Source organism: Pristiophorus japonicus, chromosome 20, assembly GCF_044704955.1.
Source record: "Pristiophorus japonicus isolate sPriJap1 chromosome 20, sPriJap1.hap1, whole genome shotgun sequence".
Classification (NCBI taxonomy): domain Eukaryota; kingdom Metazoa; phylum Chordata; class Chondrichthyes; family Pristiophoridae; genus Pristiophorus; species Pristiophorus japonicus.
This window is the reverse complement of record NC_091996.1, coordinates 33,417,684-33,489,772: the sequence shown is the minus strand read 5'-3', so window position 1 is coordinate 33,489,772 and position 72,089 is coordinate 33,417,684. Positions and strand designations below refer to the sequence as shown.

General features: G+C 45.3%; 1 protein-coding gene across 1 annotated transcript; it reads left to right on the top strand.

Moving 5' to 3' along the window:
- Window positions 1-34,481: 34,481 nt before the first annotated feature.
- LOC139232905 (keratin, type I cytoskeletal 18) lies at window positions 34,482-45,104 on the top strand. The gene is made up of 8 exons (XM_070863399.1): window positions 34,482-34,900; window positions 35,804-35,886; window positions 36,112-36,268; window positions 37,804-37,968; window positions 38,478-38,603; window positions 42,245-42,462; window positions 43,224-43,258; window positions 44,818-45,104. The coding sequence occupies exons 1-8, from the start codon at window positions 34,520-34,522 to the stop codon at window positions 44,922-44,924; spliced, it is 1,272 nt and encodes a 423-aa protein (XP_070719500.1). The 5' UTR covers window positions 34,482-34,519; the 3' UTR covers window positions 44,925-45,104.
- Window positions 45,105-72,089: the final 26,985 nt, after the last annotated feature.

Sequence of the window (72,089 nt, the reverse complement as noted above, 5' to 3'; positions counted from 1 at the left end):
GTTCCAGCTAATTATCCTCCCTTCCCGCTAGCGTCGCTAATCAGGACATGGGTGAGACAAAAATCTTCCTGGTAGACAATTTGCAACCCTCTGGCATTAATGTTGACTTTAATAAATTCAGGTCTTAACTTTAACTCCTACTTACTTTAGAGTAGAGTAGGAGATTATGGTGAGTGGGTTGGGTGTGTCAGCATTTTGGGTGGGGTGGTGGGGAGGGGGTTGGTGGGGAAAGAAATGCCTTGGCACTTGGACTGGGAACCTGCCTTTGGAATAGTGTGACTAATCGGCACCTTTTGTTGTCTGGCTGCTTTTTCGTTCTCCGACTCCTGGATCCTGTTATGGGTTTTCGGTTTCCATTTCAAACATAACCCTGTAGTTTGCTAATATGAAGGAAACTGCTGCTTTGTCATAGTGGCTCTTCTACTTTTATGATCAAAATCTCTAAACTGATATTTAGTGGCCCTTTTGCTTTGCAACCTTGTATATTTAACACCCTTGTTGTAACATAAAAACGTGTTTTTAATCACAGTGTTATGTGATTTTTAAAAAAATCAGATAAACAACATCAGACTAGTTAGACCTGGTTATTTCCTAAGATCGCCCCACCTCATCCTTAGATCAAAAGACCTGCCTTCAAGTTCAATTATAGCATGTTAAGCATTTATGTAATAATTATTGAGAATAATCCAGGGATAGGCAACCTGAAGGATAAGGTGGGATCGGTTTCTTTATATTTAACTCCAGCCAAATATGAAAAAGATGACTGCAGTTGGGTGTCTAAGACTGGATCCAATTGACATTGAGGCAGATAAACAAATTCCACAAAAAAAATGCAGACTGGTATGTATCGTTAGAGATCTAACTGGTACAAAACTAAGAGGCAACCATTTTAATCATTGACTTCATTTGGAGTGTTATTGATCTGAAGCAGTCTCTGTTACAGAAAATAGTGAACTTATATAATCAATACATTTTTGATAAAATCAGGCAACAACAACTTGTATTTATATAGCACCTTTAATGTAGTAAAATGTCCCAAGCCGCTTCACAGCAGTGTTATCAAACAAAATTTGACATCGAGCCACATAAACATAAATTAGGGCAGATGTCCAAAAGCTTGGTCAAAGAGGTAGGTGCCGAGATTCGGTTCCGCCCACATTGTGGCGGTGACATCGCCGGGGCATTACCTTTTAGCGCCGGGCAGTGTCTACCGCCTCAAAGTGCGATATTCGGTTGTTTCGCCCCAAGAGGAGAATGGAGCACTAAAAGAAGTGTTCCACACTCCTCTTAGAGTGCTAATGGAGTGATCGTGCAGGAGGAATACTCTATTTTTGGGTGCGAGGATGCCAGCATCCCCGTGCCTGAAAGTGAAAAAAAAATCTTGATGAAAGTTTCAATGAGCTACCCCCACACTTCTCCACTGCTGCAACAAATAAATAAAAGTTTAAAAACCGAAATTTCAGCACTTGCCTTGCTCGCCGGACAATACCGCCCCGGGGTCATCGCTGTACCGACTGCTTTCCCCTGCCGGTCTCGGTGCCAGGCGCTACCGCAGGCAAGAGTGAAGTTAGCAAAGGCGGGACTACGGGGGCGTTGCACACTCGGTGATGTCACTGAGTGGGCAGGGCTAGCGAGCACAGCTGAATCTGGCAGCGTCGCCGCTAAACCTTCACTGAAGTTTGCGACAAGCGCTGACAGCACGGCGTCAGGCAGTAGGTATTCAGCGGCCCCTTAGCACCCCTCTCTGGCGCTAACGTGTGACGCTAAACAGCCGTACATTTTAAAGGAGGAAAAGGGCTAGAGAGGCAGAGAGATTTAGGGAGGGAAATTCCAGAGCTTTGGGCCTGGGCAGCTGAAGGCACGGTTGCCAATGGTGGAGTGATTAAAATCAGGGATGCTCAAGAGGCCAGAATTGGAGGAGTGCAGATATCTCCGAGGGTTGTAGAGCTGAAGTTTATCACAGAGATAGGGAGCGGCGAGGCCCTGGAGGGATTTGAAAACAAGGATGAGAATTTTAAAATCGAGCAGTTAAATGTACAATTTTGTAAGAAAGAAATGGAACTGCAGTTTATGAAAACATCCAAGAAACATCTTCATTCATAGAGTATTTACTGTTTGTAAAACAAATTATCCAATATTTTATTAAAGTTATTTTGGGGGAAAAAGTTGAGTTGTCACTTTTGTGCAAGCCAATTGGTAGATGGGATGATGCAGCGTCAGTTTAATTTATTTTCCAGGAAGCTTTTCAACAAGTATTTCTTATATAAAGATTTAGATTAAAATGAATTAAACCAGCAGATTTTCATTACATTGTTGAGTTTTTCTCATTCCAAAAGAGATCTCTGTTTCCAATCAGTTTCTTTGCGGATGAAATTGGTCTTCACCAGTAGTTTGAAACGGGTTCATAGCGAATTGGCAACCGGCTTTTTACACTGCGTCCGATTTTTCTTTTCCATAGTCCGTTTCATGGTGCTGACAAAGAGCGATTTCACCCCCTCTGTTTCTAACAGCTAAATTGTTGGATATAATTTACCAGTCCTCACACCTTTCACTCTCCGCTGTCCCTCTTCCATTGTGACATGACAGGAATATGTAATTGATTGAGTGGTATCATGGACGCAGTAACAAACTAAGAGGTCATACACTTCGGCAGAAAAAAATCAAAGAGCAAGTTATTAATTAAATCGAGAAAGATTGCAAAGTGCTGCAGTACAGCGGGACCTGGGGGTACTTGTGCATGAAACACAAAAGGATAGCATGCAGGTACAGCAAGTGATCAGAAAGGCCAATGGTATCTTGACCTTTATTGCAAAGGGGATGGAGTATAAAAGCAGGGAAGTCTTACTACAGCTATATAAGGTATTGGTGAGGCCACACCTGGAATACTGCGTGCAGTTTTGGTTTCCATATTTAAGAAAGGATATACTTGCTTTGGAGGCAGTTCAGAGAAGGTTCACTAGGGTGATTCCAGGGATGAGGGGGTTGACTTATGAGGAAAGGTTGAGTAAACATAGAAAATAGGTGCAGGAGTAGGCCATTCGGCCCTTCGAGCCTGCACCGCCATTCAATGAGTTCATGGCTGAACATGCAACTTCAGTACCCCATTCCTGCTTTCTCGCCATACCCCTTGATCCCCCTAGTAGTAAAGACTACATCGAACTCCTTTTTGAATATATTTAGTGAATTGGCCTCAACTACTTTCTGTGGTAGAGAATTCCACAGGTTCACCACTCTCTGGGTGAAGAAGTTGGGCCTCTACTCATTGGAATTCAGAAGAATGAGAGGTGATCTTATTGAAACGTAAAAGATTGAGGGGATTGACAAGGTGGATGCAGGGAGGATGTTTCCACTGATGGGGGAGACTAGAACTAGAGGGCATGATCTTAGAATAAGGGGCCGCCCATTTAAAACTGAGATGAGGAGAAATTTCTTCTCTCAGAGTGTTGTAAATCTGTGGAATTTGCTGCCTCAGAGAGCTGTGGAAGCTGGGACATTGAATACATTTAAGACAGAAATAGAGAGTTTCTTGAACAATAATGGATAAGGGGTTATGGCGAGTGGGCGGGGAAGTGGAACTGAGTCCATGATCAGATCAGCCATGATCGTATTAAATGGTGGAGCAGGCTCGAGGGGCCTTCTGCTCATATTTCTTATGTCCTTATGTTCTTATGATTGAGAGAAGGAGAGCAGCTGTAATTACTAGTTGTGAAATAGTTTAAGTACTTTCTTATGACAGATGAAACACATCACAGAAGATAATAAATTGTTTTGTCTGTCAATGTTCATAATACGCATTAACCTATGCAGAAAAATATTTATATTGGCCCGGTAATTACAGTCAGAGGCTTCCCCTGGGCAGATGCCTCCGACCTGAAATATTTCTATGAACTTACCTGGTGATCCAGAAATTTCGGAGACTTGTGGTCCTGGGCCTCTAAGCGACGGCCTGCATTGAGGCCCACTTTGCACCCGTCTTTACTTAACAGATTGCAAGTTTTGGGTTTAGGTGCATGCGCTTCGCATACCTAAACCCTGAACTTGCGCGGCCCCGATGGACACGTGTGCACCTCGTACGTGCCTGTAGGGGTCGCAAATTCAGGATCATTATTTTAATGCAAAGCACTGAAGGCTTGATTTTTGGTTCTGCTCATTTCGGGGAGGTAATGGCGACGGGGCGGTAAAGTTTGCGCCTCAGTCAGCAAAATTCATCAGCTGGGCCCAGAGTGTGGGGCGGAGCGCTAAGGGAGGCATTACACACCTCTTTTAGGGCGAACGGCCAGCTGAGGAACTGAAAATCCGTTGCTAAAGAGCCGGCCTCGGAGAGCCCTAAGAGAGGCTTCCATGGAAAAATAATCGTACCTAAAAACATTCCCAGTAACTCAAACACACCACAGATGTTATGTATGTATAATATAAGTATACTCCCTGTACAGTTACATAAGACTAATGAATGTATCTTCACACTGTATACACTATGCTTGTACCACCAGAGGGTGCAACTGGTGGAGACCTAGGGGTCACCTGTACACGACAGGTAACCAGGTATAAAAGGGAGCTCACTATGCTGTACCCTCACTCAGGAGCTGTAATAAATGGACTCAGGTCACCACAGTTCAAGTACAATACCTTACCTTGTGGAGTCATTACTGGAGTGCTTATAGACACAATAACTGGTGACGAGATTACGAATTTCCAAGCGAAAATGGCTAACCTTGGCACGTTTCAACAATTCGCCGATGGGGAAGATTGGGAGACCTTTGTGGAAAGGCTCGAACACTTCTTCATTGCGAACGACCTTGCGGGAGACAACCCGACCTCGCTGGCTGATAAGTGCAGAGCTATCCTGCTCAGCAGTTGTGGGCCCATCATCAATGGCCTCGACAGGGACTTGCTGACCCCAGCGAAAACTATGACCAAAACACATGAGGAGCTCGGAACGCTGCTACAGGAACAACTCAAACCTAAGCGAATGACTCATCTCCAGGACTCTAACCCAGCAAGTACTGTGAACCGTCTCATGCCTTTTAGATGCAAGGCTACTGCAAGCAGTTTCCCTCAGGGAAAAGAGAACAGAACCCCGAGTCCTGCAACCCTGAGTCCACCACATGGGGCCAACCGGTTAACCCCATGCTGGTGCTGTGGACGAAATCACAGGGTCCACCAGTGCCGCTATAAAGACTATACATGCAAAGGCTGTAACATGAAGGGCCACCTCCAGCGAATGTGCAAAAGAAATTGTACTCACCAAGTCGATGAGGTGTACGGAGCGTTTACCTACACCACCGAGAATTCCCCGTTGAAAATGGAAGTCAAAATCAACGATGTTCCAATCACGATGGTGGTGGACACAGGGATGAGCCAGGCACTACTGAATCAGGCGGCCTTTGAGAAACTCTGGGACAATCCAGTCGCACGACCTAAAATGATCCCGATCCAAGTGAAGCTGCTCACCTACACAAATGACACCATCCCAGTCATTGGCAGCGTGGACATCCAGGTCTACCATGATGGCGCGCTGCACAAGTTATCTTTGTGGATCGTTGCTGGTGATGGTCCAACGCTGCTAGGAAGAAGATGGATGAAAAAGATCCTTTGGGGCTGGGAAAACCTCCGGCAATCGATGTCCTATGCGGCTCCAAATTTGGATCCAGCACAACACCTGAGAAACCAGCCGCCCAACTCAACTGCGTGGAGACGACACAGACCGCTCAACCCAACGACGAGATGATTCAGCCCAAACGACCCGACCTCACTTTCCAGGCTCCAGTGGCAGGACTCCGGCAGAAGAAAATCGATGCAGAAGGCAACTTCCCTGCTACTGTGGCAGAACCTGAGGAGAAAAGGATCACCACAGCCTACTTCGTGGAGAGAAGGAAGATGGCGCCCGCACCACAAGGTGCAGCGTCTGAAGTAAAGATGGCGGCGGCCAGACCACGAAAGGCAGCGTTGATGGAGCAACACGTGATGCCGAGCAGCGAACCGGATTGGGGTAAAGATTGCAAGGCCCTCTTAAAGGAGACCGGCAACCCATCACAATTAAAGGGACAGTTCCACTCTTTATACAACGATGCCGGTGATACACATGTAAGCGATGTGATTGACAAATGCAAGTATGTAAATGTAACTAACCATATTAAGTCGGGTGATTGCGGTCGGAACCAATGTATTATGACAGTAAATGGAATAATGATGAGTGATGCCGAATTCTACATGTACGCCGACAAAACCAAGGGCAACCTCCCATCGGAAGCATCCAGGTATAGCGGGCTACCCGATCATCTGGGACCAATGTGATGCCCCAGGGAGTGTGGCCACACACAGAGGGAGCATATCAACTGCAGGGCCAGCGATCAGCGGACCGCAAATGCACCACTACCGGTACCCTGCCCCTGATCGGCTCTACCTCTCTGGCCACCGGGGCCAGTACCGGGAGCAAGAGGCAAGCACCCTCCAGCTCTCCCAACAGGACCTGGGATGACCAGGCTCCCACTATCGCTGAAGGGCAGCAGGGAGACACCACAGCCCTCAAAGGAGGACAGGGAGGCCACACACTCCTGTGGCTCTGCCCACCACTAGGCAATGGCAAAGGCCCTGAGACTCAGCCAGATGAGCAATCCGAGCCTACACAGCTGGCAGGGGGCACAGCGCCACCATCAGACAACCTGGACACAGTCCGGTCACTCTGGAACTGGTGTCCTCACCCACCTGCACCTATACAACCCAGAGACAAGACTGTGATACCACGTATGTACCTTACCTGAAAAATGTACTTGTTCCACTACTGCAGAACCCAAACCGTGATGTAATTAGTCCATGTTTTTTTTTTCTTTCTGTACATGTATGCACATGCAGGTGTTGAACCACACACATGGTCTATGTATGTGGGGGGTGGGGAAATGGATGTATGTAGCCATAGACACACATGGATCACACCCAGAACCCACTCAACCCCCACTGCAAACTCAAACCGTCCACTGCTGACCAGTTCCCAATGTTGTAGCAATAAGGACTTGGGGGTCAACAGGGAGAGAGCCAAGCCAAAGCATAGACAAGGTGCAAGGGCTTTGGGCACTCAAGTCTAGGGCCAGAGCACACAATGCAAAGGCCAGTGGCACAAGACTTAGGGGAGAGTGATGTTGTGTATGTATAACATAAGTATACTCAATGTACAATTACATAAGACTGTATATCTTCACACTGTATATATTATGCTTGTACCACCAGAGGGTGCAACTGGTGGAGACCTAGGGGTCACCTGTACACGACAGGTAGCCAGGTATAAAAGGGAGCTCACCATGCTGTATCCTCACTCAGGAGCTGTAATAAATGGACTAAGGTCACCACAGTTTAAGTACAATACCTTACCTCGTGGAGTCATTACTAGAGTGCTTACAGACACAATAATCATGGCCGATCTTCTGCCTCAACTCCACTTTCCTGCACTATCCCCATATCCTTTGATTCCCTTAATATCCAAAAATCCAGCAATGTCTGCCTTGAATGTACTCATTGACTGAGCCTCCACAACCCTCTGGGGTAGAGAATTCAAAAGATTCACCACCCTCTGAGTGAAGAAATTTCTCCTCATCTCAGTCCCAAAATGGCTGACCCCTTATTCTGAGACTGTGACCCCTGGTTCTAGACTCCCCAGCCAAGGGAAACATCCTCCCTGCATCTACCCTGTCAAGCCCTGTAAGAATTTTGTATGTTTCAATGAGATCACCTCTCATTCTTCTAAACTCCAGAGAATATAGACCTAATCTACTCAATCTCTCCTCATAGGACAATCCCCCCATCCCAGGAATCAGTCTGGTGAACCTTTGTTGCACACCCTCAATGACAAGTATATCCTTCCTTAGGTAAGGAGACCAAAACTGCACACACTACTCCAGGTGCGGTCTCACCAGGGCCCTATATAATTGCAGTAAGACGTCTTTACTCTTATACTCAAATCCCCTTGTAATAAAGGCCAACATACCATTTGCTTTCTTAATTGCTTGCTGTACCTGCAGGTTAACTTTCAGTGATTGGTGTACAAGGACACCCAGGTCCCTCTGAACACCAACATTTCACAATCTCTCACCATTTAAAAAATATTCTGCTTTTCTATTTTTCCTACTAAAATGGATAACTTCACATTTCTCCACAAAAAGGGCTCGAGTTTCCCTAACCTGTTTTTCTGGCGCCCTCACCTGAGGTGCGCCTTTTTTGTCCGCCTCCAAGCGCACTGAAAAAAGACGTCGGTATTCTGGCCGCTCCCCAGCCTCTTCGTCGTGGCGCCATGTGACCCAATGGATTGGGGGCGGAGCCAGGTCCCAGCTCTGAAAACCTCTGCACATGCGCGCTAGAATCTGCACGCATGTGCAGTAGCTCCTGGCAGACCGTTTCTGCAAATGCGTGCTGCAGGCTGTGTGGGAGGGGCCCGAAGCACGCCATCCCTAGCCCTGGCCAAATGGGCTACCTCATCGGCAGCCCGCTGCGTTCCCTAAGGCAGGACTTCTATTTTTTATTTGTTATTTACTGATTGATTTTGGTGCTTTAGGGGCAGGGTTCCTTCTGTTTTATTAATTAATTGCTTATTACTTTTTGTGCTTTGTTTGGTGCTTGGTGGTGCTTTAAATGTAGTTACTTGCGCCGATTCCTTAACTCAGTAAGGTTTTTCTGTGCGGACAGAAGTGGCAACATACGCTGCCCTAAGTTAGTTTGGAGCAACTATTTGCTGGCCAATCGCCTAAACCAGGGGTAAGTGGCTGGGAACGCCGCCTTTTGGAAAAAAAAACTGAACTTAAATAAAAACCTAACTAACTCATTTACGCTGGCGCAAATTGAATAGCCAGAATTGTAACTAAAAAGATCGTCCAGAAAAATCAAGTTGCTCCAAAAAAAAAGAGCAACTCCTGGGAAAACTTGGGCCCTATATTCCATTTGCCATGTCCTTGCCCACTCACTTAGCCTGTCTATATCCCCTTGAAGCCTCTTTGCATCCTCCTCACAAGGTACATTCCCACCTAGCTTTGTATCATCAGCAAACTTGCATATATTACACTTGGTCCCCTCATCCCAATCATTGATATAGATTGTGAAAAGCTGGGGCCCAAGCACCAACCCTTGCGGTGTCCCACGACAGAGCTCGCACATGTGCAGGGATAGCAGTGGTCAGATGTGGCTGCACTTTCTGCCAGACATGGTGCAGTGCTGACCTATGGGATGGTGCTGTAGAGAGCCCCAGAGGGACACACCCTACGCAAGCATCTTATACAGCAACAGCTCGATCTGCGCCACCATCAGAGAGGTCAAGTGCTGAACTGCTCCATCACTTGCTGCAGGCCATGCCGGCGGCCTAGCATACAGGCTCAACGCACTCGGGCAGTGCTGCTCTGCGCCCCCGCAAAACCGGCAGCTAATTTCCCGTCGGGGCGCGAGGAGCTGGCCAGCCGCTGGGAAACCATTACCGCCCCTCTGGGGCACGAACAGAGGCGGCAACATAACGAAAATCCAGCTCCTGCTGCTGATCTCCTGGGCCACCTCCTTCTTTGGAGCAACAGCTGGTTTCTTCCTCCCATTGCTGGGGAAGGATATCTCTCTCCAATTCCTCACAGCCCCCAGCAGTATATCAAGTGAGGTGTCATTAAAGTGGGCCGCAGCCTTTGAGTGCTCTGATCCGTACTCTGCAATTCCTGCCGCTGTGCAAACCTGCCAACTCCTCCAAATCCCAGCTTTGGATTGGCCCCTTAAATACTCCACACCACCCCCGCTGCCGCGCATTCAACGGCAGACCCGGAAGTCAGATTATAATGAGGCGCCTGCATTTAAATGCCACCGACAGACGCGCCAAAATTACTTCCGCGTTTCCCATGCGTTATCGGACCACTCCCGCTCCCAACGCGCCTCGAAGTTAATATCGGGGCCCCTGGATCCAAAACGTCTCACAGGCTTCGTGATGAGCAGCATAACTCACTCATGAGGTGTGTGAGTGTGTGCCATCATCCTCCTGTCGAGAGCACAGACTCACCCCATCAGACACTTCCATAAATTGGGAGTGCGCTGCTTCAGCACTTTTGCAACATAATCAGGGTGGGCACCGAACTCTGGACATGTGAGGACATATTCTTATACCCAGCCTCACAAAGGCTCTTCCATGCTCCACGAAAATAATCTGGGTCCGCTGCTACCCAGGGCTCCCCGCTCCCCCCCCCCATGCCCATTCAGCCCTTGTCTGGCTGGGTGACTTCTAGCATTCCCGGCATTACGCCAGCCCGAATCTGGCGAGCTGCATCACGACACTCGTTTAGGCCCTGGGCCCCCAGAAATGGAGAATGATAACTGGAGCAACGATAAAATCCTGTATCCACTCCAAGAGTCAGGAGCGAGCCAACATGTGTTCAGTATTTGGCTGTTGCTATGTTAAGATTTTTTTTTTAAAGAAGCAATTTATCTTTGCAACAGCCTTCCAGATATTCATAACGTTTTAACAACGCATTCCCCAGGAAAGGAACTTTTATTTTCTCGCAAAATTGGCCCTGAAATGACAAAGATAACGGGAGTGGAAATTTGGTTGTCTCGCACCTCAGTTAGCGGTCCGGAGGGGTGTTAATGGGAGTGTGATAGCTTACCAACCAGGTACCCCAGAAAATTCAGTTGAGGCTTACCAACAGCGCCAAACGCTAATGCCCAGCTGATGACTTTCAGTCAGATCATGACGTCAGTCCTGGTGCAATGACCACACTAGCGCCCCGTTCGCTAAGTTAGGTGCGACCGCCCTTAATCACGCCCGAAAAAACAGTCGCTACAACCTTCCACAGTTGTTAACTGGTGGCTACTTAAAGGGATGAGAAAGCGCTTCGCTTGGAGGTCACAATCAGTTTACACACAGCACGGTGCATGAGCCTGCAAGTTTGCAGTGGCAGACAGACCTAACATTACAGCTGGCTAACAACTGAAGTTGAAAACTCGTAACTGGTGCATTACTATGCCGCCAGCGTCGCATTCCACATGCTCTAGTAAGGCGGCGTCAAGATAAAAAGGCTGTTGGCCATGTCGACAGGCCAAAGGAGGAGAGCCCCTAGACGTCAGGGCAGGAGGCCTTATCCTCCACGGCTTTACTGGCAGCAATGCTCATACCTGGACCTGTCGAAGGAGCAGTGTGTCAGAAGGCTGCGCTTCCGAAAGGCGGTCGTTAGAGAGATGTGCCATCTCCTGCAGGCAGACCTGCAGCCTCACATCAGCATCAGAACTGTGCTGCCCGACGCAGTGAAGGTCATGGTGGCACTCACCTTCTATGCCTCCGGCTCCTTCTAGGCTGCACCAGGGGACATATGTGGCGTCTCGCAATTCGCAGCACATCGTTACATCCGTGACATCACACAGGCTCTCTACACCCGTCGAATGAACTTCATTACCTTCCCGATGACCAGGGAGAAACAGAATGAGCGCTCATGTGGTTTTGCCAGGATAGCGGGCTTCCCGAGGGTTCAAGGAGCAATTGACTGCATGCACGTGACCTTGCGAGCACCATTCCAGAATGCAGAGGTATTCAGAAACAAAGGGATACCACTCTCTAAATGTGTAACTGGTGTGCGACCACACGCAGCACATCCTCGCAGTCAAGGCTCGCTATCCTGGAAGCGCACATGATGCATTTATCCTGCAGAAGAGCACTGTACCACGACTGTTTCAGCCACTATGGGAAGGCCAAAACTGGCTGCTCGGGGAGAAAGAACATGACCTGGCCACCTGGCTAATAACCTGGCCCCTCCGCAAGCCCACCAAAGAACCGGTGGAACGCTATACTGAGAGCCATGCCGCCATCCACAACATCATCAAGCAGACAATAGGGCTGCTGAAGCCTCGACCACTCTGGAGACAATCTTCAATATTCCCCTCACCAGGATGGAGTATAATATAGGAAAATGTGAGGTTGTTCGCTTTGGCAGAAATAATAGAAAAGCAAATTATAATTTAAATGGAGAAAAATTGCAAAGTGCTGCAATATAGAGGGACCTGGGGGTCCTTGTACATGAAACACAAAAAGTTAGTATGCAGGTACAGCAAGTAATCAGGAAGTCAAATGGAATGTTGTCCTTTATTGCAAGGGGGATAGAATATAAAAGCAGAGAAGTTCTGCTACAACTGTACAGGGTATTGGTGAGGCCACACCTGGAGTACTGCGTACAGTTTTGGTCTCTTTATCTAAGGAAAGGTATACTTGCATTGGAGGCTGTTCAGAGAAAGTTCACGAGATTGATTCCAGCGATGAGGGGGTTGACTTATGAAGGTAGGTTGGGCCTATACTCATTGGAGTTCAGAAAAATGAGGGGTGATCTTATTGAAACATATAAGATAATGAGGAGGCTCGACAAGGTGGAGGCAGAGAGGATATTTCCACTCGTAGGGGATACTAAAACTAGGGGACATAGTCTCAGAATAAGGGGCCACCCATTTAAAACTGAGATGAGGAGAAATTTCTTCTCTCAGAAGGTTGTAAATCTGTGGAATTCTCTGCCCCAGAGAGCTGTGGAGGCTGGGTCATTGAATATATTTAAGGCGGAGATAGACAGATTTTTGAGCGATAAAGGAATAACGTATTTGGGGAGCGGGCAGGGAAGTGGAGCTGAATCCATGATCAGATCAGCCGTGATCTTATTGAACGGCGGAGTAGACTTGAGGGGTCAAATGGCCTACTCCTGTTTCTATTTCTTATGTGCTTATATTCTTATGTAACAACAACATATTCTCATGGGGACACATGTGATTAATGTGTCTTCTGAAGTTATTTGCCACCCTTCTGCCTCACACCCCTGCATAGCCTTCTGAATACCCATGGCGGTGGCCTTCGTCCCTCTCCAGGCTGTAGCGCATTGCAGCGCCTCTCCACAGCCTCAAGCAAGGCTTCAAGGGCGGTGGCCAAGAAGTGGTGCGCTTGCTGCCTTCTTCCTTGCTCCTCCATTTTCCCGCTCTGAAGACAGAGGAGGTGGAGCTGTGCACGCGCATACTTACCTTGCCGCGCCTTTAAGACTCGGCATTTTCCAGGGTGTGAATCACACAATGGAGCAATGCGCAATGGTTTCCGAAATTTAGCGCGAAGATTTTCGGTTGCCCCACCGCCCCCACCCCACCCCGGTCAGGTGTGCAACGGCTGATTTAGCGCCCTCCCCCTTCACCTCTCGGTCCGATTCAATCAAATTTCTCAAAGGAGGCGCAAACTTTTTCAAGGCGCTACACTTACCGCTTCGCCTGGATTAACACTTCAAAATGGGATGTGCTGAATTTCCACCCCTAGGACACTCAACGAGGACGCTCCAGCTGAATCGAAGCAGGAATTCATGTTGCTGGGTGGAGCCACCCCTGGGGTGAGGGTGGGTTCTGGTGCTGTTAACTGAAAAAAATTGGAATATAAATCAGAGAGGAATCCCTTCATATGTAACTCAAATATACCTCTTTCGTGACCAAATAAGAGTATTTCTGAGAGCACCTATGGTCATGCCAGCAGATACAAGCAGAGATACATACATAAGTAAAGAACGTTATTTCAAAAAGACAACATGAAAATCACACCACAACCATATATGTTTTGAGTAATTAAATATTTCATTATAATTTTTCAAGTAACTAAAGTATAGGGTTGCATGGGACAGTTGACTAATGCAAGAAATATTTTTTTAAAGATCTATTTTCTGTGGTTAACAATTCACTGTCAGTTGAGAGATTCAAAACGTTCCCATTACTTCGCCCACCCATAGACTTGCCCTGGTAATACCTATTGCCACAATTCTGAAGAATTACATTAACTTTAACATGTTAAACACAAGTCCTTGCATGTCACTCTGGGAACTATGGCCAGGATATGCACGCATTGAATATTTGAAGCATCGGAAAGCGTATCAGGCATTTGTGAAATGCTTTTGCACAACAGTTTAAGTCGAGATTAACTGAGTTTTGATGAATTTTTATCAGCTACAACCTCCTTACAATGAAGGAGTTTTCCCAAAACATTTCATGGAGATATACAATGTATGTCTGTTACTTCAAAATCCTTTTTGCTCAAAAAAAAATTAAAATTATGTGTAAATGTATAGTAACTTATTTCTGCCTCATGTGGGGCACTTGCTCCTGCATTTAATTTCTCCTTTCTAATTTTCTCCTTCCCTTTCCCAAAGGCACTGGCATATTAGAATGTCGTACTGGGCGGCCACAGTACCTTGCCCAGTGGAACATTCTGTACTTGTGAGCCTGGATATTGAACGTTGGTATGTTAGTCAACATGCGTGCAGTTTTGGTTTCCATATTTACGAAAGGATATACTTGCTTTGGAGGCAGTTCAGAGAAGGTTCACTCGGTTGATTCCGGGGATGAGGGGGTTGACTTATGAGGCAAAGTTGAGGAGGTTGGGCCTCTACTCATTGGAATTCAGAAGAATGAGAGGCGATCTTATCGAAACGTATAAGATTATGAGGTGGCTTGACAAGTTGGATGCAGAGAGGATGTTTCCACTGATGGGGGAGATTAGAACTAGAGGGCATAATCTTAGAATAGGGGCCGCCCATTTAAAACACAGATGAGGAGAAATTTCTTCTGAGGGTTGTAAATCTGTGGCATTCACTGCCTCAGAGAGCTGTGGAAGCTGGGACTTTGAATACATTTAAGACAGAGATAGACAGTTTCTTAAACTATAAGTGGATAAGGGGTTATGGGGAGCGGTTGGGGAAGTGGAGCTGAGTCCATGATCAGATCAGCCATGATCGTATTAAATGGTGGAGCAGGCTCGAGGGGCCGTATGGCCTACTCCTGCTCCTATTTCTTATGTTTTTATGAAGGATATCAAAGCTATGCCCAGTTCTCGCCTCACCTTATGTTCTCATGCACACACTTTCCAGGAGCAATCATATTTACTTTTTCAGTTCTCCTCTGTACTTGAGAGGAGGGGGGAGGGAGGTTCGACGGGTGTTGGCATTTGGAAGGGAGAGAAAGGATCGGGAAGAGGAGGTTTGCAGGACGAGGTGGAGGGGGGTGGATTTGCAGGATCGTCAGGGTATCGTCAGGTGATGGGAGTGGTTGGGAATCGGGGAAGTTGGGGATCGGCAGGCAGGCAGGGATCCCGGGAAGAGGGAAATTGGGGGGGGGGGGGGGCCAGAGGATCGGTAGTGGGACTGTTGGATCGGAGCTGGCCATTGGCTGATCATGGCTGGCCTCATCATCATCGTCGGGTGGGGGTAGGCCTGGGGATGGGGAGAGGGAGGCCTGGGGAGGCAATCAGAGGCTTCGTGTAAGGGTCTCCGATCGCAGGAGATAGGTTAGGTAAGGACTCTAGATGCAGGCGGTAGGTATAAAGCCACTTACACTCTGGATGCAGCAGTCCCCACCTCTGTTTAACTGTTGGGTTTCACAAATTGTGTGAAAACCTATCCCCAGGCAGTTAAATTCAACATGGAGGGGAAAATAGAGGATTCCAGCCTCATTAAAATATTTAAATTGAGGTCGCGCCCCCCGGCAGCGGGTGGGCTCTGGGGAAACCGGAAATGGGCAGTTTGGAGGCGGGATCAGGTCAGGATTCACATTTTAAAAATGTAACTGCCCTTTCACTCCAAACCCACTCGTTTGTTTATGGGAAAATTCCAGCCATTGGGTTAGATTTTCGGTTTTCGACAAACATTGCGCTAGCGTTTTTAGGCCGAACTTTCGGCCTTTACGTAAAGGAGCCGTTGTGCGACGATTCGCTGCACAAACCGCGAGTTTCGGCAACTTTAGGTAGCACTGCGAGGGAGGCCTTGGGAGCGGGGGAAAAACAAAAAAAAATAGAATTCCAAAAAACATTCACAAAACCCTTAGCTGCTAAATCGCGGAAAAATAATTTAAAAATAAAAACTTTAACTTGCCTTTCTTGCAGGTTTTCATACTCACCGTGGCTGGCAGGGCTGCACCGACAGGTTTGACGTGTCGCTATTCTGGGCGCGGCGTACGGGTCGGGAGAGAGCAACGCAAACGCAATCCGAGTCGTTGCACGTCGGCGTGCCGCCACAAACAAGAATCCGCGGATCCCGCCGACCGGGTTTTTGCCGCGGAGGTTCAAATCGTAGCAAAAACCCGGTCGCAAATCTGGCAAAAATCCGGCCCATTGTGTTCAATTCTGGGCACCACACTTTAAGAAGGATGACAAGCCCTAAGTTAGGGTGCAGAGGAGATTTACTAGAATTGTACCAGGAATAGAAGACTTCAATTATATGGAGAGACTGGAGAAACTGGTGTTGTTTCCCTCGGAGCAGAAAAGGTTAAGGAGAGATTTGATAGAAGTGTTCAAAATCTTGCAGGATTTTGATAGAATAAATATAGAGAAACCGTTTCCAGTGGCGGAAGGGTCGATAACCAGAGGACACAGATTTAAGGTGATTGGCAAAAAAAACAGAGGCGACATGAGGGAAAAAAAAAATCATGCAGCAATTTGTTATGATCTGGAATGCACTGCTTGAAAGAATGATGGAAGCAGATTCAGTAATAACTTTCAAAAAGGAATTGGATATTTACTTGAAAAGGAAAAATTTGAAGGGCTATGGGGAAAGAACGGGGGAGTGGACTAATTGGATAGTTCTTTCAAAGAGCTGGCATGGTGGCCTCAATGGTGGGCTCAATGACATATGAAGAAAGATTGGATTGACTAGGCTTATATTTACTGGAATTTAGAAGAATGAGAGGGGATCTCATAGAAACATATACAATTCTGACGGGATTGGACAGGTTAGATGCAGGAAGAATGTTCCCGATGTTGGGGAAGTCCAGAACCAGGGGTCACAGTCTAAGGATAAGGAGTAAGCCATTTAGGACCGAGATGAGGAGAAACTTCTTCACTCAGAGAATTGTGAACCTGTGGAATTCTCTATCACAGAAAGTTGTTGAGGCCAGTTCGTTGGATATATTCAAAAGGGAGTTAGATGTGGCCCTTACGGCTAAAGGGATCAAGGGGTATGGAGAGAAAGCAGGAATGGGGTACTGAAGTTGCATGATCAGCCATGATCATATTGAATGGTGGTGCAAGCTCGAAGGGCCGAATGGCCTACTCCTGCACCTATTTTCTATGTTTCTATGTTTCTATGATGGGCTCAATGGCCTCCTTCTATGCTGTGTCATTCTATGATTATATCATAATCATAAGGAGTAAGGAACTAAGCTTTTTTAAAAAAATTATTTATTTACCCAGACCCATCTCTTACCCAGGGGACTGAGGCCAATTGTGGCAACGTCGGTGCCACATGTGCTGCCAACATCCAGCTCAACACAGGCCAGGAATCAAACCCAAGACTTTCCTGTTCTGTATAGTTTCATTCCAGATTTGAAAGTGGACTTACCAACCGAGCTATTAGGGTAGCATCACTCCAGTATAATTTCTCAAGCTAGGCTGAAAATTAGTTAACCTAACTTCATTTAGTCAAGATAAAGTTGTCCAGAAGCAAGCCAACACCAATATGCTTATAATAATGGTTTACATTCTCTGTGGCTTATAATGCTCATGTTGCATTGCTATAAGTGCTTTCCAGCACCACTGTGTATTTTCCAACCTCCATGCAAGGGGTTTCTCCCAATGCACTCTCCCACTGTGATCCTGGTATGTTCTTTCTTTCTTACTTCTCTGCTTGTCTTTCCTGGCTCCCTTCCACCCTACTGCTCTCTGTTCTGGTATCATTTTACAAGGCTCTCTTTACAGTGAGACTCGCACCCAGGTTTCAGTGACACTGATCTCCAGTAAGACTGCAATACCGACACAAACAATCAGCCAATAGTCCAGTCTCAGTGTAGTCAGATTCCTTTTTTTAAATAAAGAACCAATATTATCTTAACTCTTTAAACAAAGGTGCAGGATATTTAATTTAAACAAAATACATGCCAGGATATTGGTGGATTGTGGAAAGTGAACCATTCATGGATGACCTGAAATAATTAACTATCTTTACTTGGCACTTCACTTTCCATTACTTCCTGTTGTGTTTCCTCTTCGAACCCAATTTAAAAGCTCCGTTTTGGCCAAAATCATCATCATCATTATAGGTGGTCCCTCGAAGTGAGGATGACTTGCTTCCACGCCAAAAAGGGATGAGTTCACTGGTATTTCAATGAAGGACCTAATATTGCAGATCCCAAACTACAGCCTTAGGGTGGAAGATGCCTGTACGTGGATTTTTATTTTTTTAGCGTGGAGTGACTGTTGCACACCAGCCACCACACGGGCTTGACAGAACTAGGTCTTGGTCCAGTGGCAAGGGTTAACCAGGGCGACTGGAGACCAGCTCTGCTGCACGGACCTAGTGCGCACACACATCGCGGTGTGGGCTGGCCCGTGCTGCCCCTGGGCCCTCGCCGCTTCTGGGCCCGGAACTCACGCCTCTCCTGGGCCCCGATCACTCCTTCATCCCGACCTCACCGCTCCTGCTGTACCTCCCCACGCTCCAATCGGCGACCTGGATTTGGGGGACGTTAAATCCAGTCGTCCTCTTCACAGCTGTCGCCCTCCTGCAGCCAACAGCAGGCGCTGTGTTGTGTAGTGGTGCCTCCACGCTCTTTTAAAGCTCCGACCTGCCCCTGGTGTTCCTCACAGATCGGGGCCACACCGAATGCCGAATGTATTTGGTCAAAGTACAATACAAATAGCAGACAACAAATGGAGCATTGTTATTGTTATGTATGCAACCCCAGGCAACCTGTATAATACCGCCACCAGAGGGCTTACCTGTTGGAGTCGCAAGGGACCCCCCAGCATCCCTTGGGAGCACTGTATATAAGCAGGCCTCCCACACTGCACCAGCACTCTGGAGTCTGAATAAAGGAGCTAAGGTCGCACTTACTCATTGTCTACAGTACTCAGTTACATTACTTTATTATGAGCCTAACAGTTATCATAAGGGATTGATTGCTCTGGTCAACTGCAATTCAAATGCAATAAAAATGAACATGCTTATAGTGTTTCTATGCTCGAGAAATTCCCCCAATGTGTTTGAGAACTCTGGTCAAAGGGTAACATGAATGTGGTATAAATAGAAATCCCATGGCACTAACCACCAGCATTAATTGCAAAAGGAAAAATCTAGCTGATGCTGTTCCTGATATTTTTGAATTATTGGTTTCTAATTATTTGCCTTGTATTGTCGATCTGTATGTTTGAACCTTCCAGTGCCTGAGGGTTTGTGCCTGAGGTCTTTGTCAAGATAAATCTTTAACACTGAAAAATGTGGAATGGAATCTTAGCACCATAGTTCTATTATTTATAGCTTAAATAAAAAGTTCTTAAACTAGGGCAGTACAATTCTTCAATGTAATGACCCAATGGTATCCATCGGCACCTCAAAATATAGTCATGTAATATTAATGCCACCACTACTCTACTCATTCACAATTTTCCTCCTTCTTTGCTTAACATTCTAGCACAACAGTTACTCAAAATAAATCAACCACCTCTAGAAGGTGTATCTCATATAAGTTAATATTCAGAACAGCATGGCTATCTGTAAGTTTTGACAAGAGATTTGAATAACAGCCATAGAAATTCCTGGTGATAAAGGTTTTCCTTCTTGTTGCGTTAAGTGGTATATATTGTGTTTTATTTGCTGTCTCTAACTACATATTGGGAAGACCTAAGCCATTGGGGCCAAAATTCAGCTCCCGAATAAGGCCCGTTACCGCCGGATTGTGGCGGAGTCGAGCGGCCGCCGATTTCTGGTCAAATGGTCGCCGCAAGCTAAATTCAGCAGAGGGAGGTGTTTTCTGGCAGTCCCCACTACCGCCCCACCGCTGCCGAGCGGCCGTGACTGCATTATCAGCGCACGCACTGCCAGGACACCACACCTCCCTTGAAATTCAGCCCGAAAAATCTTATGCCCGCCGAGCGGAGCCCCCGACAGCTTTTTCTGTCGGTGCATCTTTCATTCTCCTGTGTCAGCCCTGACTGCATGGCGGCCATTAAAGGCAAGGGCCCAATGCCGCGACCGCCATTTTTTTTTTTTTGCCGGCCGACTTCCATGTCGGCCGGACTATTGTGCCCCGGGGTTCAGCCGGGCCGCCAACAGGCAGCGTGGCAATCTTTCTTGGGTGCCAGGACGCTGGCCCGGCCGAAACCCTCCCTGGTGGCCCATTGGCCAATCCTAAATAATCGCCAATTCTCTCCCCTTTTAACGGAGGTGAGATACACGGTGATGCAGATGCGCAGTGATGTCACCACCGCTCCGCTGCTGAGTGACAGCGGTGGAGAATCTGTCCCGCCTCCACTCCCGCCCCTCACTAACACTTACCGCTGCACTTCTGCCCCCTTTATGACCGACTTCCTGGCTGCTTAAAAAAAAGACAAAGAGCTGAATTTCTGGAAAGAGGCGACCTCATCCGAAAAACACTTTGACAAAGGTAGGTGCGCCAGGTTTCCGGCAGGGCTGAATTTCGGCCCCACTGTCTTTGGTTCCCACCACAAACTCCTTTCCCTAGCAACAGTATGAGGCTGAAGCAGACTGTACATAACCTTGGTGTCATACTTGACCCCAAGGTGACCTTCTGACCACTTATCAGTGCCATCACTAACACCGCCTAATCAAGAGGGAGTTAGATATGGCCCTGATGGCTAAAGCAGGAAAGAGGTACTGAGATGAATGATCAGCCATGATCTTATTGAATGGTGGTGCAGGCTCGAAGGGCCGAATGGCCTGCTCCTGCACCTATTTCCTATGTTTCTATGTTTCTATTCCCACCTCCGTAACATTGTCTGACTCCACCACTGTCTCAGCTCATCTGCTACTGAAACCCTCAACCATGCTTGAGGAAGGGATTTCCAGAGCTTCAGGTCTAGGCGGCTGAAAGCACAGCCGCCAATGGTGGAGCAATGAGAATCTATATGTTCAAGAGGCCAGAATTGAAGCAGTGCAGAAACCTCGTGGGTTGAAGGACTGGAGGAGGTTAGAGATATTCACAGGTGAGGCCATGGAGAGATTTGAAAACAAGGATGAGAATTTTAAAATCGAGGCGTGTCAGACCGGGAGCCAATGTAGGTTAGCGAGCACAGGGGTGTAAGATCAAAACTGATGGATAAGGAAGAGTGTTCTTATTTACATCTAGAAAGACCCTCCAGTTTCATCATTGAACCCAACTGTTTCTTAAATTATTCCAAGAGTTTTGTCTCCACTATCGTTCCAGAATTCAATTTCATTTCATGCTCAATCTGTGTGAACAAGAATTTCTTCTTATTAGTCCTAAGTTTGTCTTTTACTAGTTTTAACCTGCATCTTCTTGTCTTACAGTTTTTTAAAAGTAGTGTGCTAGATGTACCATTACAATATCCGCTCAGTTGCTTCTTTTCAAGCTTGTAATGCCCAACTTTTTCCAGTTTTCTGCTCATAGTTCAATCTTCTGACACTAGTGAATAGAAATTGGTCCCCATTGCGCCCATTTTGAGGACAGAAAGCATATGTAAATAAGAGGCCAAATGCTTATTTTAAGTTCCATTGCTGAAATTGGTATGAGATGAACAGAGCAGTTGGCGGGTTTGCGATTATTCAGCGGCTCCTACGATTGGTAACAAGGTGAAAGTGATTGATTTGTTTTGATTGAGATTGAGCCCCACCAGTTGCCGCTCCACCACACCCATTCTTCTCCTGGGACTTGCCTTCGGGCTGCTGCCCATTGAAGCAAGAACCACGACATTCATATTTGTAAAAGGGCCGAGCTGCCGATGGAGGCCCGACAGGTGCAATTAAGGCCCGAGGACCAATTTCGGTGTGGACTCAGGTATCCTGTTTGGGGCGCACGGTGTAGGCCATAACTAATGTCCGCCCCTAGGGATCAGCTTTCTGGCTGTCCTCTGACATGCCTCCAGGACTTGAAAGTTTCGCTTATGCCTTGGAAACCAAAAACCGGAAATAATACTCAGATGTGATCTGACCAAACACTATACAATTGCGTCATTCACTCCCTGCACCCCGTGGCTGCAGCAACTAGCCAAGGCTACTTCGGCAGCACCTCGACAAGGGCAGCAGGCGCATGGGAACACCATCAACTGCAAGTTCCTCTCCAAGTTACACACCGTCCAGATGGAAATATATCGCTGTTCCTTCATCGTCACTGAGTCAAAATCCTGGAACTCCCTCCCTAACAGCACTGTGGGAGCACCTTCACCACACGGACTGCAGCGGTTCAAGAAGGCGGCTCACCACCACCTTCTCAAGGGCAATTAGGGATGGGAAATAAATGCCGGCCTTGCCAGCAATGCCCACATCCCAGGAACAAATTTTTAAAAATCACGACTTTCTCCAAACTGTTACTGTTTAGGCTCCAATGTGTAGGACCTCGTGGAGACATCGTTGGTGGTAATTTTCCAGTGACTTGAGGTGTCTGCTGTATATGGTCCATGTTTCTGAGCTATACAGGAGGGCGGGTATTACTACAGTCCTGTAGACCATGAGCTTGGTGGCAGTTTTGAGGGTCTGGTCTTCAAACACTCTTTTCCTCAGGCCGCCGAAGGCTGCACTGGCGCACTGGAGGCGATGTTGGATCTCGTTGTCAATGCCTGCTCTTGTTGATAGGAGGCTCCCGAGATATGGGAAGTGGTCCACGTTGTCCAGGGCCGCCCCATGGGTCTTGATGACTGGGAGACAGTGCTGTGTGGTAAGGACAGGCAAGATCCTTCAAATCCCCTGGGAGGGCAGACGCACCAACATTAGTGTCCTCGACCAGGCCAACATCCCCAGCATTGAAGCACTGACCACACTTGATCAGCTCCGCTGGGCAGGCCACATTGTTCGCATGCCAGACACGAGACTCCCAATGCAAGCGCTCTACTTGGATCTCCTTCACGGCAAAGGTGGGCAGAGGAAATGTTACAAGGACACCCTCAAAGCCTCCCTGATAAAGTGCAACATCCCCACTGACACCTGGGAGTCCCTGGCCAAAGACCGCCCTAAGTGGAGGAAATGCATCCGCGAGATGCGCTGGGCACCTTGGGTCTCGTCGCCGAGAGCATGCAGAAATCAAGCGCAGGCAGCAGAAAGAGCGTGCGGCAAACCAGACTCCCCACCCACCCCTTCCCTCAACGACTATCTGCCCACCTGTGACAGAGACTGTGGTTCTCGTATTGGACTGTTGACAGTGGAAGAAAGTCTTCCTCGACTCAGAGGGACGGCCTATGATGATAGTGTAGCATTCTATATGCTTTGTCGATGCTGCAGTGTTTGAAATTTTGAGGAATGAGTCTAATAAAACCTGTAGATCGTTTTCAACTTCATCCTGAGCTATTCCAACACCACACATAGAGTACATAGATTGCTCAGTTTATCTTCCTATGTAGAGTACTTTAAACTTTACAGTATTAACTTTCATCTTCCATTGTTCTGCCCACTTAAACATTTTGTTGAATTAATTTTGTAATTCACAAGGGACCTTCTCAATTGTCCCTGGTTTGGTATTGTCTGCGAATTTGATGAGCTCTCTTAAGGTACTTTACTTTATTTTTCCTCCCTAGAAAGGAACCCATTCCTAAAGAGATTGGTGCTGTGGCTGGTGATAGCTGCCATTCCAAATTATTCTCGTAAATTAATTTTGTGGGATTTCATCCGCTATTCATGCCCCTGCCTCCGAAATTAGAATATTGGGGGAAAAATTCAACTTATGGCTGTGCATTTTATGCCCGTAAAATGGGAAATGGACCTCTGAATTTTGCGCCATAATCTGCCGTACCCGATCTTCACCAAAAATACGCCAGATGCCATATTGGCTCAGGTGAATTTTTGTTATAAGAACATGAGAAATAGGAGCAGGAGTAGGCCATAGGGCCCCTCAAGCCTGCTCCACCTTTCAATAAGATCATGGCTGATCTGATCATGGACTCAACTCCACTTCCCTGCCCACTCCCCATAACCCCTTATCGTTTAAGAAACTGTCTATTTCTGTCTTAAATTTATTCAATGTCCTAGCTTCCACAGCTCTGAGGCAGCGAATTCCACAGATTTACAACCCTCAGAAGAAATGTCTCCTCAGCTCTGTTTTAAATGAGCGGCCCCTTATTCTAAGATCGTGCCCTCTAGTTCTAGTCTCCCCCATCAGTGGAAACATCCTCTCTGCATCCATCTTGTCAAGCCTCCTCATAATCTTATACGTTTGGATAAGATCACCTTCTTCTTCTGAATTCCAATGAGTAGAGGCCCAACCTCCTCAACCTTTCCTCATAAGTCAACCCCCTCATCCCTGGGATCATTCCAGGTGGCTGCCTGAAACCGGCAGATTGGGGTCTTAGCTGGGTGTAGGACCCCAAATGCAAACTTCAAGTATTAAATGACCAGTGTACAAGCTTCGCTTAGTTATACCAGGCCTTGAGCAGTCTCACCAGAGTCTTTAAAGGGATTGCTGGAGGCCGTTCAAACAAATAGAAACATAGAAACATAGAAAATAGGTGCAGGAGTAGGCTATTCGGCCCTTCGAGCCTGCACCGCCATTCAATGAGTTCATGGCTGAACATGCAACCTCAGTACCCCATTCCTGCTTTTTCACCATACCCCTTGATTCCCCTAGTAGTGAGGACTACATCTAACTCCTTTTTGAATATATTTAGTGAATTGGCCTCAACAACTTTCTGTGGTAGAGAATTCCACAGGTTCACCACTCTCTGGGTGAAGAAGTTTCTCCTCATCTCGGTCCTAAATGGCTTACTCCTTATCCTTAGACTGTGACCCCTGGTTCTGGACTTCCCCAACATTGGGAACATTCTTCCTGCATCTAACCTGTCTAAACCCGTCAGAATTTTAAACGTTTCTATGAGATCCCCTCTCATCTGAACTCCAGTGAATACAAGCCCAGTTGATCCTGTCTTTCTTGATATGTCAGTCCCGCCATCCCGGGAATCAGTCTGGTGAACCTTCGCTGCACTCCCTCAATAGCAAGAATGTCCTTCCTCAAGTTAGGAGACCAAAACTGTACACAATACTCCAGGTGTGGCCTCACCAAGGCCCTGTACAACTGCAGCAACACCTCCCTGCCCCTGTACTCAAATCCCCTCGCTATGAAGGCCAACATGCCATTTGCTTTCTTAACCGCCTGCTGTACCTGCATGCCAACCTTCAATGACTGATGTACCATGACACCCAGGTCTCGTTGCACCTCCCCTTTTCCTAATCTGCCACCATTCAGATAATAGTCTGTCTCTCTGTTTTTACCACCAAAGTGGATAACCTCACATTTATCCACATTATACTGCATTTGCCCACTCACCTAACCTATCCAAGTCACTCTGCAGCCTCATAGCATCCTCCTCGCAGCTCACACTGCCGCCCAACTTAGTGTCATCCGCAAATTTGGAGATACTACATTTAATCCCACAAATAGCCCACAAAATTCTCTGTGTTTATTTGTGCGTATCGCAGGAGAAGCAGAGGTGTTCCTCCTCGGCCCAGAAGAACACTCAGGCCTGTTGCCAGGGTGGTTCCTGGTGGAAAGGCTTTGGGGGAGTCAGGAGGTGAGACACTCACTGCAGAATACCCAACCTCTGACCTGCTCTTGTAGCCACAGTATTTATGTGGCTGGTCCAGTTAAGTTTCTGGTCAATGGTGACCCCCCCAGGATGTTGATGGTGGGGGATTTGATGAGGATAATGTCATTGAATGTCAAAGGGCGGTGGTTACATTTTCCTTGTTGGAGATGGTCATTGCCTGGCACGTGTGGCACGAATGTTACTTGCAACTTTTCAGCACAAGCCTGAATATTGCCAGGTCATGCTGTGTGCAAGCACAGACTCATTCGTTATATATTATATTATAGCTGACTATTAAAACCCCAAGCCAACTTTCCTAATAAGCTTTTAATCTCAGTCTCCTCTTTGGCTCCTTCGTGAAACCTGACAGACCGAGACTTTCAAAACACTTGGCAGCATTGCCCTTCTTAGACTAGAGGCTGCTTTTGACAGCAATTAAGGTCCATTATATTCGAATACATTTAGCCATGTGTGTCTGTGGCGAACTATAATTACAAACACTGCAGATAGATGTCAGTGTAGCCTCTAATTATGACCGCTTCTTAATTGTGGCAGGAAACTCAGTTCTACAAAGAAGCATTCACTCTCCCCCTCCAGTTTAGATGCACCGAGAACTAACTATATTATACTAACTGAATAGGAACAACGAAAACATAAATGATCATTACGTTCTAATTGTTTTAAAGTAATAATTACTTTAGGGGGAATAGATACCACGGCAGAAAGGGGTACAACCTTCCTGGAAAACTGTTTTAAAATTGCAAAAATAATATATTATCAAGTCCCAAAACACTTCATACCAAATGAATTACATTGTAACTGCAGTCACTGTTGTTATGTAGACAAACTCAGCAGTCAAATTGCTCATGGCAAGATCACACAAAGAGCAGGTGAGATAAATGACCAGTTAATCTGTTGTTTTGTGATGCTGGTTGAGGACGAAATGTTGACCAGGACAATGGGAGAGCTTCCTGTTCATCTTTGAATCGTGACGTGGGATCTTTTGTGGTCACCTGAATAGGAAGGGCGGGGCCACCAGTTAATGTCTCATCTGAAAGACAGGACCTCTGACGATGCAGTATTTCTTCACTAATACACTGACATGCCTCCCTAGACTGTGTGCTCAAGTCCTGGAGTGGAGCTTGAATCTGTAACTTTGTGACACCAAGGCAAAGATGCTACTGACTGAGATCATCATCATCATCATCATAGGCAGTCCCTCAAAACGAGGATGACTTGCTTCCACACCAAAAAAAGTTGAGTTCACAGGTGTTCCAATGAGGACCAAATATTCCAGATCCAGAACTACATCCTGAAGGGTGGAAGATGCCTGTGCATGGATTTTTTTAACGTGTGGTGGCCGTTGCACAACAGCCACCACACGGGCTTGACAGAGCTAGGTCTTGGTCCAGTAGCAAGGGTTAACCAAGACGACTAGAGACAAGCTCTGCTGCACAGACCTAGTGCGCACACATATCGCAGTGTGGGCTGGCCCATGTTGCCCCCCTGGGCCCTTGGCCTCAAACTCACGTCTCCCCCTGGGCCCCGATCACGTCCCTCTACAGTCTCTCACCTCTCCTTCGCCCCAATCTTGTCGCTCCAGCTGTATCTGCCCACGCTCCAATCACCGACCTGGATCTTGATGACGTCACATGGAGGCCCCGACCTGCGTGAGAACACCAGCGGCAGGTCGGGGCCATAAAAGGAGTGGCGAGCAGCGGCCTGGAAGCAGCGTGGAGGTCTGGGAAAGCAGCGTGGAGGCATACTACTCCAGGGAGCAGCGCGAGCTGCGACGGCAGCGAAGAGTGACGTCATCAAGGTCAACTGAGATAAGCTGAAACTGGGAGAACATTATAATAATGCAGGGTGATCATGAAAAATATAAAAGCAGATTTGCACTATTTACATACAATGCCTTTGTTTTGAAAATGATGTACAAACTAAACGTGACTTGCCAAACACAGGTCTTCAAGACAGTAATACAATTGCAAAATACTGCGGATGTTGGAAATATGAAATAAAAACATAAAATGCTGGAAATACTCAGCTGGTTAGGCAGCAACTGTGGGGAGAGAAACAGAGTTAACGTTTCAGGTCGCCGAACCAAAAAGATTCTGACGAAAGGTCATCGAACTGAAACGTTAACTCTGTTTCTCTCTGCACAAATGCTACCTGACCTGCTGAGTATTTGCAGCATTTTCTGTTTTTATTTAAATAAGACAGTGCCCCTGTAATGTTACTGTCCCAGCAGCTTACCTTGCAAACAAAAGCAAATTCTTTGAGTAAGTTGCATTACAAATGGTTGCTCCTGCTGTTTTTTGCTCTGAGCTGCTTCAGACGACTTACTTACCGTTCACCTCGAGTCCTCGTGAACTAGGAACACCTGTGCAATACCTTTTGGAAGAAATTGTTGAAGAGGCTTTATCTGATTGTACAGAATAATTAAACTGTGTTTGTGTCCAAAAAAAAGTAATGCTAGTTTGGAATGGGCAGGCAGCAGTGTAGCAATGTCTTGAGCAAATCTGTGACACAGTTATGTTACCTAATCACACTAATTATTACAATTGCTCAAGGTGCTATTTTCCAAACCACACTAAGACATGAAAATCAGGCAAGTCCTTTATTAAACTTGTGAGTTGAGATTATGGGCCATAATTTGCTGTCGCAGGGCACCTGACTGTGTCTGCTGTTAGTTAGATTTGCACTTGCACATTTAGGTTTTAAAAATGTTTGCGTGGCAAGTTGCTGAAAGTGCGAGCTGATGCCATCACAGCTACAGAAGCTGAGTATCTGACACCTGAGTGAACAGGACAAGCCACTGGGTATTTCCTTAACCAATCAGATTAAAGGTTTGCGAGATAAACAGCGCATAGACTGAGAAGCAAGTATAAATTAGAGTGGGTGAATTCAATGTCAAATCAGGTACAGAAAGAGAAATAAAGAGGGAAAGATTGGATTACGAGAGAAACGAGACAGAAAGGAAAAATTACATTTTAAATTTTTTAAATCTCCAACAATTAATAACTGAACATAAGAACCTAAGAAATAGGAACAGGAGTAGGCCGTTCAGCCCCTCAAGCCTGCTCCACCATTCAATAAGATCATGGCTGATCTGATCATGGAGTCAGCTCCACTTCCCCATAACCCTTTACTCCCTTATCGCTCAAAAATCTGCCTATCTCTGCCTTAAATATATTCAATGACCCAGCCTCCACAGCTCTCTGGGGCAGAGAATTCCACAGATTTACAACCCTCTGAGAAGAAATTTCTCCTCATCTCAGTTTTAAATGGGCAGCCCCTTATTCTGAGACTATGTCCCCTAGTTTTAATTTCCCCTATGAGTGGAAACATCCTCTCTGCATCCACTTTGTCGAGCCCGCTCATTATCTTATAAGTTTCGATAAGATCACCTCTCATTCTTCTGAACTCCAATGTGTATAGGCCCAACCTACTCAACCTATCCTCATAAGTCAACCCTCTCTCATCTCCGGAATCAACCTAGTGAAATTTCTCCGAACAGCCTCCAATGCAAGTATATCCTTCCTTAAATACGGAGACCAAAACTGTATACAGTACTCCAGGTGTGGTCTCATCAATAACCTGTACAGTTATAGCAGGACTTCTCTGCTTTTATACTCTATCCCCCTTGCAATAAAGGCCAACATTCCATTTGCCTTCCTGATTGCTTGCTGTACTTGCATGCTAACTTTTTGTGTTTCATGCACAAGGACCCCCAGGTCCCTCTGCACTGCAGCACTTTGCAATTTTTCTCCATTTAAATAATAATTTGCTTTTCAATTTTTTCTGCCCAAGTGGATAACCTCATATTTTCCCACATTATACTCCATCTGCCAAATTTTTGCCCACTCACTTAGCCTGTCTTTATTCCTTTGCAGATTTTTTTGTGTCCTCCTCACAATTTGATTTCCCACCCATCTTTGTATCATCAGCAAACTTGGCAACGCTACACTCGGTCCCTTCATCAAAGTCATTAATATAGATTGTAAATAGTTGAGGACCCAGGAAGGATTGAGATTCCACACTTGCAATAATTACATTTTCATGACAGAGATGTTGATTGGCAGTAATGAACATGTATGTCATTAAAAGGCTACTTAGACTTGAAATGGCAAGATTTAACGTTCCGTGCTGAGTTTAGTTTGTACCTACTGCATTGTGTCTACTGTGCCTCTGAGTCAGAAGGTAATGGGAAACTTGAGCACAAATAAGTTGGAGATAAATATCTGTTTTACGGGAAATTCTTTCAATTATGCAAAGCTGAATAGTTATGGGGAAAGTCATTTCTTGGAAGCGACTTCTTTTTTTAAAGAAAGGAAAGTATCAAACTAAAAGATATCTGTATTAAATTATAGATTACATTTATATTAAACAATCTAGTCCTAATAGGCCAAAGCAAAACCAAACTTGCACTGCTTCTGATTTTTATGATCATTGCTCCACCCATAATCTTCACTTGGCATAAATCTCTACATCTTTGAGTGTTAGCCATGACTATGTTTTTAGCGCCCTCGCTTCTGTGTCTACGTCCCACTCCAGAGACCTGAGCACGATAATCTAGGCTGACTCCAGTACAGTGCTGAGGGAGCGAGCACTGTCAGAGGTGCCGACTTTCGGATGAGTCGTTAAACCGAGGCCCCGTCTGCCCTCTCAGGTGGGCGTAAAAGATCCAATGGCATTATTTCAAAGAAGAGCAGGGGAGTTATCCCCGATGTCCTGGCCAATATTTATCCTTCAATCAACATCATTAAAAAAAACACATGATTTGGTCATTGTCACATTGCTGTTTGTGGGAGCTTGCTGTGCGCAATATGGCTGCCATGTTTCCTACATTACAACAGTGACTACACTCCAAAAGTACTTTGTTGGATGTAAAGCTCTTTGAAATGTCCGGTGGTCATGAAAGGCGCTATATAAATGCAAATCTTTCTTTCTTTCAATGGTGAGGCAGACAATTAGATGCCATTTTTGTGAAGTTAACGGCAGAGCAGCGTAACTCAGACAGTAACTATTAGATTATCACGTTTAACCGTAAATCTGTCCCTCAGCTGAAGTTGCTGCGCCATTTGTGCTTAAATAACCATGAGCGCCAATAGCTTCACTGTTATTCTGTCATCATGGAGTCGTGTCGGGCATGTGGATAATGTGGCCCACCCAACGGAGCTGGTCGAGTGTGGTCAGTGCTTCGCTGCTGGGGATGTTGGCCTGATCGAGAACAATGACGTTGGTGCGTCTGTCCTCCCAGTGGATTTGCAGAATCTTGCGGAGACATTGTTGGTGGTATTTCTCCAGCGATTTAAGGTGTCTGTTGTATATGGTCCACATCTCTGAGCCATACAGGAGGGCGGGTATCACTACAGCCCTGTATAATAGCACATAAACTTGGTGCCAGATTTGAGGGCCTGATCTTCAAACACTCTCTTCCTCAGGCGACCAAAGGCTGCGCTGACGTACTGGAGGCGGTGTTGGACCTCGTCGTCGATGTCTGTCCTTGCTGATAGTAAGCACCCAAGGTACGGAAAATGGTCCACATTGTCCAAGGCTCTACTCGGAACTCCTACACGGCAAGCGAGCCCCAGGTGGGCAAAGGAAATGTTTCAAGAATACCCTCAAAGCCTCCTTGATAGAGTATAACATCCCCACCTGAGAATCCCTGGCCAAAGATTGCCTTAAGTGAGGAAGTGCATCCGGGAGGGCGCTGAGCACCTCCAGTCTCGTCGCCAAGAGCATGCAGATATCAAGCGCAGGCAGCGGAGGAGCGTGCGGCAAACCAGTCCCACCCACCCTTTCCCACCTGTGACAGAGACTGTAATTCCCGTATTGGACTGTTCAGTCACCTGAGAACTCACTTTTAGAGTGGAAGCAAGTCTTCCTCGATTTCAAGGGACTGCCTATGATGATGATATTTTGTCAGCAAAATCTGGCGCAATATTAAATTTCAATGATTAGTGAACTCCCAATGGCAATACTTGATTCTACTTGAATATGTTTTCACAAGAATTCCTACACCATTACTAATGAACATTTCAACCCCTTCTCCAGTTCAAACCTGCTGAGTTTTTATACACCTTGTAGAAGCATAATAAAGTAAATTATACGTGGGATAATGGATGATTCAATCAAAGCCGTAATTCAATTAACAGTTCTTGGTAGTGACGTAAGCCTCATGAGCAATATTAAACTAGTTTAGGTCAGCACTCTTGGGAAATTAATCTATTCTTTCAATTCACCACCATTTTTATATATCAATTTTACTTTAAAATAATTCAAGTTTTTTTCAGGCATTATCTGAAGATCATGGTCGAGACAAGATGTTATACATGACAGGGTAACAACAATAGTGACTGGTGCTATTTTACTTTGATTTTTGCCAGTGGATGATAGTATATTTTTCAAACACGGTATGATATACAGAATATCTCATACTGAAAAAGAAATAGGGGATACTACACACAGTATGATAGGAACTTGAGCACATAAATCTAAGCTGACACTCCAGTGCAGTAATGAGGGAGCGCTGCATTGTCAGAGGTGCCGCCTTTCGGATGAGACGTTAAACCGAGGCCCTGTCAGCTCTCTGAGGTGGACATAAAAGATCCCATTGCACTATTTCGAAGAAGAGCAGGGGCGTTATCCCCAGTGTCCTGGCCAATATTTATCCCTCAATCAACGTAACAAAAACACTTTATCTCGTCATTATCACATTGATATATAAAAATGTCTGGTGGTGCGCAAACTGGGCTGCTGCGTTCATACAACAGTGACCACACTCCAAAAGTACTTCATTGGTTGTAAAGCCTTTGAGACGTCCAGTGAAAGGCGCGATATAAATGCAAGTCTTTCTTTCTCTAGGATACTATTTGGAGTGTAAGATATACATGATACCACACAAAGTATAAGATAGATTAGATAATATGCACAGTCATCATCATCATCATAGGCAATCCCTTGAAATTGAGGAAGACTTGCTCCCACTCTAAAAGTGAGTTCTCAGGTGACTGAACAGTCCAATACGGGAATTACAGTCTCTGTCACAGGTGGGACAGATAGTCGTTGAGGGAAGGGGTGGGTGGGACTGGTTTGCCGCATTCTCCTTCCGCTGCCTGCGTTTGGTTTCTGCATGCTCTCGGCGACGAGACTCGAGGTGCTCAGCACCCTCCCGGACGCACTTCTCCACTTAGGGCAGTCTTTGGCCAGGGACTCCCAGGTGTCAGCGGGGAAGTTGCATTTTATCAAGGAGGCTTTGAAACATTTCCTCTGCCCACCTGGGGCTCGCTTGCCATGTAGGAGTTCCGAGTAGAGCGCTTGTTTTGGGAGTCTCGTGTCCGCCATGCGGACAACTTGCGCAGTATTGGAATACTATATGCCGTATAAGAGAGAAGGATACTAAGCACAGGATGTACAGAATATTGGATGGGTAACAGTGAATACTACGGCAGAATCTAAATGGCGATGTCATAAAATGGAAGAGCAGAGCTTGAGTAGTTGGCTGAACGTTACGATGAGATTAGTCGAATTCTCTGCTTGGCATCCAGTTATGTATATGGCGTAGTTTTAACTGTTGCAACTCGCTTTGCTGCTGGCCATGTTATGATGTACAGCTTCGCAGAGTACATGGTTAACTTGGCCGATAAATTACAGAAAAATTCACCTTCCTCGTATAATCTCATAAGTGTCTTTCATTGTATGCGTGCCAACTACGGTCCAGCTCTACGGCCTATTTTGTCTGTTTAATCTACCTTTTTAATTCACCGACGTCAAGAAAAACACTTAAATGTCAAACGCATTTGATTAATGACATTCCGATGCTGCGGGTCACAGATCTCGGCAGTTCAGCAAATCAATTGGAGTTGAATCATTCCCGAAATTGGTACTATGGTGGATTCCAGCTCACCGATCCGCTCCACCCTAATAACCATTTGAGCGAATAACAGAACGTGCTCATATGTAAAGGGAACCATTCAGGGAGAAACAAAACTGAATTTGAAATATTTGACTCCCAAATGCCCGCACCCAGACCGCACAAGATCTTTATTCACAATGTCACCTTACATTTCACTTCCAGCATTTACTTTATTTCCCCTTTGAATCTGACTGCGGCAATTCCCTGTACCAGGAGGCGACTTTCAGTAACATGTGATTAGAATATCCTCACATTATTCTAACGGTCCGGCTTTCCTCTTCTTCCTTGGCCATTACAGTTCGCCTATCTGATAATCATGGTCAACAATTTGTTATATATGACATAGACAGACAGACAGACAGACAGACCCTTCATGTTCTCTCTCCCCACAGAGACCTGCTGAGCATTTCCAGCATTTTCTGTTTTTAGTTCAGATTTCCAATATCCGCAGCATTCTGCCCATTTAACCAGTTGCTGTTTCCATTCAGAGAGAAGCAAATTTAACTGCCGCGTTCCCCACCTTACAACAGTGACTACACTCCAAAAGTACTTCATTGGCTGCAAAGCGCTTTGGGACGTCCGGTGGTCGTGAAAGGCGCTATATAAATGCAAGTCTTTCTTTCCAAGTCTCTCTTCATATAAACGCCGAATTGAATAGTGTAACAGCACCGGGGTAGCCCTGCCTGTATTACAACAGTCGCTATTGTGGACACCGAGAGGTGATGTTAGCGGGTACATCAATTCACTTATTCACAATTCACTAAAGTTGTTCCCTTGCAATATACACTCGAGACTGTAAGGTGAACCGAAGTAATCCGGTTGTGCGCTAATGGGAGGGCAGTTAAAAGTGTCTGGAGTGTCCCCCAGATCAGGGGGGCAATTGATCTAATATTTATTTTGTCCCCCCCCCCCCCCCCAAAGTGCTAATGGGTGTTTATTTAGATCGAGCCGTGACCTAATACTGCCCGCGGCTGCTGGGTGTAGCTGCCAGCTGGGTGTGGCTCGACCTGCTGTCACTCCCTCCCTCCCTCCATATATATATATATATATCCGGCTACTCAAGCCGTTTTGCCACAGGATACCCACCCCATCCTCCCAGCGACTCCTAGCCACCCGCAGCCATGCCTAGCATCACCAGCGGCTCGTCGCAGCGCCGGTCCTCCAGCCGGGCCGGGCCCAGCTTCTCCAGCCGATCGGCGCAAAGTAGCTCGTCGTGGGCCAGGAGCCCCGCCGTCCGAAGCACCTCCAGTCGCAGCTCGGCGATCCTCCTGGGCAGCACCGGCGCCCTGATGGCCGGCGGGATGATGAGCGCTTCCTCGTCCGAGAAACAGACCATGCAGAACCTCAACAACCGCCTGGCCCTCTACCTGGAGAAGGTCCAGTTCCTGGACACCAGCAACCGCGATTTGGAGCGAAAGATCACCGCGCTGCTGGAAGAGAGGAAACCGGTGAACAAAGACATCAACCCCATGCTGGCGCAAGCATATTCCCTGAACAAACAGGTACCAACATTCCCAGAATTGCAGCCGCTTCCCCTTTCCTTTTTTCCCCAAAAATCGTTGATTACGAAACTTTGAAACAAACTTTTGCCCCGCAACAAAGCTCACTTTGAATCGCATTGTGTGTTTAAAAGCAGCTATAAAACGATCACAGAACCAGTTTAGTTTCCATTCGGTGCCGTAAATTACTCTTTTTTCCCCCCCAGTTTCACTGGAAAATTACAATCAGTAAAGAAATGACACACGGGTAAATATTTGCTGGCTGGGTGTGGTGCTATCACAAAAATATCTCACCCCGGACAATGGTTCCACCCAGCATTAAATTGCGATTCATTGTGTTAATTAAACAGGCGGACGTGTTTACCGGGAGAAATTAATCAAAATTTTTCAGTTGTCACAAAAAAAGTCCAAATAAATACCTGATCCACTGGTGGTCGCGGGCAGACCGGTTATTTAAGGTCCGTGTTGTGTTTTGTTTTTGCCCAGGCGAGAAGTTTGGACAATAAATAAGTTTATTCCGGGCAGCATTATATATCCCTCAATAATTCCCATGTAACGGGATGTACATACTTGCCATTCCTGTTTACACCCAGGGTTGGACTGAAAGCAGCCTGTCAAACGGGTTGCAGTCTAATTGTCTCCAGGCACCGAGAGCTGTCGAGAAGCCGCAGAAACGGCAGCTCCGGCTCCCGCTGCACACGGAGAGACATGCATCAAATGTACAGTCAAAATAAAATCGCCCGCAGCTTCAAACAAAAGCAAATTATAACGTAATAAAACAGCTACAGGTGTTTTTTTTTTAAAGGGGAAGGTGCGTTTAAACATCTGATGTCAAGTCTGTTTTTATTTCAAACGGCAGCATCCAAGTGTCAAATTTCCCTCAATATTATTCTATTTGCTTTTTAGATCCACGATCTCATAATGAACAATGCCGCGATCTTGCTGCATATTGACAACGCCAAGCTGAGCGCCGAGGATTTCAGAATGAAGTTTGTACCATCAATCTTGTTTTTGCTGTTTAATCCGGCCAAATTCAGTTTTCTGCCTAGATTGATCTATTTCTCAACTTGATAGATTTCTATTAATGTATTCATATGTCTGTACCGGTAGAGGAGGGGGTTAAAATGCGAGGTTCTCGGTGCCTTGTGCGATGGTGTTGCTTTAATTTGGAAGAAAAATAGGTCTCTAGATTTACGCCTTTGGTTCCCATGCAGGATGGAGTCTGAATCTTGCGTTCGGCAAACTGTGGAGAGCGATATAGACCGCTTGAGACGAGCCAAGGAGGAATATGATGGCAGCGCGTCGGCTCTAAGGAACGAAGGGGACATGTTATCTGAAGAGCTTCTGTTCCTGAAAAAGAACCACCAAGAGGTGAGAGCGGCGAGCTGGCCCCCCACAGTCAGCTGCTGCCAACATTGATCGCTGGAGTCCCTGTGCACATTTAGTTTCAGACCTGACTGCTTCAGGGCATTGCTTTTCCATGACATGGAATCCCGTTGTCCCTAAACATAGAACGACACCAATGATTGGGCCGGAATTTGCGGTGGGCAACAACGCAGTAGTTATTACCCCCATTTGAAACTGACGGCAACTTCTGGATGTGCTGCACACGCGGAAATCCTGAGGTTGCGGTCCGACCGGTCCGACGCTGGTAGCGCTGCGCCCCCACCTCAGCCGGCAATCAGGGAAACTGACGCGAACTTGGGCTTTTCCGCGGTAATAGCGCTGTTAGACACCCCATGAAATGTCAAGTCTTGTTATATTAGGTGCAACTGGAGTTTAACAGCGTATCCACTGCTAAACAAACATTATAGCCTTGAAAAACTAATTTTAATTTTATGGAGTGTCAAATTTCCCCATTATGATAAAATCCTAAATTTTTAAGAAACTTGAACAAACTTCAAAACTTTTTTTAAACCTGAAATATCATGAACAAACTTCAAAACTTTTTTTTATGATAGTTCAGGTTTAAAAAAAAGTTTTGAAGTTTGTTCATGATATTTCAGGTTCGATCTTATCCCCCAGGCAATCTTTGTTCCGCTCACTGTAGCATTTTTTTTAAGTCTGGATAAAAGCAGCTTCTCATTTCCTGGTTCCCTGTTTGTGAGCATTCTACAATGTGATTGGCTGCTTAGACAGCTTGTTGATGTCACAGCAGCTTTGCACAAGGGATTCCCCACCGCACTGCGCTGAAATCACTTGATCGTCGAAAAAGGCAAACTTCTCGCCATAAAGATTGCGAGACCGCCAGATCTTTGTGGGAAGCTTTCTCTGGGGCTAGCGGTAAACGCTTTTGCTTCGCCACTGACCGCAAATTCCGGGCCCTAGAACTTACAGCACAAATATAGGCCATTCGGCCCAACTGGTCTGTGTGGGTGTTTATGCTCCACACAAGCATCCTCCCACCCTATTTCATCTAACCCTATCAGCATATCCTACTATTCCTCATGTAATTATCCAGCTTCCCCTTAAATGCATCCTCAACTACTCCCTGCGGTAGCAAGTTCAACTTTATAATCACTCTCTGGGTAGAGAAGTTTCTCCTCATTTCCTTATTGGATTTATTAATGACTATCTTATATTTACGACCCCTAGCTTTGGACTCCCCACATTGTCCTCAGTCGTGTGCAGTCCCTCTAAACGAACTGTAACAAAAAGAAAGAAATACTTGGATTTATATAGCACCTTTCACGACCACCGGATGTCTCAAAGTGCTTTACAGCCAATGAAGTACTTTTGGAGTGCAGTTCCTTTTGTAATGTGGGAAACGAATGTAAGGAAAAGAGTTTATGCCCATGAATGACTGTGGATTGCAGAGGTACTGGAGGGAAGCACATAATGAAGAGAATTGCATGTCGTGTGACAAATGAAATGTTAGAATCACACTGTCTGTCATCATTTGATAGGAAGTGAATTCCCTCAGAGCACTGTTGAAGAATAATCAAGTTAGCGTGGAGGTGGAATCTGTGCAAGGACCTGATATTGCTGCCATAATTGCAAAGGTCAGAGCTGACTACGAGGAAGTGGTTACAAAAAACAAGGTGGATGCACAAGCCTGGTACCAATCCCAGGTAAGCACTCTGAAAGCTGGATTCGGAGTTTCCAATCAACATCTTTTAGTCACACAATATCTCCATGTATCTGTACTTCTCTGCCTTGTTCTTCTTACGCTAGAAATACAAAACATTTTCTATGGAAAACACAGAAATTTATATTTCATCCCAGGGACCATTGGTCTCGTCCACACAGTTCTGAAATTGCAGAACATTTTATACAGATGGTGAATAAAACTTACTGCATACAAACAAAACAAATAATCATTATAGAAGGTTTGGAAAAAGTAACAGTATTGTGAATGTTACACATTTCTACAAGATTGGTTATGAATGTGGCACTGCCACAACACGATTGGCCACAACTGTATGAACTATGGATTTGTTTGTAGATATAATTAGAATGTATACATTTTTCAGAATTTAGTTGCAAACTTGAAGTTTTCCCTCTGACTGTTTCTGCATCAGTCTCCAGTTCCAACACGTCAGGTATATCAGAATTTACAGTGTTTTTATTTTTGATACAGGTGCAACTGATCAACACTGAAGTAGAACAAAACAGTAAAGTACTCGACGCTGCCAAGGCAGAATTCAGCAGCAAACGACAAACAATCCAAACCCTGGAGATAGAGCTGGAAACCCTTAAGAAGCAGGTACTAGTGTTTCCTCAAATTAGCCAGTGTAAGACAGCACAATATCAACCTGATAGATTCTGTCAAATGGATAATGGATGATATAACAAAATGCAATATGGTGATAAATAATTAGCAGAGGTACCTGAAGAAGTAGCATATAGATTCTCTTGAAGACTGGTCCAGATTTAACCCCTTTTATGAAGGTTTACTCTAATATTGTGGCATTTTAATGTCAATATCATCCATCTTCCATTGGGAAAATGGATAAATTGGTCGGCAGACATCTAACATCAACCGAATGTCTGGGTGATTGCCAAGAGCTGACACAACTTGTTTGAAGAATTAGGACCCCTAACCTTCAGTCAATATTTAGAGTTTATAGGATGTTCCTCCAAGTAAACTGAGAATTGATGAAAGTTGTGATCCAAATGAGAAGGAGCTTGATTTATAATCTGTTGCCTTAAATCCTGGCTGCAGCAGAATTGAGCTGCCACAAAGATATTGCTAAAAGTGCAAATTCTCCCGAAATATTCTCCCTAAATAATGGCGATATTTCAAACTTGATGGGGCTGAAATTGGGCCCCATCCCAAACTGGGCGCACCTACCGTTTGGAAACATTTTCTCCGCCCCGGCTGTGAGGCAGAAGTGCCCTTGCAGCTAGTCGGCCACTTTGACCAATCATCAACGCCGTGCTGGTGACGTCAGCGTGACGCGGATGTGTCATATCGCACTGAAAGTCACAATGTTCCTCCCCTTCAGTTAAAGGGGAGGGCTGCTGCGAACTCTGCAGAGTTTTTAGTTAGGTCCACTGGGCCACCAGCGAGGGTTTCGGCTGAGCCAGTGGCCTGGCACCCAAGAAGGAGTGAGAGGCTGCCTGTTGGTGGCCTGGCCGAACCCGGGGGCATAATTGTCGGCCCGACCTGGCAGTCGGCCAACAATAAAAAATGATATGGCGACCGCGGCAGCACGACCTCCCCTTTAAGGGCCCAGCCACAGACAGCTCCCCACTTGGGAAAGCTGTTAGTGGCACCTACTGGCAGCGCCGCCGCTCCCGCGGGACAATTCCGTGCCGGGGTCGGAAAGGGGGTCACTGCCGGTCAGTAAGGGGTCGGTGTGTGCCGGACGTGGCGCGAAAACAGGCGGAGCGGATACCCGTCCCCGCTGTTACTGGCCCGGGAGCAATTTCGGAAGGGTCAGCCCATCCATCTGCTCCCGGTCGGTAAGGTCTCTCCGCTCCATTCCTGCCTCTGAGAGGCGGTAATGGAGCTTACGAAGGGAGTCAATTTAGGCCCTGAGGTAATAGATCTTTGAGAATTTTGAAAAGTTCAAAATCCTTTCTGCCCCACCCACAGCTTGTTACAGTGATGATCACATCTTAAATGCTTCAGGCATTGTCTATTAAAACTATAGAAACATAGAAAATAGGTGCAGGAGTAGGCCATTTGCCCTTCGAGCCTGCACCGCCATTCAATGAGTTCATGGCTGAACATGCAACTTCAGTACCCCATTCCTGCTTTCTCGCCATACCCCTTGATCCCCCTAGTAGTAAGGACTACATCTAACTCCTTTTTGAATATATTTAGTGAATTGGCCTCAACAACTTTCTGTGGCAGAGAATTCCACAAGTTCACCACTCTCTGGGTGAAGAAGTTTCTCCTCATCTCGGTCCTAAATGGCTTACCCCTTATCCTTAGACTGTGACCCCTGGTTCTGGGCTTCCCCAACATTGGGAACATTCTTCCTGCATCTAACCTGTCTAAACCCGTCAGAATTTTAAAAGTTTCTATGAGATCCCCTCTCATTCTTCTGAATTCCAGCGAATAGTAGCCCAGTTGATCCAGTCTTTCTTGATATGTCAGTCCCGCCATCCCGGGAATCAGTCTGGTGAACCTTCGCTGCACTCCCTCAATAGCAAGAATGTCCTTCCTCAAGTTAGGAGACCAAAACTGTACACAATACTCCAGTTGTGGCCTCACCAAGGCCCTGTACAACTGTAGTAACACCTTCCTGCCCCTGTACTCAAATCCCCTCGCTATGAAGGCCAACATGCCATTTGCTTTCTTAACCGCCTGCTGTACCTGCATGCCAACCTTCAATGACTGATGTACCATGACACCCAGGTCTCGTTGCATCTCCCCTTTTCCTAATCTGTCACCATTCAGATAATAGTCTGTCTCTCTGTTTTTACCACCAAAGTGGATAACCTCACATTTTTCTACATTATACTTCATCTGCCATGCATTTGCCCACTCACCTAACCTATCCAAGTCACTCTACAGCCTCATAGCATCCTCCTCGCAGCTCACGCTATGACCGTGATGTTACAGTTAATATACAGAGAAAGCAAAGAATCTATATTAACGACTTGGAAGAAGGGACTGAGTGTAACGTAGCCAAGTTTGCTGATGATACAAAGATGGGAGGAAAAGCAATGTGTGAGGGGGACACACAAAATCTGCAAAAGGACAAAGAGCAAGTTATTATTTAAATGGAGAAAGATTGCAAAGTGCCGCAGTACAACGGGACCTGGGGGTATTTGTGCATGAAATCAAAAGGATAGTATGCAGGCACTGCAAGTCATCAGGAAAACCAATGGTATTTTGGCCTTTATTGCAAAGGGGATGGAGTATAAAAGCAGGGAAGTCTTGCTACAGCTATATAAGGTATTGGTGAGGCCACACCTGGAATACTGCATGCAGTTTTGGTTTCCATATTTACGAAAGGATATACTTGCTTTGGAGGCAGTTCAGAGAAAGTTCAGTAGGTTGATTCCGGCGATGAGGGGATTGACTTATGAGGAAAGATTGAGTAGGTTGGGACTCATTAGAAATAAGAAGAATGAGAGGTGATCTTATCGAAACGTATAAGATTATGAGGGGGCTTGACAAGGTGGATGCAGAGAGGATGTTTCCACTGATGGGGGAGACTAGAACTAGAGGTCATGATCTTAGAATAAGTGGCCGCCGATTTAAAACAGGCGAAGAGAAATTTCATCTCTGAGGGTTGTAAATCTGTGGAATTCGCTGCCTCAGAGAACTGTGGAAGCTGGGACATTGAATAAATTTAAGACAGAAATAGACAGTTTCTTAAATGATAAGGGGTTAAGGGGTTATGGGGAGCAGGCAGAGAAGTGGAGCTGAGTCCATGATCGGATCAGCCATGATCTTATTGAATGGCGGAGCAGGCTCGAGGGGCTGTATGGCCTACTCCTGTTCCTATTTCTTATGTTCTTAAAGACTTGCATTTATATAGCGCCTTTCATGACCTCAGGGTGTCCCAAAGCACTTTACAGCCAATGAAGTACTTTTGAAGTGTTGTAATGTCGGAAAAGCAAGGTGAGTTTAAAGGTATAAAATAAGTTGTTAAAAATTTCAATTTCATTTTAATAAAAGAAACACCAATTGGAATTTAAAAAGGATGTTAACGAGGTGTTGCAACTTTAATATGATTATGAACCTCACAACATTTAGCTGCAGCTTGCTAGCAAGTGAAATTTTCATAAGTTTGTATGTCACAATTTCTGGATTTTCCTGCAACAGTACCTAATCATATGTTTGTTTTACTGCAGGCATTAAGGTGCCGTTCAGGGACAATTGTATTTTGTGAACCAACTTTTACAGTTTTAGCTCATTGGTGTAACTTTTCTTTATCTATACAGATGATAGGACTGCAAAATATATTGGGAGAGACTGAAGAAAGATATGGAATGGACTACCATAAGCTGTATAAAATCGTCTCCAAATTGGAAGCCGACATGCTCAAGATACGTAATGATATGTTGCAGAAAAAAGAAGATTACGAAGCTCTTATGAAAAGCAAACTAACTCTGGAAGCAGAGCTTTGCGAGTACAGGCGCTTACTTACTGGAGAAATGAGGTACCAGCAATATTTTGCAACAAAAAAACAATTGTTAAGGTTTCCTTTTTGTCAATGCTATAATTAAATACTTCAACAGGAAAATAAGATTGAGCGCTGATTTCCAAACAAAGGCTGCAGCCATGAGAATGAAAAGTTCTGGCACAAAGGTGCATGGTAACCGAAGGCAACCTGTCCTAAACTCATTCGCCAATAATCTTCACAGGAGTCTGCGACCTCCCACCCTAACCTCAGCAGAAACCCCGGAGAGATGGCGTAAATGGTCATTTTTGCTGTTTCTTCAAGGATTTCGCCCAAGTTACAGCAGCACCCCAGCAAAAGATTTACCGCATTGTGTCCACAGACCAAACTAAGCCATATTCTCTTAATTTTGGCTCAGCTGGCAGCCCTGTGATTTAAAGCTCCTCTCCAGAGGTTGAGCACATAATCTAGCACTGAGGGAGTGTTCCAGTGTGAAAGATGCTGCCTTTCAGATGAGACAGTAAACTGAGGCACCATCTGTCTTGTATATAATCCCACAGCACTATTTGAAGGGCGTGTTCCATATTTATGCGATGGGTAGACGGAAAGCAGCGCAGTTTTATTACACAATATGCAAACCTGTTTCGGAATTCTCATGTCATTTTCATTTTAGAGTAAGCATTATTTAATTAGGCAGAGAGTTAACTGTATCTCTATTAGATTTGCTTTGAATGTACTTAACAAACTGCATAGCATGTCAATTTTGTGACTTACAACTGTTTTTCTTCTAATCATTATAGCATAAAGGCTCCCCCACGTCCACCCACACCTCCACGTAAGTATTTTTAAAATTCATTCATGGTATGAGGGCGTCGCAGGCAAGGCCAGCATTTATTGCCCATCGCTAGTTCATGTAGAGAATGTGTGCAAAATCATGTGGTATATCTTTATTATTATAGTCCATAACTTCCAATGCTTCATCCCACTTGGATAAATTAATACTGCGCTCGTTTCCTGCTTAAAGAATATAGAATATGATCTATTTTATATCTGACAATTGCAAACATCTAAACATCCCATTTAAAGTTATTTATGATGACAATATTTCACATTTATTTCTCAAAATTTTCTCCACTGTTTTTTCCCTGGTCTCCGAGTCACATACCATAACCTGCTGGCTTTTCTAGGCTACGAGTAAGTGTGCAACTCCTGAGAATGGATACACAGTGACAACTGTCCCTCCAGGTTTCCAATCACGCTGCTTCAAGGCTTCAGACTTCCAACATTAAAGTCAACAATCCCATTTTCAAAAAGCCTACTCTCGACCACCTCCATCCTCTCCAATTACTGCTCTACCTTTAATCTCCTTTTCTGCTCGAATGTCCTTAACCATGTCATAATCACTCAGCTAATGCCCACCTCTCCATCTCTTCCTGTTTTAAATCCTTTCAGTCCAATTTGCCCTGTCACCCTAGTCAAAGTCATTACTGACCTGAATCATGGCTGCAACTATAGTATGTTATCTCTCGTACTCCTCAACCTCAACAGCATCAACTACTCCACCATCTCTCTGTGATCCATCTCCATGGCAGTGCATTCACTCGGTCCCCCTTCTAATTGTCCCAACTTAGCCAGCACAGTTCCTGCAATGGCTATTCCTTCTGCCCCCACATGGTCACCTGACATGTGCTCCAAACTTCCATCCTTGGTCCTCTACTTTTCCTCAGAAGAAACATAAGAAATAGGAACAGGAGTAGGCCATTTGCCCCCTCGAGCCTGCTCTGCCATTCACTAAGATCATGGCTGATCTGATCCTGGACTCAGCTCCACTGCCCTGCCCGCTCCCCATAATCCTTTATTGTTCAAAATTCTATCTATTTAAAAAATATTCAATGACCCAGCCTCCACAGCTTTCTGGGGCAGAGAATTCCACAGATTTACGACCCGAGAGAAGAAATTTCTCCTCATCTCAGTTCTAAATGGGCGGCCCTTTATTCTTAAACTATGCCCCTAGTTTTAGATTCCCCCATAAGGGGAAACATCCTCTCTGCATCTACCTTGTCGAGCCTTATCTTATATGTTTCAATAAGATCACCTCTCCATTTTCTAAGCTCCAATGAGTATAGGCCCAGCCTTTAGACTTTTCTAATCACTGACATCATGGGGTCAGCTTTCATATACATGGCAGTGACACCCAGCTCTATCTCTCCGCAATCACCCTCAGCTCATGGTCACCACCATGCTGTAGGACTGCTTGTCTGACGTCAAATTACAGATGAACAGTCAGATAATCTTTAATATAATTAAATCCCATCATGTTAGTCAGATGTGACAATTATAACATTAAGATTTAAAAATTCAATTTTAATGTCATATCCCTTTTTTGCTTGACAGCTGAAGTCACAACAAGGAAAATCATCAAAGTCATCACAACAACTTTGGTTGATGGCAAAATTGTTGATGAATCAAGTGAAGTTGAAGAATTTAATTCGCTAAATTAAGATTAAACAAAATGAATGCTCATAAATGTATAAACTGTGGTCTTGTGAAATATTATGCATCAAACGGAATCTATGTTACTGGGGTATAATGGTAGTATAATGATAATTGAAGCATTGAGCTGCTATAATAATCTTCTATAAAGTGCTTGGATTTTCTACTTTATCCACTGTATGTAATGACATAAATATAAACTCGAATAAATGTTTTAACTCATGTCCATGGTGCATTAGTGTGCAGTCATTACTCTTACAACTGTCCAAGTAACAAATAGATTTAGTAAGCAAACCCAAGGAAGGACCTCCATATTAGAGGGCTCCATTACATTTCATATAGTTTCCATAATAAGCTTTTATATTTTCTAGTATAAAGAATTTTCCCTTTTTCAAAGGTTGGTGATAAATTGTTTTATTTACAACAACAACAACTTGCATTTATATTGCACCCTTAATGTAGTAATACATCCCAAGGCACGCCACAGTAGCGTAATTGATATGAGCCAAAGAAGGAGGCATTAGGATAGGTAACCAAAAGGTTGGTCAAAGAGGTAGGTTTTAAGGAGTATCAAAGAAGGAAAGAGAGAGAGGGAGAGCCAGAGAGGTTTAGGGGGAGAATTCCCGAGCTTGAGGCCTAGGCAGTTGAAGGCACGACCACCAACGGTGGGGCAAAGGAAGTCAGGGATGCACTAGAAGCCAGAATTGGAGGAATGCAGAGATCTTGGAAGGTTTTAGGGCTGGGGGAGTTTGCAGAGATAGGGAGGGGTGAGGCTATGGAGGGATTTGAACACAAGGATGAGAATTTTAAATTCTCAGACATGCATTAGAAGACCGGGAGCCAATGTAGGTCCATGAGCACAAAGGTGATTGTAGATCGGGACTTGGTGCGAGCTAGGATGCAGCAGCGGAGTTTTGTGAAGGGTGGAAATTCATCTAGGGTGCAAGGTGGGAGGCCAACAAGGAGAGCATTGGAACAGTCGAGGCTGGAGCTAACAAAAGCATTGATGAAGGTTTCAGCAGTAGCTGGGTTGAGGCAAGGGTGGAGATGGATGATATGGAGGTGGCATAGGCGGCCTTGGTTATACAGTCGGAAGCGCAGCTCAGGGTCAAATAGGATGTCAAGGTTGCGAACAGCCTGGTTCAGCTTGAGACAGTGGCCAGGGAGGGGGATGGAATCAATGGCTGAGGAACAGAGTTTGTGGAAATGTCTGAAGACAGTGGCTTCGGTCCTCCCAATGTTTCATCGGAGAAAATTTCTGCTCATCCAGTGGTGGATGTCAAACAAGCAGCCTAACACTACAGAGGCAGAGGAGGGGATCAAGCAAAATGGTGTTGAGGTAGAGCCGGATGTCGGTGTACAGGAGGAACCTGACATTGTGTTTTCGGATGATGTCACCGAGGGACAGCATGTAGATGAGAAGTAAAAGCAGGCCAAGGATAGATCCTTTGGGGACTCCAGAGGTAACTGTGTGGGAGTGGGAAAAGAAGCCATTGCAGAAGATTCTCTGGCTATGACTGAATAGATAAGAATGGAACCAGATGAGGGCAGTCCCACCCAGTTGGACGACAGAGAAGGGGTGATAGAGGAGGATGGTGTGGTCAACCATATCAAAGGCTGCTGACAGATTGAGAAGGATGAAGAGGGATAGTTTACCATGGTCACAGGCACATAGGATGTCAGTTCTGATTTTGATTAGGGTAATTTCCATGTTGTGGAAGGAGTGCAAACATGGAGTTGCAGAAAAGATGGTCATAGATTTGGAGGCAATAACACGTTCAAGAACTTCGGCGAGAACAGGAAGGTTGAACATATTATTCGAAGGAGGGGGTAATTTTAACTGGAAGAAGGTTTTGAGCAGGGCAAAGGTCAAACCCACTCAATGCCAAGTTTAGAGGCAAGGACTATTTGAAATGCCCGTTCTCATTTGCATCCAGCCGACCTGCTCCCCAACAAAAGGGGCAGAAACAGTTGGTCAACATCGCGGGGCCTGGAGGCCATCCACCATCATAAAAGGGAAGGGATCATCAGGGCTGTTGGGCAGGTGGGAAAGGGGCTTGGGGGTGGATGCAGCCTTGGGTAGCAGAGGCCCAGACTTTCCTCGGGAGGTCAGTGTGATATATTCACAGAGAACACAGAGCTTCCTACATGGCAGGCAGCTCTCTCGGAAGCCTCCGGAAATCTGCCTGGTTCTGTTTAATTATTAACTGTGCAATTGCAGTACACAATACGTCCGCATCCACAGTGTGGAGCTACAAATATTACAAGCTTACAGACATTACACTTCTCCCTCCTTAATGAAGAAGTTATTATAACAAACATCATACATAACTTTCATGTTTTATACATAACACAGGATCTAAACTTATTTTTTTTCTATATTTACAAATTTAACTTTACCACTTGTTTTCTGTTCCGAAGAGGATACCTTCGCTCTCGAACAGAACCTTCCAAACATGGTGTCAAATCTAAACTCATTCGAGGCTCATCCTGAGGAATGTTTTCCTCCACGGAATTTCCTTGATTTTCATTTGAACTCACTCTAACTTCAGGCTCTTTGTTTTCCTGACTCGGACTCAGACTTTCATTCTGATTCTCTCCTGGATTTGTTTCCAGTACATTGGATTTAGGATTTGCTACTGGTGTATCAAAACTATCTGATGAGTCAGACATAATTGAATCATTCCTACCTTCAACTCCTTCCATGTCTGTAAGTAAAATATGATCAATATGAACAAACCTAGCCTGTCCATTATCAAACATCTTTACCAAATATGTGCGAGGACCACATATCTTCACCACTCTTCCTGGTAACCACTTTAACCATTTATGATGATGGTTCTTCACTCTCACCTTCTGGTTTAATTTCACACTTCTCTCTTTTACCCTACCTCTATTATGATTCTCTTTCTGTCTTAATTGTCTCTCTTCTACGGACTGTGCCAAATTTGGCTTTAACAACGAGAATCTGGTTCGTGGCTGTCGTTTGAGAAACAACTCTGCTGGGGTTCTACCAGTAGTAGTATGAGGAGTATTTCGATATGTAATCAAAAAATTAGCCAATTTGTGATCCAATGACAACTGTCATTTCCTTGGATTTGGATCTAACATTTGTTTTATGAGGGCACGTTTTACAATTTGTACAGTGCGCTCTGCTGCACCATTCGAAGCAGGATGGTATGGTGGAACCTTGGTATGTTTCACACCATTTTTGCTCGTGAATTGTGCAAATTCTTATGAACGAAATTGTGGTCCATTATCCGAAACAATTTCTTCAGGGAGGCCAAATGAAGAAAATAATTTTCGTAAAATGTCCAATGTTTTACTTGTTGTTATTTTCCACATTGGAAACACCTCAACTCACTTCGAATGGCTATTAATCACAATGAAAAATTGTTGTCCTTCTAACTCAGCAAAATCCATATGTAGCCTTTGCCACACCCTGGGAGGCCATTTCTATGGCTGTAATGGTACTGATGGTGGTTGCTTGCTTACCGATTGACATGTCATATACTGACTCATAATGTACTCTATATCTTTATCAAGACCTAGCCACCATAAATAACTACGTGCAAAACTCTTGGTCAAGCACATTCCCAGGTGCTGATCATGGAGGTCTCCTAATAATTTGGACCTGAATTTATTTGGTATAACCACTCTTGCACCCCACATGATACAATCTTTATTGACTGATAATTCATTCCTATGAATGAAGAATGGATGTGTATCTTTGTCTGTTACCTGGTTTGGCCATCCATTTGCAATATAATCATACACCTTTGACATCACTGGGTCACGTTTAGTTGCTCTACCAATCTCTTCAGCTGTGACAGTTCATCAATGTATAAAAAATAAAACACTTCGGGTGTAACTTGTGATGGGGAAGGCAATCTAGACATTGCATCAGCATTACTGTGATCAGCTGATCGTCTATTCAATATCATATATATATGCTGACAAAATCAAAGCCCATTTCTGCATGCGGGCTGCAGCTAATGTTGGAACTGGGGACTTTGGATGGAGGATTGTTTTTAGGGGCTTATGGTTCGTAACGATGGTAAACTTACGACCATACAAGTATTTGTGAAACTTTTTGACCCCAAAAATTAATGCCAAAGCTTCCCTTTCAATTTATAATTACTCTCACTGGCACTGAGAGTGCATGAAGCAAAAGCAATTGGTCTCTCCTCCCCACTACTTGATACATGAGAGATCACTGCCCCAACGGAGAGGCATCACATGCTGGCTTAATCTCCTTAGATATGTCATAGTGAACTAACATGGTGCTCTCTACCAATTTGCTTTTACATTCCTTGAATGCTGTATTGCATTCTTTTGACCACTTCCAATGGACCTGTTTTTTCAAAAGTTCATTCAGTGGATGTAATACTGTAGCCAAATTTGGTAGGAACTTCCCATAATATTTCAAAAGACCCAAGAATGAATGAAGTTCAGTGACATTCCTGGGAGTGGGTACATTTCTGATCAAATCCAATTTTTCCATGGTTGGATGTAAACCATCTTTATCCACTCTGTACCCTAAGTACTCCACTGAGTTTTTAAATAATTCATACTTATGAGCAGACACTCGTACTCTGTGCTTCTCTAGCCGTTTGAGGACTTCATTCAATATGTTATTATGAATTTGCCTATTTGGTGCTGAAATTAGTATGTCATCCAAATAACATACTACCCCTTCAATACCAATTTGCTTTTACACTCCTTAAATGCTGTATCGCATTCTTCTGACCTCTTCCAATGGACCTGTTTTTCAATAGTTCATTCAGTGGATGTAATACTATAGCCAAATTTGGTAGGAACTTCCCATGATAGTTCAAAAGACCTAAAAATGAACGAAGTTCAGTGAAATTCTTGGGAGTGTGTGCTTTTCTGATTGCATCCAGCTTTCCCTTAGTTGGATGTAAACCATCTTTGTCGACTCTGTACCCTAAGTACCCCACTGAGTTTTTAAATAACTCACATTTGCGAGCAGACACTCGTATTCTGTGTTTCTCTAGCCATTTGAGGACTTCATTCAATATGTTATTATGAATTTGCCTATTTGGTGCTGAAATTAGTATGTCATCTAAATAACATACAACCCCTTCAATACCTTGCAAAATCTGGTTCATCACCCCTTGGAATATAGCAGGGGTGGAAGACACTCCAAACGGTAGCCTATTAAATTGATTTAGGCCTAGATGAGTATTTATAGTCAAACATGACTTGGACTCCTCATCTAGTTCAAGCTGTAAATAGGCATTCGTAAGATCCAGTTTTGAAAAGATCTGACCACCTGTCAGTGTTGTGAACAAATCTTCTATATTCAGCAATGTATTGGGGACATTACCCTCTAGAACCTGGTTTATGGTTACTTTATAATCACCACACAATCTTATCTTATCATCAGACTTAGGTACAACAACAATGGGTGTAGCCCAATTACATCGATCTATCTTACAAATAACGTTTTTAGTCTCTAGTCTTTTGAGTTCTTGCTCAACTTTCTCCTTGAGTGCATATGATACGGAATGTGGCTTGTAGTAAACCGATCTAGCGTCCTTCTGTACCCTGACACTCGCCTTGAAGCCTTGGATCGGACTGCCCATTTCGCAGAACACTTTCGGATACTTCTTGATAACTTCATCCGTTGATGAAAATCTCGCTTCCACACAGAAAATCTTACTCCAATCCAGCTTAAGTGAGCTCAACCAATTTCTTCCTAGTAAGGCAGGCTTGTCTCCTTTCACTACTTTTAGAGGCAAGTTCTGAAATTGACCTTTATATTTCACCGGTACGGTGTTACGACCTGCCACAGGAATTTTCTCTCCCAAGTAGCCTCGCAGCTCTATCTTGGATTTCTCCAGTTGGAAATCATGAAATTTTTTGAGTTACAGCGACTCCAGTACTACACTCACGGTTGCACCCGTGTCAATTTCCGTAGGTATCTGAATCCCGCAACATCTATGTGGATTTTGATGCTTTCCGAATCGCTGTCCGTTAACCTCGTGCTCCTGATGACATGTAACTCTACTATCTCCTCGTCCTGTTGTTGTTCTTCCATGCTATGTAGTCTCTTGGGATTTCTACTCATAGCTTTGAACGCTGGACTCATAGCTTTGGAAGCTGGTTTACCCTTCAGTCGGCATGCCTTCACAAGATGCCCAGTCTTCCGATAGAAGAAACACTCTGCCTTCACGTATGGACAACTTTGAGCAATGTGTTGTCCCAGGCACCTATAGCACAACTTTGACATTCTGTTAGAATTTCCAGTTTCTGAGACTTTGGGCCTCCACCGTCTTTTACCTTGAACCTGCAGGTGATTTACCTCGGTTGACTGACGACCGTAATTATTATTTAATTCTCGGGAATATTGTTCGGCCATGCCCATCGACCTCGCTGTCTGACAAGCAATCTCAAAAGTCAAGTCATCCGTCGTCAATAACTTCCTTCTGATCGCATCATTTTCACCCCACAAATAAAATGATCCCGTAATGCACGGCTTTGAAAGTTTCCAAAATTACAGTGCATCGATAGCTTTTTTAATGCTATGATGTAATCATTGATACTTTCATCAGCCTTTTGATTCCAAATCCCAAAACGATAGCTTATGCAATTTCTAACGATTTGGGGTTATAGTGCTGCTCCAGCTTCATTAAAATCTCTTTAAGCATTGTGTCCTTTGGCTCATCAGGCACAAGCAGATTTACAAGGGTTTCGTATAATGCCAGACCCGCCTCCGATAAGAAGATCGCTTTCTTACGTTCCAACACAGCCCGGTTCTGGATTACATTATCTGGAACTTCGATTATGTTATTTGCAGTGAAATACATTTCTAGCCGATCCACATACGCTTTAAAACGTTCCCGGTCATGTCTATATTCCCCCAAATGTCCTATTACACCATCCATTTTAATCTCTAGCTGTTCACACCGTGTGCTGTATTTTACCTCGGATTTTTGTAGCTTTTTCCAAAGACAGAAATTCAAAAGTCTCTGTCGGCTGGCTGAATCCTTTACCAACAAAATTTAAGCTTTAATCATCTGAAAAATCCCATCTCGCCGCCAAATGTAATATATTCACAGAGCACAAGCACACACAGCTTCCTACATGGCAGGCAGCTCTCTCGGACGCCTCCGGAGATCTGCCTGGTTCTGTTTAATTATTAACTGTGCAATTGCAGTACACAATACGTCCACATCCACAGTGTGGCGCTACAAACATTACAAGCTGACAGACATTACAGCCAGAAGGAGCACTCCTGCTTCTGCCCCACTAAGGAAAGTTTTTAACTTAACTTAGAGGACCTCCTCTTCTTACTCACAAGGATTGGACAGGTTAGATGCAGGAAGAATGTTCCCAATGTTGGGGAAGTCCAGAACCAGGGGTCACAATCTAAGGGTAAGGGTTAAGCCATTTAGGACCGAGATGAGGAAAAACTTCTTCACTCAGAGTTGTGAACCTGTGGAATTCTGTACCACAGAAAGTTGTTGAGGCCAGTTCGTTAGATATATTCAAGAGCGAGTTAGATGTGGCCCTTACGGCTAAAGGGATCAAGTGGAGAGAAAGCAGGAAAGGGGTACTGAAGTTGCATGATCAGCCATGATCTTATTGAATGGTGGTGCAGGCTCGAAAGGCCAAATGGCCTACTCCTGCACCTATTTTCTATGTTTCTATGTTTCTATGTTTATTGAGCCCTGCTCAGTAGGTCACTAAAATGCCATCGTGATCCTAATAACCCTGATTTGCATGTATTAATGAAAGCTAAGCTTTTGTGCATCTATTTTAACTGCGTACCTGCCCCAATTCCCGCCTGGTAGAGTGGGATAAAATTCTCCCCATGTGTTCAGCAAAATGGAGAGATGTTAATGGTGGAAAATGGAACTCTTTTTCATTCATTACAGTCAGTGCCAGCATTAAGCCCACCAAACGTGGCACAGTCTGGATTTGATGAAAGGAAACGCTCCGAATGTACTGACATTGTACCCTAACCCAAAGCAGCAGAAAAATCCCGACTACATTAGTGAAATTTTCATTTCCTAGCTAGGCAATCCTTGTGCTTTATCTGAGTGGCATAATTAAATTATAGGCAATTTTGTCCTGTGGACTTTCCCATACCAGAAAGTGAACTGACATTGCACAAATGTATTTTATTCATGGCACTAACTGCGTAGCAGTCTAGTTTTGAACCAATGTTCCACATGGATATTGTGCCACTGGTCTCGGAAAAGATCTCATCATCATCATAGGCAGTCCATCGGACTCGAGGAAGACTTGCTCCACTCTAAAAATCAATTCTCAGGTGGCTGAACAGTCCAATACGAGAACCACAGTCCCTGTCACACGTGGGACAGATAGTCATTGAAGGAAGGGGTGGATGGGACTGGTTTGCCGCACGTTCTTTCCGCTGTCTGCGCTTGATTTCTGCACGTTCTCGGCGATGAGACGCGAGGTGCTCGGCGCCCTCCCGGATGCACTTCCTCCACTTAGGGCGGTCTTTGGCCAGGGACTCCCAGGTGTCAGTGGGGATGTCCGTACTTTATCAGGGAGGCTTTGAGGGTGTCCTTGTAACGTTTCCTCTGCCCGCCTTTGGCTCGCTTGCCATGAAGGAGTTCCAAGTAGAGCGCTTGCTTTAATCTATAACAAGATCTCTAACAATTTGGGACTATTCAATGGCATGTTACACGTTTTTGGAGTTCTGGCTATCATAACGTCATACAGCAGAACTGTACATATGGTGGACTTTTAAAGGAATTGAACCCCCCACACCCCCCCAAATCCCACCCCACTCCATTCCTCACGTTAAAACACACAAAATACCAAAAGCCCCAGACTGGTCAAAAGTAGCTTACTAGGGGTTTGTATGGGAGACAACTTTGAAGAAAAAAATTTAATTTCTCAGCATCTTATGCAAACTTATTAAATAGGTGAAAACGAACAATTTCCTGTGAATATATCATAAATACAGTTTTCAGTTTCAACATATATATATATATATTAGTGAGAAATATCAATAAACAGGAAGAAAATATCAACTAGAAGCTCAAGTAAACAAATGGATCACAGCAACACTCTCAACATCTAGCAGAAACATTGAATATATAGCACTCTACATAGTTTTTAAAAAATGTATTAGTTCATGGCAACTGAGTAGTCATCTCAGACCAAGTAAGGGCAGCATTAGTGAACCAGATAACGGGCTGAAATTTCAGCACAGTACTGTGGGAATGAGATGTTATATATTCATATGAGATGTTAAGTGACTGGATGTTGAGGTGGGCGTTAAAGATTCTGTGGCACTATTTGAATAAGTACAAATTCTCCTGCTGCCTTGGTCAACATTTCAGTGCCTACCTATAAATTAACTGTTGGTGGGACATCACTGTGTGCAAAATGGTACCGTGACAGCAATGTGTTGCATGTGAAGCACTTTAGGATTTAGAGAGGCATGATTCTATATAAATGCAAATTCTTTCTTTAGCACCTTATGTTCTGAACTGTACTGTATATCATTTTCTAAGGAATTATATTACACTATGGGGTACAGTAGCATAGTGGTTAATGTTACTGGACTGGTAATCCAGAGGCCTGGACTAATAATCTGGGGACATGTGTTCAAATCCCCCCTTATAGAAGCTGGGAATTTAAATTCAGTTAATTAAATAAAATTTTTAAAATCTAGAATTTAAAGATTGTCATAAAAACCCAACAAGCGTCTCCCTGACAACGGAGGCAGTGCGAGCCTGGAGCAGCTGGAGGGAGTTTGAAACATAAGCGTCTCCTTGACAACGGAGGCAGCACGAGCCTGGAGCAGTTGGAGGGAGATTTATACATCACCGTCTCCCTGACAACAGAGGCAGCTCAAGCCTGGATCTATTACAGGTCCTATCAAGAAGATAAAATGAGAAATAAAAAGTAATAAAATTATGACATCATAAGGATGGAGGACAGTGATTGGTTCTTCCAGATTAATTGAGTCACTGGACAGTGAATGAATCTTAATGAAAGCTAATAACTGATTTAATTTGCTTCGATTGTTGATTTTCTAATTTTAACTTAATTTATAATTATGGTATATATTAATTAATTTTAATTATAATTAATCTTTATTATATTGATTTCACTATTGTATACTCCTTATTGTATTATTTACAATGTAATTTGAGTTTCTTTTTTTCCAATTTTTTTTTTTAGTTGTTTTGCCTGTGTCGACCTGCGTGCACATTTAGGCTGCCACTTCGGACCCGAGTCTTTAATCTCTTTTTACACTTCCTTCTCGCGCTTTTTCTCTCTTTCCCTCAATGATCAATATCTAATGTGTTGTAAAATTGTTATGAAGTGCTTTGGGTCATTTTACTACGTTAAAGGCGCTATATAAATGAAAGTTATATAGCGCCTTTAACATTCAGCCATGAACTCATTGAATGGCGGTGCAGGCTAGAAGGGCCGAATGGCCTACTCCTGCACCTATTTTTCTATGTTTCTATGTTTATTATTAAAGTTATTGGCGCCGAAATTGGTGGAAGCTGAGTTCCATCCAAGTGCCGTCCAAAGGACCGCTGAGATCCTGACGGTACTTTGGGCGGAGATTTCATGGAAAGACCGCCCGGCAACAAAAAATGAGACTTCCGCCCAGAAAACTCGGTGGCAGCGGGCGGTATGTCTGCCAATTTCGGCCCCTATATCTGGATTGAACTAAAGCCATATAAATATAGATCTCTGCACATTAACCAGACATTTTATGAATACATAGAGCAAGACCCAAATATATAGAAATTTGTTGACTTTATTTTGTAAGGGTGAGATTTATAAAACTAATTTTTGAACAAAATGGGCACCGATCTGAAATTAAAAAGACGTGAGAGATTTGCACATAAAACTCAATTACTTAGAGCCTGATTTTCCTGTTATCAAAATTAGCAAGAAATCATTTTTTCTTTTCAAACTTAATAAACTATAATGAAATTGAGCTGCCATGTGGATTTTGAAAATGTGACAGTCAACCTGACATAATGGTGCCTTAAATCTTCTCAAGCAGCTAAAGAGTCACTTAACCCATAGAAATATTATAACATGTATTAATTCAGCTTTGGAGTGAGTACTTTTGAAAAAAGAATGCCAGATTACTCTTCCATTCTATTCCCCACTTTCACCACTGTGAGACTGCAAAATCTTTTCTTTTGTTAAGCTCTCTAAATCCAGGTTTGACAATTGGCCAGGTGTTGCATATCCTTTCAATGTCACTTTGCAGTTGCAAAATGTTAGACAAGTTCAATATTGTAATGTATGCACCTGTGAGTATGCTCACAGGTTTGTAGAGCTGTTGCATTGTGAGTTGCCAGTTACGTGATGTTCACAAGACTCAATAAAACCCCAGTCTGTTGGGTCTAGGTCATCCACGATGAGGTATGCAGTTGTGAGCCTAATGGATGAACTGGTAACGTGTATTGTGATTGTTAAACCTTTGCTAATAAATCAACTAGTTGTTAATAGCAATGTGTTGCTATGAATTCTTAAGCAAAGAACCCATGAAGCAAATACATTACAAATATCAATGATCTCAAATGAGGCCTTAAACAAGTTAAATTGGATCATTTCACTCCTTCTGCAGTGATAGAAGTGTACAGAACAGCACAAGAGACAAAACAAATTGCCTGTTGGCACATTCTCCTGATTTTCAAATTATTCATGTCTACTGTTCCACTAAGACTAATGATCACAGGAATATCTGGACACCCAGTGGCTTAGGTTTCATCATGTGACTTTGCAGCAGCGGCTGGAATGCTCTGTTGCTATGTGAGGTTGTGTGCAAGCTGCCAGGGTAACGGGCGATGAACCGAGAAGATGTGAATGTGGACAATTTGATCCTTGGTTCAGACAGCTGGTTGCTTGTGGCCTTTACTAACTGGTCCCTCGGCACCGAGTCCGCTCCACCCATTAGACCAGAGATGATACAGATTGACTCTGGGGGTGCACATTCACAAATCTTTGAAGGTGGCAGGGAAAGTTGAGAATGTGGTTTCGAAAGCATATGGGATACTTGGCTTTGTAAATAGGGGCATTGACTACAAAAACAAGGAAGTCATGCTAACCCTTTACATATCACTGGTTAGGCTTCAGCTGGAGTATTGTATACAATTCTGGGCATTGCATTTAAGGAAGGTGTCAAGGCCTTGGAGAGAGTACAGACAGAGGAGGTTTATCAGTATGATACCAGGGATGAGGAACTTCATTTATGTGGAAGAGATTGGAGAAGCTGGGATTGTTCTCCTTAGAGTAGAGAAGGTTGAAGGGAGACCTAGTCGAGGTATTCAAAATATGAGGGGTTTTGATAGAGCAACTAGGGAGAACCTGTTGCCTCTGGCAAGTGGGTCAGTAACCAAAGGTATAGATTTAAAATAATTGGCAAAAGAAGGGTTGTTAAGATCGGGAACACATTACCTGAAAGAGAGGTGGAAGCAAATTCCATAGGAAATTTCAAAAGACAATTGGACATGTGCTTGGTGAGAACTAATTTGTATGGTCATGGGGTCATGCAATGAGACCTGGGTGTCATGGTACATCAGTCATTGAAAGTTGGCATGCAGGTATAGCAGGCGGTGAAGAAGACAAATGGCATGTTGGCCTTCATAGCGAGAGGATTTGAGTATAGGAGCAGGGAGGTCTTACTGCAGTTGTAGAGGGCCTTGATGAGGCCACACCTTGAATATTGTGTACAGTTTGGTCTCCTAATCTGAGGAAGGATATTCTTGCTATTGAGAGAGTGCAGCGAAGGTTCAGCAGACTGATTTCCGGGATGATAGGACTGACATATGAAGAACGACTGGATCGACTAGGTTTATATTCACTGGAATTTAGAAGAATGAGAGGGGATCTCATAGAAATATATACAATTCTGACGGGATTGGACAGGTTAGATGCAGAAAGAATGTTCCCGATGTTGGGGAAGTCCAGAACCAGGGATCACAGTCTAAGGATAAGGGGTAAGCCAATTAGGACCGAGATGAGGAGAAACTTCTTCACTCAGAGAATTGTGAACCTGTGGAATTCTCTACCACAGAAAGTTGTTGAGGTCAGTTCGTTAGATATATTCAAGAGGGAGTTAGATGTGGCCCTTACGGCTAAAGGGATCAAGGGGTATGGAGAGAAAGCAGGAATGGGGTACTGAAGTTGCATGATCAGCCATGATCATATTGAATGGTGGTGCAGGCTCAAAGGGCCAAATGTCCTACTCCTGCACCTATTTTCTATGTTTCTGTGTTTCTAAAATGCTGAAATGCGATTAAATTGGACAACACTTTTAAAGAGGCACTGGTAAGATGGCCGAATGGCCTTCATCTGTGCTGTAATATCCGATTCTATGACTCTTATCATTATGGTGAGGATTTGCAGCATCAGCACAGAGCAAATAGGAGTTGCCAATTGTATGTCAGAATTTCCACACCCCATTTACATTTTAACAATTATTAATGTTATATGAAAATTATGTAACTGAAGGGAGTTTCTGTTGGATGTCACAGGAATGACTGACATGGCAGTAAAGCTAGCAAGATCACAAAAAGTCAGTATGCTCACAGGTTTGTAGACCTGTTGCATTGTGAGTGGTTTAGCTAGTCACATGATGTTCACAAAACTCAATAAAACCCCAGTCAGTTGAGTCTAGGTCATCCACGATGAGGTATGCATTTGTGAGCCTAGTGGATGAACTGGTAATGTGCAGTGTGATTGTTAAAGCTTTGTTAATAAAAATAGTTCTTAAAAGTAATGTGTTGCTATGAATTCTTAAGCAAAGAACCCATGAAGCAAATACATTACAGTCAGATAGAGAAGAAGCATGTTACAAAAAATAGGCTTTCTAAATACAACAGCGAGAGATAAATTTACATCAGATCAAAGGATCTGGGCCCAGAACAGTTGCAGTTGCAACACTGTCCTCAATCGATATTTTACAAATAAAAGAATGCAAAATACCAGACAGATTGAATTCAAAAATAGAAGATGATGGGACAGATTCCGACAATGACATATATTAAAAAAACTGTCCAATATATTCCATTTGAGAGTCCTGAATATTTGAGTTTTCATGATCTTATCTATTCTAAACTTTCCTGGTTTAGTGTATGTTTAATAATAGAGTAAAATAAGTCAAAAAACATAGAAACATAGAAAATATGTGCAGGAGCAGGCCATTCAGCCCTTCGAGCCTGCACCATCATTCAATATGACCATGGCTGATCATTCAACCTCAGTACCCCATTCCTGCTTTATCTCCATACCCCTTGAGCCCTTTAGCTGTAAGGGCCACATTTAATTCCCTTTTGAATATGTCCAACGAACTGGACTCAACAACTTTCTGTGGCAGAGAATTCCACAGGTTAACCACTCTCTGAGTGAAGAAGTTTCTCCTCATCTCGGTCCCTATATGGCTTACCCCTTACCCTTAGACTGTCACCTGGTTCTGGACTTCCCCAACATCGGGGACATTCTTCCTGCATTTAACCTCTCCAGTCCCGTCAGAATTTTAGACATTTCTATGAGAACCCCTCTCATTCTTCTAAATTCCAGTGAGTATAAGCCTAGCCGATCCAGTCTTTCCTCATATGTCAGTCCTGCCATCCCGGGAATCAGTCTGGTGAACCTTCGCTGCACTCCCTCAATAGCAAGCACGTCCTTCCTCAGATTAGGAGACCAAAACTGCACATAATACTCAAGGTGTGGTCTCATCAAGGCCCTGTACAACTGCAGTAAGACCTCCCTGCTCCTATACTCAAATCCCCTTGCTGTGAAGGCCAGCATGCCATTTTCTTTATTTACTGCCTGCTGTACCTGCATGCCTACCTTCAATGACTGATGTACCATGACACCCAGGTCTCATTGCACCTCCCCTTTTACGAATCAGTCACCATTTAGATAATAATCTGCCTCCCTGTTTTTGCCCCCAAAGTGGATAAGCTCACATTTATCCACATTATACTGCATCTGCCATGCATTTGCCCATTCATCTAACCTGTCCAAGTCCCCCTGCAGCCTCCTAGCATCCTCCTCGCAGCTCGCACTGCCACCCAGCTTAGTGTCATCTGCAAACTTGGAGATATTACATTCAATTCCTTCGTCTAAATCATTAATGTATATTGTAAATAGCTGGGGTCCCAGCACTGAACCCTGCGGCACCCCACTAGTCACTGCCTGCCATTCTGAAAAGGACCCATTTATTCCCACTCTTTGCTTCCTGTCTGCCAACCATTTCTCTATCCACGTCAATACACTACCCCCAATACCATGTGCCTTAATTTTGCACACTAATCTCTTGTGTGGGACCTTGTCAAAAGCCTTTTGAAAGTTCAAATACACCACATTCACTGGTTCTCGCTTATCCACTCTACTAGTTACATCCTCAAAAAATTCTAGAAGATTTTTCAAGCATGATTTCCCTTTCATAAATCCATACTGACTGGGACCGATCCTGTCACTGCTTTCCAAATGCACTATTAAATCTTTAATAATTAATTCCAGCATTTTCCCCACCACCAATGTCAGACTAACTGGTCTATAATTCCCTGTTTACTCTCTCCCTCCTTTTTTTAAAAGTGGGGTTACATTAGCTACCCTCCAATCCATAGGAACTGATCCAGAGTCCATGGAATGTTGGAAAATGACCAACAATGCATCTACTATTTCTAGGGCCACTTCCTTAAGTACTCTGGGATGCAGACTATCAGGCCCTGGGAATTTATCGACCTTCAGTCCCTTGAATTTCCCTAACACCATTTCCTGACTAATAAGGATTTCCCTCCGTTCCCCCTTCTCGCTAGACCCTCAGTCCCCTAGTATTTTCGGGAGATTATTCGTGTCTTCCTTAGTGAAGACAGAACCAAAGTATTTGTTCAATTGGTCTGCCATTTCCTTGTTCCCCATTATGAATTCACCTGATTCTGACTGCAAGGGTCTTCACTAATCTTTTTCTCTTCACATATCTATAGAAGCTTTTGCAGTTAGTTTTTATGTTCCCTGCAAGCTTACTCTCATACTCTATTGTCCCCCTCCTAATTAAACCCTTAGTCCGCCTCTGCTGAATTCTAAACCAGTCCTCAGGTTTGCTGCTTTTTCTGGCCAATTTATATGCCTCTTCCTTGGATTTAACACTATCCCTAATTTCCCTTGTTAGCCACGGTTGAGCCACTTTCCCCGTTTTATTTTTATGCCAGACAGGGGTGTACAATTGTTGAAGTTCATCCATGTGATCTTTAAATGTCTGCCATTGCCTATCCACCGTCAATCCTTTAAGTAAATGCTGAGGAGGTAATAAAACAACAACTCCTGCATTTACATAACCCCTTTAACATAGAAAAAGGATTTCAAGGTGTTTCATAGAAACGGGAAACGTAACCAGACAAAAATGTCGACACTACTTATCAGATGATGATTAATGTTTACATCACATATGCCACAAGGGAAGGTGGGAGTTTCAAGAATGGGGAGTAGCGCAGAGATTCACGCAAGGGCAGGTAATAATTATTCAATGTCTGTGATACTGGGTGAGGTTTCAGCTGTAAACAGATTAAACAGCAATTCTGACACAACACTCAACATGCCCTCAGAGAATCTATGATGAATTCATAGATAAGGTTACATTTCAAAACAGTCTTTTAGAAAGAAGAATGTGTTTCAGCAGTTGATCATTTCCACAAATGTGTGTATTTATCAAGGAACAAGGAATGTTTTAAATTTATTTAACATTTCAGATCAGATACAGTGGTGGTCAGCTGCACAGTGGTATCCTTTCCTCTTAAAAAAAGAAAGAGTTTCATTTATATAGCACCTTTAATGACTTCAGCTCGTCCCAAGATGCTTTACAGACAATGAAGTACTTCTTGAAGTGTAGCCATTATTGTAATGTATCATCCAGAGGAGTGCAGATAGACAGCTCTCAATGCCGCTTTTTCCAAAGGGGTCAAACGCGGAGGTACATAAGAACATAAGAACATAAGAAATAGGAGCAGGAGTAGGCCATACGGCCCCTCGAGCCTGCTCCACCATTCAATAAGATCATGGCTGATCTGATCATGGACTCAGCTCCACTTCCTTGCCCACTCCCCATAACCCCTTATCCAGTTATCATTGAAGAAACTGTCTATTTCTGTCTTAAATGTATTCAATGTCCCAGCTTCCACAGCTCTCTGAGGCAGCGAATTCCACAGATTTACAACCCTCAGAGAAAAAATTTCTCCTCCTTTTTGTTTTAAATGGGTGGCCCCTTATTCTAAGATCATGCCCTCTAGTTCTAGTCTCCCCCATCAGTGGAAACATCCTCTCTGCATCCACCTTGTCAAGCCCCCTCATAATCTTATACGTTTCGATAAGATCACCTCTCATTCTTCTGAATTCCAGTATGGCATTTAATTATGCCATTCTGGAGTGCAGCATCCTCCCGCCACCATTACACACACCACGTGCCGAGAGAGGCTCCGCCATTTGTCTGCGCTCCTCTGGCCGTGCCTCGGGCCTCTGAATGTCTCTGTGATCTACCAGAATTCTCTTCTGCCTTCTTCTGCGACCCATCTCGATTCAGTGAAAAACAAAGATGCAGCAGGGAGCAGTGGAAAAGTGTGAGTGAGGCCCCAGTGTCTGTCCTCAACCGGGAACTAATGCCTGGGAGAGTGAAGCTTTGCCTCAAGCCTCCTGCTCTCACTCTCCACACCTCGGATCTCTCACCATCTCTCCCAAAGGCGCTGCTTAGTGCCGAGCTCATGGTCCATATTCCACCGTATGCAAACAGGTCCATACAGCAGAGCCTGGTCTCCAGTCGTCTTGGTCCCCTTTGCCATTGGGCCAAGACCTTGCTTTACTAAGCCCGAGTGGTAGCCAGTGTGCAACGGCCACTCCACGTTAAAAGAACTCATTCACAGGCATCTTCCACCCTTCAAAATTTTCAGGCATAGAACGTCAGGACCCTCATGGACAACCCCAACAGCGACAGACTGGAACGTCACACTGCCATCGTTGCCCAGGAACTCAGAAGTTACGACGTGGACTTCGCCACCCTAAGCGAGACCCAGCGGGCAGGGGAAGGCCAGCTCAAAGAACAAGGTGATGGTTACACCTTCTTCTGGAAAGGTAAACCAGAAGAAGAACGCCGCCTCCATGGAGTTGGATTCGCCGTCAAGAATGAGCTGGTGGGACGTCTCAGAGACTTCCCCTGTGGGATTAGCGAACGTCTCATGATTCTTCGGCTCACCCTAGCCCGGAACCAGTGCGCTACGGTCATCAGTGCTTATGCCCCAACACTGGAAGCTACAGACGAGACCAAAGAGGAATTCTACTCCAGCCTCAAACAATCACTGTCCCGAGTCCCAACAGACAACAAGCTGATCCTCCTTGGCAATTTCAAAGCCAGAGTGGGAAAGGACACAGGCCTCTGGGGAAGTACGATCGGCAGAGAGGGTGTAGGGAAATCCAACTCCAGCTCCTGACAAAATGCATAGAACATGGCCTTGTCATCACCAACACTTTGTTCCATCAGAGAGACAAGTACAAGGCATCATGGCAACACCCTCGCTCCAAGCACTGGCATCTGCTCGACTACATCATCGTCCGAGCAAGGAACTGCAAGGACGTGCGCATCACCCACGCCATGACAGGAGCCGACGACTGCTGGACAGACCACCGCCTAATCCGTTCCATCATCAACATCAATATCGCCCCAAAGCAGCGACGGCAGCATAAACAATGCCGCAGGAAAATCAACACTGGGACACTCAAAGACCCTGATAAGAAAGCACTATTCAGCCAGCACCTCACTGCCAACCTGGTGACTCGCAGTGATCCAGAGACACAGAGTGTCCACAGCGCCTGGTCTGCCCTCAAGGCCTCCATAATCAGCACCTGCGAAGAGACGCTCGGTCACTCAACCAGGAAACACCAAGACTGGTTTGATAAGAACGACCAGGAGATTCAGGAGCTAATAAGCCGCAAGCGCAGGGCATTCTTGAACTGGAAACAGCAACACAACTCGAGGGCAAGAAAACAGCTCTACAGACGGCTGAAAATTCCCGCTCTAAAGAATAGGTGGTGAGTGGAGAAAGCACAGGAGATCCAGCAGTTAGCCAACAACCACGACGTGCGAAGGTTCTTCAGCGCAGTCAAGACCACCTACGGCCCATGCAGCAAGGCCCTACCCCACTGCTGGCCAAGAACAGTGAGGTACTCATCAAGGACAGAGAGGCAGTCAGTGTCCATTGGAAGGAGCATTTCGAAGATCTCGTTAACCGAGATTCTGTCTTCAACGCAAGTGCCCTCAACTCCATCCCGCAGCATGATACCCGCCACCATCTCAGCACAAACCCCAGCCCAGCACGAGGTAGAAAAGGCCATCTGTCAGCTCAAGACCAACAAGGCAACAGGAGCAGATGGAATTCCCGCTGAAGCACTAATGCATGGTGGAGAAACACTATTGGCATGAATACATGACCTAATTTCTCTTATCTGGAAGGAGGACAGCATGCCAGGAGATCTCAGAGACGCCGTGATCGTGATCATCTTCAAGAAAGGGGACAAGGCCGACTGCGGTAACTGCAGAGGAATCTCGGCCACAGTGAAAGTCATTGCAAGAATCCTCCTCAATCGTCTTCTCCCTGTGGCTGAAGAGCTCCTCCCAGAGTCACAATATGGATTCCGTCCAGTACGGGGTACAACGGACATGATCTTCATCGCATGACAACTACAAGAGAAATGCAGGGAACAGCACCAACCCTTGTACATAGCCTTCTTTGACCTCACAAAGGTCTTTGACACTGTCAACCGTGAGGGTCTTTGGAGCATTCTCCTCCATTTCGGCTACCCTCAAAAGTTTGTCACCATCCTCAGTCTGCTCCACAATGACATGCAAGCCGTGATCCTGACCAACGGATCCACCACAGACCCAATCCACGTCCGGACTAGGGTCAAGCAGGGCTGCGTCATCGCATCAATGCTCTTCTCGATCTTCCTTGCTGCAATGCTTCATCTCACCCTCAACTAGCTCCCCGCTGGAGTGGAGCTAAATTATAGAACCATTGAGAATCTGTTCAACCACCGCCGCCTCCAGGCCAGATCCAAAGTCGTCCCATCCTTTGCCATTGAACTACAGTACGCAGACGACGCTTGCGTCTGCGCACACTTGGAGTCTGAACTCCAAGCCATCAGCAACACCTTCGCTGAGGCATACGAGAGCATAGGCCTTACACTTTACCTCTACCAACCTGCCCCCACCACATAGTACCATCCCCGGTTATCAAAATCCACGACGAGGCCTTGGACAACGTGGACCATTTTCCATACCTCGGAAGCTTACCGCCAGCAAGGGCAGACATCGATGACGAGGTCCAACACCGCCTTCAGTGTGCCAGCGCAGCCTTCAATCATCTGAGGAAGAGAGTGTTTGAAGACCAGGACCTCAAATCTGGCACCAAGCTTATGGTCTACAGGGCAGTAGTGATACCTGCCCTCCTGTATGGCTCAGAGACGTGGACTATATATAGCAGACACCTCAAAACGCTGGAGAAGTACCACCAGCGCTGCCTCCGCAAGATCCTACAAATCCATTAGTCGGATAGATGCACCAACGTCAGTGTTCTTGCTCAGGCCAACATCCCCAGTATCGAAGCACTTACCATGCTCGATCAGCTCCATTGGACAGGCCACATCGTCCGCATGCCCGACACAAGACTCCCTAAACAAGCGCTCTACTCGGAGCTTTGGCAGGGCAAGCGAGTCCCAGGTGGATAGAGGAAATGCTTCAAGGACATCCTCAAAGCCTCCTTGATAAAATGCAACATCCCCACCGACACCTGGGAATCCCTGGCCCAAGACTGCCCAAAGTGGAGGAAGCGCTGAGCAACTCGAGTCCCATCGCCGAGAGCAAGCAGAAACCAATGTAGACAGCGGATGGAGCGTGCGGCAAACCAGTCCCACCCACCCTTTCCTTCAACCACTGTCTGTCCCACCTGCGACAGAGACTGTAATTCCCACATTGGACTCTTCAGTCACCTAAGAACTCAGTTTTAGAGTGGAAGCAGGTCATCCTTGACACTGAGGGACTGCCTATGATGATGATAATCCACATTATATGAATGTATCTAGGATAAAACAGCGTCGAGGCATAAACGGAATATACGCAGCTGAGAAACCTCCATTTACTAGTTTGCAATTTCCTCAGTCTAAAAGTTTCATTCATAAAATGATTACCATGGCGACCAACTTTTATTATTACAAAACAGTCTAACATGATTTCACTTTTATAGTATGCCTTTAAAGGAGAATGAAATAACTTGCCTCTTTCATGACCTCAGGATGTCCCAAGACGCTTTACAGCCGATGAAATATTTTTGGAGTGTAGTCACTATTGTAATGTGGGAAACGCGGCAGCCAATTTGCGCACAGCAAGCTCCCACACAGCAATGCGGTAATGGTCAGATAATCTGTTCTAGGTATTCGTTGAGCGATGAAAATTGGTTTTGTTACTGAACTAATCTCCTGCTCTTCTAAAAATGTCATTCATAAAAAGATTACTACGGCAACCATCTTTTGTTATTACAAAACTGTCTAAAACAGAAATGATTTGCAGTTATGGTATTCCTTTAAAGGAGAAAGAAGCATTCATTTAGCACCTTTCACGACCTCAAGATGTTCCAAAGCATTTTACAGCCCAGGAAGTGTAGTCACTGTAGTAATGTAGGAAACCAATTTGTGCACAGCAAGGTCCCACAAACAGTAATAAGATAAATGACCATATAATCTGTTTTTCGTGATGTTGGTGGAGGAATAAATATTGGCATTTATGCACCAATAAAAATATTCCAGGTGAACAATATTGGCATAGAAATTTTGGGTGGGCTTATTTTTGGGCGCATGGGGCGGGGGGGGGGGGTGGGGGTGGGGGAGGGGGGGTGGGGAGGCGTGCGGGGATTTAACCCTGGTGAATAAGGAGGCCAAAGGCGGCCCCAATGTTGGGCCTCGGGCTGTGGAGAGTAAGAGGCAGCTTGCCCAGCAAGATCGGGCTATTGTGGCAAGGGCTGCTGCAGCAGGTAAGTAATGAAGGGGGGCTAGATTCACAAGCTGGGAAGGGGATGATTGCTAACTGGTGTGGGGGGGGGGGGGGGGGGTTGGGGGGTGAGGGGATTGCGAGCTGAGGGGTGGGTGGGTGTGTGGGGAGGTGGGAGGATTGCTAGCCAGGAGGGAGAGATCTGGCCGTAGGCCAGGGAGAAGTGATCGATGGGCGGCGAGGGGGGTTGAGAGCAAACAAAGGCTGGGTCAGGGTGTTCGGTGTGCAGGTCGGGGTGGATCAGTATCCAGTGACAGGGTGGGGGGGGTGAGCGGCCTGTGTTCTTTTAACGTGGGGTCAGGAGGGGCACACCTACTCATCTCAACCCCAGATCCAAGTCAGTATGGGAGCCTTCCTGCCAGTTAGTGCCACATTGAGCAGAGCAAGTTCAGCACGTGCCACTTGGGTGATCAAAGATTGAAAACGGGTACTACAAGAAGCACAGAATTATAATTTAAATAAATTATTTCCACACTTCAATGTTGCTGACATGCGCAACCACTTTAACCAATATGGCAGGCACTGCACTTCTGGCCAGAAATGTGCGTGTGCTTCCTGACCGCCATACTGGATGGTCAGCAGGTCATGTAGCGCCCAAAAAATGTCCATTAGCTCCACACCTTGCTTACTATCAAATTTAGCAGAGTGCAGTTATACTGCCATCTGTGCATCACTGCAAAGTGCTTCCCTCTGTGCAGCAATGATAGTATAGCGCCAGAGGCAGGTCCTCAACGGGTCTAATAGCGTTATGAGAACTGAGGGAGAAGTCTGTCCTCCATCCTTGGGGTTTGATGCCGCACAGAATATAACCTCAGTGAGGCGTCAAATCGGGTTTACAAAGAGCTTGGGCGCAGAGCTCGCTCCTGGGTTTGAGAGTCCAATTTACAGCCAGAGAGGGAAAAATTCCACCGCGCCCCATTTGGGGGCAGCACCATCCGCGAGGTGACCCACCCCGCTTTCGAAATTGGGGTTACCGCCCACTGAGAGGAAGTGGAGCACAAACGCACGTGCTCCACTTCCTCTCTGGGGTGCTAACAGGGCGAGAACAGAGGGAGCGGGGCGCAGCGCTACACACGTAGCGCTGCCGCGTAGGAGGGGCTCTCCCCCTTCATTAAAGGGGAGGGCCCAAATTTGCAACTCTGCGGGGACCTACCCTGAGACCACCAGGGAGCGGGGTGCCGTGCCACCAGCTCGGCACTCAAGCGGATTGCCAGGCTGCCAGATTGCGGCACGGACCCTGCGTTCAAAGCGCCAACGGGGCGCTCAGAAAAATGCCGTTACATTTCCAAGATGGCCGACACCTCCCCTTTAAGTAGCGCTCCGCGAACCTCCTGCTGCCCCGTTCACATCCCCTGAAGCTGCCGCTGTCATCGCCCGGCACAGCTTCAGGGGGCGCAGGCCAATTTTTGTTCCAGGTGAAAAGGGGCGCTGTGTAAGGTGATGGCATCGTCATCGCTGGCACAGCCAGTTGGGGGGGGGGGCGCTGCCAGTTACCGCCACTGCTAAATTCTGGCGGGATTTAGCAGGAGTCGTTAGCGGCGCCAAGCCCGGGCAAAAAGTTATTTGCGCCCCATTAGCACCCCCCACATTAACAGGAGGCGCAAACGACTCCAATTTCTCCCCCAAATGGTATTAACAAGATACTGTTGGCTGTGATTGGATACTATCACTACAAATCAGAGATCGTTCAGTCAAGTAAAATTGCACCCAAAGGGATCCATTTTCACAAGCCTGTTGCAAACCATTTGATAATCTGATCAGTTTGTATGTCCGTTTTTAGCGTGAGCAGTATTATCAGAAACTCTATCAGTATTATCAAATGGTCTGTAACTTAATTATGATTTTCACACGGTTGCACGCAAGATGAGATAAACAATAGAAAACAGCTTAGCAAACCTGTGGGCATGACGGCATCTCTGGGAGATAACGGATGCATGTTGGAAAATGTTTGATATTCCCTAGTAAGCAGACATCTGGCAATTTGCAATTAAATCTCCTCATTACTGATTGCAACAACGAGGAAACAGTGATTCCACTAGACCAGTTACTTGGGAGAGTGCAAACTAAAGTCACCCTAGGGCCCAAATTAAATTGTATCCAGCCATACCAGTCAATCTCAAGCACAGGAAGATAATGGGCACTTATAAAAGGCTTATAAATGTCATTTATGGCTTGAGCAGAGATAAGGCGGCAAAAGAACACGTGAAAACAGACGGAGGTTTTAAATCGTCATGATTTTGTCAATAAAGGTTCTACCTCTATTATACTGCTTGGTGATGCAAATCATATTGCGATGTGTCATTGCAACACAAAAATATAATTGCTTCGCTTGCACGTAATGCTGTAGTGATGAAAATTGTACCGAACTTTCCAGTGTTGTTACTCACCACGCATAATAACAATGGCCACAAGTTCCTCAACATGAATTACACTGCGGTTAGCCCTTTAAAAATAATTAGTGCCTGTGGTTGGCCTGCAGAAGGAGTTGCACACAGGTTTTCTGGGTCTCTTCATTTGCATTCCCTTTGTAGTCATCTAAAATGAATGTAAGCAGCTGCCTGGCAACTTCCATGTGCCTTCAAAAAGACAGTTCAACCTGCGCTCTTCAGCAGCAAACAGGTGGACAAATAGGTGAGAGAGGAACAGTGCTTGGTCTTTCACTTTCGCTCTCCAATAACTTCTTTACAAGACTTAGCAATACATATATATATTCATTACACTTGCACAGAATTATGACATCAGACCCAGAGGGGAGCAGGATATGGCACCAAGCCACAGATGAAAATCGCAGAACTTCACTGATTCAGACCTCTCAAGACTTCACTGAAAAGATCAACGCAGGGGGCACAGACTGCTGGGTGTGGGTATCATCACGCTATCCAGAAATGTAACTCACGTCACCTGGAGGGTGGTGGCACTAGCTATGAGAGCTAACTCCCTCGTCACCATGATTGCAGAACTATACTGCAAAGAGTTCAATGACCTCACCAGATCTGGTATGGTAACTCATTGGGCACTCCCTCCTTTTGTTCCTTGCCAACCCTGAGCAACTGGAACATGCAGCAGGCAAGTGCATTGATTTAAATAACTCAATGTCATAACTGTTTGTGCTTGTCTCACAGTGCATCAGTTGATACCTTGCTTACAGCATATAGCTTAAGCAGGGCTTTGCACCTCGCATGTAAGACATGAAACTACTGGACAAGTGGCTGATGACATTCTCTATCACTGAGACCATGGTGCATTATTCCTCCTCATCCTTGACTTCGCTGCAGCCTTCGACACAGTGGACCTCTCCATGCTCTGCCAACACATATTCTGTGTTGTCCAGCTCTATGGACTGCCCTTGCTTCATTCCAATCTTACCTACCTGATCATAGCCACAACATTTCTGCCAGTGGCTTCTCTTCCCATTCTTAAACTGTCACATTCAGCGTCCTACAAGGATCCATCCATGGCCCCCTCCTCTTCCTTGTCTACATGCAACCCCTTAAAAACATCATCCACAGACATAAGGTCAGCCTCTACAAATATGCTGATGACAGCCAGTTCTACCTCTCCACCACTCATCTTGACCCCTTTACTATCCTGTGCTGTCAGATTTCCTATCCAACATACAATCTTGATGAGCAGAAACTTCCTTCAGTTGAACATTGGGAAGACTGAACCTGTCATCTTTAGTTCCTACCACAAAGACTATACCCTCTCCACTAGTTCCGTCCCCCTCCACAGTCACTGTCTCGGGCTAAACCAGACTGTTCGCAATTTCCGCATCCTGTTCAACCCAAGCTGAGTTTCTAAGCTGCTATCTTCTGTATGACAAAACCCACCTACTTCTACCTCTGAAAAATTGGCTGCCTCTGCACTAAGACATTCCAGTAAACAGTCACGCACAATGGGACCAATTTTGAGTTAGACCAGGCGTTGGGCGGGCGGCAGGCCGTGGGCGGTGTGATCTCGCCACCTGCCCGATATCCTAAGTGAGAAGCCCAATCCATTTCGATGGCCCCGACTCATTTGGACTAGTGCTCACTGGAAACTCAGCAGTCGGGGGTGGGCCTTTCCAACAGCTTCTCCGTGGAGCCATGCAGAAGGTCTGAGTTAAAAATCTATTTGCGTATGGGCCGGCAGAGAGCCAGACAATTTTTGTAGGGTCAGGAGAAGCATTTATGTTCCCTCTCGGCCCAGAGAAATTTACGCAGAAATCTTTTATTTAGCTGATTTTGAAATAGGCTGTTTTAAGGACCACTGTTTAGGCCACTCAGTGTCTAGAACCCATGGGCAGAGTGTGCTCTGCGCATCAATACATTAAAATGCACTGAGACCCGACAATTAGTGTAGGCCCCAATTTCCATATTAAACAGTAGTTTCCGCCTGAAACTGACAGGCACTCTGGTCACCCATTTCCACCATACATCGTAGCTCTAAACTCATAGGGCTAAAAATTGAGTACATTTGCGTCTTCCGTTAGCACCCCCAGGGGGCGTTGACGGGGCGCAAATGCCTTACCGCCCAGTCGCGATACTGACAACGATTTCCACCATATTCGGCAGGAGTTTAGCAGAAGCGCTACAGCGTTGTGCCTCGCTGTCCTGCGCCCGGAGATTGTGACATCATCGCCATGCGCATCACGCTGTTAATGCCCCGGCCCCCAAATTGGGTTTCGCCCCCTGAAGCAGCGCGGGGCGATAGCAGCGACAGCTTCAGGGGACCTGTACCGGGCGGCCGGCCATTGTCGGGGTGAAAATTAAAGGAGGGGTGGCCGAGTGCAGACAAAAAAAATGACCTTCCCGTTGCCGCTCCTCATGCGGTTTCTTCATGGGGTCGGGGCCGCGATCGCTCAGCCCGGCACTCTGCTGATCGTGCAGTTCCCCTGCTCCCCAGTGGTCCAGGTAGGTGCCTTTTTCTTTGTCAGAGTTGGCAGCGTGGGCCCTTCCCTTTAATTGAGGGACGAGCCCCTCGGACGCGGCAGTGCTACGCGGCCAAGTGCTGGGCACTGCTGAGGCGCCCGCCCCGTTACCGCCCCAGGAAGGAAGGGAAGCGCTTGATATAGTCCTCCACTTCCTTCCAGGGGTGATAACCCGAATTTACTGAG

Excerpts from the sequence above, each read along its gene's own strand:
- LOC139232905 (XM_070863399.1), top strand. The coding sequence starts at position 34,520 with ATGCCTAGCATCACCAGCGGCTCGTCGCAGCGCCGGTCCTCCAGCCGG. Across the intron at positions 34,901-35,803 it reads CATATTCCCTGAACAAACAG|ATCCACGATCTCATAATGAA; the intron begins GTACCAACATTC and ends TTTGCTTTTTAG. Across the intron at positions 36,269-37,803 it reads TGAAAAAGAACCACCAAGAG|GAAGTGAATTCCCTCAGAGC; the intron begins GTGAGAGCGGCG and ends ATCATTTGATAG.